This window comes from Uloborus diversus, chromosome 1, assembly GCF_026930045.1.
Source record: "Uloborus diversus isolate 005 chromosome 1, Udiv.v.3.1, whole genome shotgun sequence".
NCBI classification, from domain to species: Eukaryota; Metazoa; Arthropoda; class Arachnida; order Araneae; family Uloboridae; genus Uloborus; species Uloborus diversus.
Window position 1 is genome coordinate 271,264,513 of NC_072731.1, and position 72,089 is coordinate 271,336,601.

Below are 72,089 nucleotides of genomic sequence, written 5' to 3' on the forward strand. Positions count from 1 at the left end.
TCGAAGCAAAAAAACGGGAGTCTCCCGTTAAAAACAGTAGAGTTGGCAAGCATGTCACCACCATCAGAGGGTTCATAAAAAGAGGTGACACACAGATTTCAACAGGGAATGACGGATTATCATTGGCTAGCACGCATGCTTCGTCCAGAGTGCTCGAGAAGAGTTTTAAATGCCAACATGAACATAGATTTTGAAAAAAAGCTTGAAAAAAAAGAACCCCATTTCTCGAAAGGTCTTTAGTTAGTCCAGGGAGGTGAACCAGTTTTTTAAAAACAGTGCAATCCACGTCTTTTCCACCTCGCTCGTTCTCAAATAATACGAGTCAGATCTGTTGCACTCTATAACATCTTCTCCATACTTGCCAACCTTCGAAGAAAAAACAACAGGAGATTCCACTAGAGGTATATAGGTTATTCACCAGCGACATATATTCACGACGTAATTATTGTGCTTTTAAATAACACAAATACTAAATTTAAAGTGAAATGGGGATTTTTGGCAGATGTAAGCTAATTGGTAGTGGCAAGAAAAACATACTGCCAAGGAAAAACCTAATAATAAGTAGTGAACTTGCTTAAAGTTCTATACATTCCGCAGTCTCTTCCAGAAAAGTAGCTACCAAATTTTAATTCCTAAAATCCAATTTAAAAAAAAAATCAATCTATAATGAAAATAATCTATATAATAAGTAGGTATAGGGTAGCACATGTTAAAATAACTTCAAACTTTCAAAATAAGTGAAATATTTTCAAGATGCAAAAAGATTGAAATCTGCTGCAATTTTCGGCAGGAGCATGTGCTTCGTTAAACATGCAATTGGAAATCTTCCAAAAAATTGATTTTTACTAACCGAGTTATTAATTGGAAAAAATCTTATCCCCTGACATTGGTAGACCAGAAAAGAGCACCATCTATTGAGAAGACAATGAAACTTTTTGATGATTGACTGAAAAACTCCAAAACAGGAGAAAATCGTAAAAAACAGGAAATCGGGAGATGGAAGCGAAAAACGTTAGTCTCCCGTTAAAAACAGTGGAGTCGGCAAGTATGTGCTTGTAATATTCAGAGTCATCGAACAAACGACAAGAATCTCGACTCTCTGATGGTTTTGAACGTCTTATCACGCACTCGCAAGCCTGTTTCAAAAGCATTTCACACTTCAAATGTTCGTGGGGAAGAATTTCACACATCTCACTCACCACATACTTGCCAACTTTGGAAGAAAAAAAAAACAGGAGATTCTACTAGAGGTATATAGGCGATTCACCAGCGACATATGTTCACAACAAAAGTATTAAATTATACTTTTAAATAAAATAAATACTAAATTTGAAGTGAAATGGGAATTTTTCACAAATGTAAGCAAATTGGTAGTAGCAAGAAAAATATACTGCAATGGAATAAAACTAATAAGAAGGCGTGAATTTGCTTAAAGTTTCGTACATTCCCTCGTCTCTACCAAAAAAAGTAGCTACAAAATTTTAATTACTAAAATCGAATAAAATCCGGAAAAAAAAAATCAATATACAATGAAAATAAAATATCAAATAAGTAGGTATAGGGTAGCACATGTTAAAATAACTTCAAACTTTCAAAATAATTAAAATATTTTCAAGATGCAAAAGGATTGAAATCTGCTGCCATTTTGCACGTGCTTTGTTGAACATGCAATGTGGAAAGCTTTAAAAAAATTACATTTTGCTAAAGGAGTTATTAATTGGAAAAATTCTTATTCCTCGACATTGGTAAACTAGAAAAAGGCGCCATCTATTGAGAAGAAAATGAAACTTTTTGATGATTGGTTGAAAAAACTCCAAAACGGGAGAAAATCGTAAAAAACAGGAAATCGGGAGATGGAAGCGAAAAACGTTAGTCTCCCGTTAAAAACAGGAGAGTCGGCAAGTATGTGCTTGTAATATTCGGAGTCATCGAACAAATGACAAGAATCTCGACTATGATGGTTTTGAACGTCTTATCCTGCCCTCGCAAGCATGTGTGTCAAAAGCATTTCACACTTTAAATGTTCATGGGGGAAGAATTTCACACATCTCACTCACCACCATCAGAGGGTTCATAAAAAGAGGTGACACACAGATTGAAACAGGGAATGACCGATGATCATTGGCTAGCTCGCATGCTTCGTCCAAAGTGCTCGGGATGAGGTTATCGTGTGCTCGAGAAGTTTTAATTGCCAACATGAACATAGATTTTGCACAAAATACAGCTTGAAAAAAAAGAAAGTGTCTTTAGCTGGTCTGGTGAGGTGAAAAAGTTATTTTCAAAAAAAGTGCAATCCACGTGAGTCTTTTCCACCTCGCAAAGAATCCAAACAATTGGAATGACATTGTTAGGGTTGATTGGGGTAAGTGGTTCACTGGGATAAGTTGTTTAAAACCCTAAAACTGAAATATGGATAAAGTTTTCAAATGTTTTTGCACTGATCAAGTTAATTTTCATCACAGTGATTGGTTTTGCATATATTTGAGCTTCGTGGATTTCTTTCTAGGTCATAGCACTTAATAAAAAAAAAATAATTTTTCTTTTTACACAAGCATCATTTTTAAAAAAGTGTTTTCATTATTTTTTTTATAATTATTATTTTTTCACATATAGTTTAAATTGTAAGTCAGTTGGAAGTGGATGTCACAAATTAAAAAATACTGTTGAATATGTCTCCTCCCAAGGTAAGAAAATTGTATTCACAGTAAAGTATATATAGTTTCGTTGACTGAAAATATTTCCTTCATTTGCATTTCACTCCAGCTTTCTTTACTACTAATTGTGTTTTGAAGTTGTTTAATGTTGGGTTTGGCGCTTATGGCTCATACATTTAAAAAAAAATTTCCTTTCTTGAAAATACGGTATATTCAGTGAAAACCGGCGGAAACTATCCATTTCATTATTGTAAAAAATAAAATATTTTGCTATTGGCCTTTATTTTTCCAGTTCAGAAAGATAATTCTTAAATGACAGATACCCTTAACATTCGGAGTCGTCGAACAAATGACAAGAATCTGACAGGTGCTTAGTTCTCCAATGGTTTTGGACGTCTTATCACACCCCGGCCAGCCTGTTTCAAAAGCATTTCAAACTTTAAATTTTCATGGGGAAGAATTTCACGCATCTCACTCATGGCCCAGGACCATCAGATAGTTTACAAAAAGAGGCGACACACAGATTTAAACAGGGAATGACCGATGATCATTGGTTAGCTTGCATGCTTCGTTCAGAGTGCTCGGGATGAGGTCATCGTGTGCTCGAGAAGAGTTTTAGTTTTAATTGCCAACATGAACATCAATTTTGCACAAAATACAGCTTGAAAAAAAAAGAAAGTAGCCCCATTTCCCGAAAGGTCTTTAGCTAGTCCGGTGAGATGAACCAGTTTTTTTAAAAAAAAGTGCGATCCACGTAAGTCTTTTCCACCTCGCTCACTCCCGGATAATACGAGTCAGATCTGTTGCACTCTTTGGCATCTTCTCTATTTTGAATGGTGACACTATTGTAAATAAATTGCACTTCGGTTCACGTTGAACTGTTTTTCTCCCCGAGTAGTATTTCCCGTCCTATGCCTGAAATCAGTTTTCTATCATTTTGTGAGTTTCTGCCACAAATGGGGCAGTGGACTAAACTACCTTGGCAGAAACGTCCCGACCCTGAAAAGGGCTATCCCTGAAATGAAATGAAAGGGGAGGAGTTTGACTGAACAGAGCACAGCGACCAGAAATCTATCGATAAGCAGTCAAGCAGACAAGTGGCTCGGAAACCTGCACTACATGCTTGAGCCGAAAACAAACGTCGGCTGGTCTCAATTTCTTGGACAAACGAGCTATCCAGGAAATAACGCCAGTGACGTCACTTTTTGGAAAATTTCAGTGGTTCAATAAAATGAGAGTTCTGTCAACAGTAAATTCTTGGTTATTGAATGATTTAAAATGCTTCCACAGGCAAAAAATGAAATAAATTCAGACATATCACAAACTACCCATGATTTAAGTATGACAAAAATAACGAAAGAAATTCCTGAAAAATAAAATAAAGTGAGCAGATGAAAGATTGCAAAGGATAAAATAGCTTTTAATCTTTCAGAAAGTAAGCACACCGTTTTCGGCCAGGCACAAAAAGGTAAATAAATGAGACTTTTAAAAACATTTCTGCATGGACATCACAGATACGATGGTTCAAAGGCAGAAAAAAAAAACTAAATTTTCAATCTCACCTCTTGCAGAGTTCTCCGATGATGACATCGCAGTCTCCGAGGAGCTCTACGTCGAAGGTCAGGTGCTTCAGGGGCTCTCTGTTGATCAGGATCTGTGGCACATTGGTGGGGATGGAGCCTGCACACGACACACAAGACAGTCAGAACAGTCTTCTCACTCAATTTCAGACACAAAATGAAGTACAGTGAACCCTCGTTTATCGCGGATAATTCGTTCCAGACTTGACCGCGATAACTGAATTTCCGCGAAGTCTGAACCTTAACTAAGTCTGAAACTCACTTACGGCAATTTAAATAGTTCTTTATCATAGTTAGAGCCCCCTGGACATGAAACTTAGCCACCATTACATTTGCATTACTTAAAAAAATTCACAAAATATGAGAAAATGAGATATGTTAGACATAATAGGTATCACATTGTTAATTATTGGGAAATAAACTACAAACACACACACGCAGTTCTAGTTCTTACACACTACTACTAATCTATGAAAAACCTCAACTTGTTCGATGATGAATCAATTGCCCGTTAGTGACCGTAGATACCCCCGTCTTCCTCTACATTTACGTGTACAACTTAAAAAGCTAGTACATTGTTGAACACCATTTACAGATGTATGTATCCCCTAGTAATAATACAGTGATTTATACTTTCCAGTAAGTGCTTAACGGTTAAAATGGGATAGCGATTCCATACACTTTCTTCGGCGATTTCATACCTCCACTCTCTCAACTAGTACAACTAGCCCCTCAGACCTTACTTAAAAGCTTACCTTACTAAAAGACATATACTCTTTGTTATTCTTTTGTAAAAAAAATTTTACACGAGCGCATAAAAAAAGGCTATTTACTATATTTGAAGAAAAATAAATAACTAGAAAAAACCGCGATGTAGTGAAGCCGCGAAAGTCGAAGATCGAAGTAGCGAGGGACGACTGTAGTTTTGAAGGAGTAAAATGGGAGATTTTGAAGGAGTACTAATGGGATGTCCTTAAATGATTTTTTTTCATCATATTTGACCCCCTTCCCCTTCATCACAAAGTGTCACCCTTCACCTAACTCCTCTTGTCACATGTCATATTTTTAATAAATATGTTGTTATAATAACTGATGTCACTTTTTGTCACCCTCTCTTTTCCACTTGTCAGTGTCATGAGCCCGTCTCTCCCTCAAGGCATGACATCCCTTGTGGACGACCCTTTTTACTACATCATAACTGCAACTTACTAAACAATTGTATGTAAAACAAAACATTAAATAATATTTGTTTCTATCTGTTTCAAATGAGAGTAGAAACCTTTCTATAAAAATCTTTTATTTAACATGAACACCACTTGCATCTTGCAAGATAAAAGGCAACACGGTGAAAATCAAAACATGTTGCTGAAAACCAACAGTTGGAAAAGCAGTTACATGTGTACATGCAGTTACAAGTGCAGTTACTTGTTGTTGCACATGTGTGCCAACACCTGATTGGTCAACGGTCAGAAGCTAATTTAAATATCAATGGACCAATCACATGTTGGCTACAGTTAAGATACAGAAAAATTAATTTTATATATTAATACTTAATCTAATTTTATGTTAATTTTAATAGGTAATTTAATGTTTTATCTTATTTATTTTTCAACATGAAAGAACACTATGAGGGGGGATTTTTACATTTCCCCCTCATTCAGATAGATTTGTCTCATCTGGACCTTTGAAAATTCCATGCAATCTGTGGTTGGCCAGTAGTAAAGACTTTTATAGACAGCCACACTCCTACCACCGAACCCCCGTAATCTCACTTCTTATATCATAACTTTTTCCATGATCAGAAACAGAAAAACATGGAGTGGACGCACACTCGTGGCGTCATCTACCGGGACTTGCAGTAACCAACCGAGAAATTTACACCTACGCATTCATGGAGTTTGTTTGGAGGACAAGACTAAGTTAGATCGAACACGAGAGAGAGAGTGGGTACTCACTGGGTATCATGGCGACGGGTCGCACCTTGAGCGAGGAGCCCATGACGAGCAGCAGGTCGCAGACGTCCTTGTCCTTGGCCAGGGCCTCGTGGAAGGCGTCCGAGAGCCCCTCCCCGAAGAACACGATGTCCGGCTTCATGATGCCCGTCTCGGGGGGACAGGACGGGCAGTACGGGATCCTCTGCAAAGAAACGACTCGTTAACGACCGATACACATAAATGCTTGCCGACCTTTGAAGAACGAGGAGATTCCACACTAGAGGTGATTCACCAGCAACTTCACAACAAAACAAACAGTGCCTTTGCGCACAGTGCCAGTGGACAATTGCGGACAGTGCCTTTGGCGCTCTTTAGTGTTGAATTTACGGCTAATTCATGTTGAACTATAGTCGAGATTTTCTTAATGTTTTGCTATGACGTTTGTAATTTATGTTTTATAATTTGTAAGTTTTTTAACTTTACTTTATTTTGCTTACTGTTATGTATGTGTATTTTGTTTTGTTAATAAATCTTATCTTAGAAAAAAAGTATTAAATTAAGCATTTAAATAACATGAATACTAAATTTAAAGTGAAATGGGGATTTATCGCAGATGTAAGTCTATTGGTAGCAGTGAAAAAATATACTGTAAAGGAATAACCAAATAATGAGTAAATTTGCTTCAAGTTTCATACTTCAATAGTCTCTACCAAAAAAATGGATACAAAAATTTCAATTACTAATGTAAAAAACCCCCAATATTTTATGAAAATAAAGTATAAAATAAGTAGGTATGGCGTAGGACACATCAAAATAACATCAAACTTTCAAAATAATCGAAATATTTTCAAGATGCAAAAGGATTGAAATCTGCTGCAGTTTTCGGCAAAGCACGTACTTCGTTGAACATGCAATGTGGAAAGCTTCTCAAAAATTAATTTTCAGTAAATAAGTTAGAAATTGGCAAAATTCTTATTCCCTGACGTTGGTGGATGACTAGAAAAGTGGCCCCACCTGTTGAGAAGAGAGTGAAACTTTCATGACTGACTGAAAAAACTGCAAAAACAGGAGAAAATCATAAAAAAACAGGAAATCTGAAGATGGAATCAAAAAACGGCAGTCTCCCGTTAGAAACAGTACAGTTGGCAAGTATGAATTTCTCTCAAGTTTTCAATTTATCTCTATTAATCTAAAAAATGGCTGACCTGACTGAAGATGTCTTCTTTGATGACAGAAGAGTCCACCTTGTGCCTGCAGATGGTGCATGTGGCTGTTGCGAAGGAACCTGGAAACGGACAATTTTTAAAACTTTAGTAATACATATCACTTGTCATCAATGAGTGTTCTACAGTATTGGTCCCAGAAACGTTTGCTTTTTAAAATATTTTACGTAACAAATGGCCAACCACTGGATTGAATCAACACTTCCTCATTTCAGTTGTGATTCGAAAAGGAATTCCCTGAAATCTCGGTCATCAGAAATTTTGAATAAAAGCTTGCTGAATCGCAAATTCTTAAAACGTATTCATTGAAAATAGGATCCAACTCTTGAAAACATGGGCGCCCGTAAGCAAAGTTTTAAGGGGGGGGGGGAAGCTTGAGACCCCACTTAAAGAATTTGAAGACTTTTGAAGATTTCAAATTCTCGAGTATTCAAGGCTCCCCCCCCGAGGCATATGAAACATGATTATGAGCTTATATCTCATATTTAACCACTTAAAACAAGTGGTATAAAAGAAACTGATTTTTTTTCACCACAGACAATGAATATACTACAGATATTACACGAGATGGTTTGTGCAAGAAAAATGCAGCATAGGGGTTTGATGTTAGATAAGCGTAATCATAGCCAACCAAAGAAAAGACAGATCTGCGATGAGCATTAGAAATGAAATGCCCCGAGATACTTGATTGCCATTGTGTAAATGAACCAGCCACTTTTGGAAAATAAGTGCAGTCGATAAATAAGACAAATAGATATACACATTTTAGAGGATGATAAATTGATAAATAATGAATGTAAGATGCGGCAGACGAGGAGGAGAAAGAGGGTTCTCAGAACAGTTTGAGTAAGCAATCCCCTTATTATGGATTTTTTCCAAAAAAAATCATAATTTTTCTAAAAAAATCTTCATAATGAAAAAAGGGGCCAAAACAAAGATTTTATAACTCAAGTTGTAAATTACTTTTTATAATTTCCATACGTCCTTGTAATGTATTGTATTAACTATTAAAATTTAGCTTATTTCAATAACTTTTTAGCAATAACATAGAATATTTCCGTTATATAGATATCTATTTATCATTAGTATTACGTTTGAAGACAAATGTTAGCAATTTAGAAAGGTCCTCGCTTAATCAAATACCCCGCTTTATCGAATAACATTTCTTGAAACCGACAATATTCGATGAAACGGGGCCGACAGTATTTCAAAGAGAGAGGAAAACAGTGGGAAAAGGAAAACTGACCGTGGCATGTGATGACGTTCTTTATCCCTGCTGCATGCTCCAAGGTGTCAATGTTCTGGCTGTAGTTTCGCAGCAACCTGTTCTGTTTCTCCAGCAGCTGGATGAACTTGTGACTAGGCGAGGGAGAGAACTGACCCGGATAGATTTCCTGAAATCATCAGACATGAATTCAAGACAACAGCAAGTACAAGACAAAATTTGGAAATAGTGCAATAGAGTAACATATCACAGGTAGAACAAGTAGGTACTCGTACACAACCAGAATTTTTTTGCATGAAACAGAATCCAAAAAATCTGGTTGTTTTCAGGAAAAACACGACTACTTATTCCTGTCCATTCAGTCCATTTTTAATTCTAAGGCCCCCAAAGCAGAATACTTGACGATGCTCTGCAACGTAAAATCATTTGACCAAAATTGTTCTGCAAGTACTTCAAGCATTGTATACACAAGCAGCCAATGTGACCTTTTCCACAAATCGGGAGCCCTAAATCAAAATCGTTTCATATAGGAGTTTTTTTTTCTTCTTTTTTTTTTCAGCTCTTAAAATTTTACTGCTGCTATGCATCTCTGTGGAACCTAAACCAGTCGAGTTAGGGTAGCAAATAATAAAACACTTCAAAACTTTCTAAATAACTGAATTATTTTCAGGATGCAAAAGGATTGAAATCTCAAACAAGACACTTAATTTTCGGCGATAGACGTTGACATGTATCCAAAGCATACGTTTATGGAGGAAATTGCAGTGGATGAAGGTCGATTGAGGAAAATAAGGAAAGAGGGAACCCAAAACGCTAGAAAAATCGGAATCTTCTCAGATTTAAAATATGAAATTTCTGCAGAAGCTTTGCACAAATTCTGCAGGTTTCTTTAAGTTCAAAGTAAATCTTAAGTTCCTGCAGATGACTTATCGAATTCAACATTTTTTGCGAGTTTTCCGCCGAATTATTGCAATTTCCAAGAATTTTAGATTTTCTTGTAATTTAAAGAAATCTGCAGAATTTGTGAAAAAATTTATCTTGAGTTGGAAGATATTTGCAGAAAAACTGCAGTTTCTGCAGATTTTCCACAGAAGTTTCACAGAAATCTGCAAAATTTCTGCAGAAAATTTGTCTGAGTTTTTCTCTCGCATTTAAGCAGCATTGTTCTGCAGTCCAGACATCTGTTCTGCGACGTACGTAGCAAATTTAGAAGTATTCTGCTTTGGGGTCTAAGGCAAAGCTAAGAAAAGAAGGTCTTTCGTTGGAAACAGCTTTAAAATCTCGTACATTTAAATATCCATTTCTTAAAAAAGAAAAAACTATTTCACTATAACTTTGCATCAGGGTTGCCACTTAGTCCCGAGAGGAAAATTCCCTGTGTTTTCCCTGTACAAGTGTGCAGCATTAAAAATGAGTGAAAACTTATATTTGTATAAAAAAATTAATATCCTGATAGTTTCATCATTGGAAAAAAATAAATACATATAGTAAAGGAAATGAAAAAGTATTTATTAAAATTGAAATAACAGCATAGTGTCTGAATATTTATATTTAACTTTCGATGAAAAAAAGGGCCCTTATTACTTAGTCATTTATTACTTACATACTTAACCATTTATTACCTGACCATAAAAAGAAAAAAAAAATGAATTAAATAAGCAGAAAAATAAATACTGATGACTAATCTCATGTTCCCCAAATTAAATCAGCATGAAATTCAGGATGTATGTTAAACAAAACATTCAATAGTAATTGCTTTTATGATAGATATTTTAATATTTACACAAACAAAAATGAAAAGAAAAAAAAAACGTTGAATCAAATTTAAATTTTTTTATTTAATTCTATAAGCTTTTCTTATTTTCTTCTTGTTATTTTTAAAATGTTAATTTATTTTCTGATAGTTAATGTTTCAGCATTGACTTTTGAAACTTCAATATAAGAAAAAAAAAATTATTTCCCTGAATTTTCCAGGTTTAAGATTTTTTCAAAATTTCCTGGATTTTCCCTGTTTTTCAATGGATTTTAAAATTCCCTGCATTTTCCCCATTTTTTCAGGTTTCCCTGTGGCATGGCAACCCTGCTGCATGCATTTAGTTTTGTGTCACTTATACATGCATTAAAAAACCCCACAAAATAGGGGGTTTTCGTTTTTGTAAAAAAAAACGTCTGTTCTCTGGGGCGAAATTTTGAAGGAGAAAATTTTCGACTCTTATTATCACAAAGCACTGAAATTTATTGAAGGAAGCCAGTTGTTAATAATCTTGCCAAAAAGAATTAATATATATAATATAAAAGAGTTTTATTAAATCCTTTGAAGTAAAATTATTTTTTACTTTTATTTAATTTATTATTACTTATTTATCTACTTATGGGAGTTTCTGTATTTGGGCTATGATTTTTGCAGTTTTGATAAAATAAAAAATTTCCTGTACTTTCCAGGCTTTTAGGAAATTTCAAAAATCCAATGGATCTTTCTTGGTTATTTTGTTAAATTTCGAATCCCCTGTATTTTCAGCGATTTCTGTTATATGCAGTGCAGTGATTTCCGTTTACAGTATACTGCGACTCAAACAACAATCAGGAATATGCATTTTCGCAGTAAAAAGCAAATACCAATGGTTGTTTTTTCTAGAAAAATAGTAAATCAACCTCAGTTCTGTTTATTTACTTTTAAGGTTTTCTTCCATGGTACATACACTTGTTCTTTATTGATACTAAGTTCTGTTGTGCAAAAATACAAATATTTTTACTGTACTGCACATATTTTCACTGTTTAAAGAGAGCATTACGCATCAATACAGCTAACTTTTTGGGTAAGGACAGTTTTTACTCATTTTAGCCTTTTAGCGGCTAATCCACGATTTTTATTACCTGCGGCACTCGTGCCATCCAAGTCTGCGGATAATTGGGAGTTTACTGTACAGTTGACTTGCGTTACAGCGCAATTCATGCGAAACAGCTACAACGTGAGTTTTTCGCAAATACCGAATTTTAGAGCTAACCCCCAAAGCAGAATAGTACTAAATTTGCGACGTACATCGCAGAACAGATACCTGTGCTGCAGAACAATTCTGTTCAAATGGGAGAGGAAAACTGACAAATTTTCTGCAGAAATCCTGAAATTTTCAGTGAAATTTCCGCAGAAAATCTGCAGAAACCGCGGTGCCGAAAATCTGCAGAAACCGCAGTGCAGAAAATCTGCAGAAACCGCAGTGCAGAAAATCTGCAGAAACTGCGGTGCAGAAAATCTGCAGAAACTGCGGTGCAGAAAATCTGTAGAAATTGCAGATTTTCTACAAACATCTTCTAACTCAAGATATAATTCTGCAAATTTCTTAAAATTAGAAGAAAATGTAAAATTCTCTCAAATTACAATAAAATAACGATAATATCTTGCAAATAACGGTAATTTGGCGGAAAGCTCCCGATGTTGAAGTCCTTTCCTAATTGATCCACTGCAATTTCCGCCATACACTTACGTTTTGGAAACATGCCAACATTGCAACACGTCGATGGCCGGAAATTGAGTGTCTTGTTCGAGATTTCAATCCCTTTGCATCCAGAAAATATTTCAATTATTTAAAAAAATTTTAAGTGTTTTATTACATGCAACACAAACTCGACTCATTTTATTCATTATTTCAGTAATTTCTTTATTTAGTAACATTATTTTAATTGCTCCTTCCTGCCATGTAAAATTAACCAAATAAAAATGTGGTTTGACACCTAGGTTCGAATTTTCATAAAGTTTTGTATCTTTGCTCTTTCTATGGATTTTAGGAAGCATATAAACTATTTTTGGAGAATCTCAATCGGTTTAGATTTGACACCTGTTAGAGTTTTTTTCTATTTTATAGTTTTCGTGATCAACTGATTTTCCAAATTCAGTGCTCTTTAACTAGTCATTTGGTTGAAAGCTGCGATGTTTCCGGAAATATCTCATTTCCACAGAAATAAATAGCAACAGTTCACTTTAAAAAAATCCTATATGAAACGATTTTGATTTTTGGCACCCAATTTGTGGAAATGGCACGTTTTTTCGCATACAATGCTTGAAGTACTTGCAGAACAATTTTGGTAAAATGATTTTACGTTGCAGAACATCGTAAAGTATTCTGTTTTGGGGGAGCTAACTTAAAAGTTTTCGTCAAGGAATTGCTGGACACATCTTCAATACTGGCGAATAAATATCGGGTTGTTACAAATAATTACTCCACATTTTATACTCCAAATGCAAAAGTTAATTTGACAGTTTACATTTCTAAGCGTGCTGCTTGAGTTTAAGTTAGGGAAGAGAAAGTTTCTTGTAAGTAAGGAAAAAGTGAAGATCCTCGATATGCAGGAGGATATGGATATTAATCAGATGAGCTTCACATGAGCACCAACTATCATCATCTTCAGTTTTTTAGTTACAGTAATTATTATTACCATATCTACTGTAGAGTAGTGTAATAGTCACGGTTGGAAAATATCATAATATTTTCGAAAATATCCGATATTTTGATATCTATCCGATGTTTTCAATTTGCACAAATTAGTCTTAAAAATTAGTAAATGCATCCTCAAATAACTATTTTCTTGCATTACAATTACAATATGTAGACTTAAGATTAAGGTTTCTTTTATTATTAATATCTAATATTTCATTTTACATTTCTATCCATTTTAATGGAGTTCATTTTAGCATTAGCTGTTTTACTCATTTTTTTTTTTCTGTTAGCTATTTTTTCAGTTATATAATTCAGAAATAAATAATATGCATTAGTCGTTTCAGTCATTAGACATTTTCTGAGACAATTTTAAATATTTTTTTTCTGAGCAATGTTTAATATTTAATTATTCACTTTTAATATAAATTTAAATTGTTATATTACTACTAATTTTAGGAATATAAAATAAAAGTAAAAAAGGAATATTATATTACTTTAGCTATTTTTAATAATTAATTAACTATAATACTATGATTAATGTATCTTTTGTATTGAAAATACCATAGTTGAAAAAATAAATATTGAAAATATCAAAATATCATGATATTTTCAAAATAAATATATGATATGTATCGTGATATATATCAACCAATATATATTGGCGAACCCTGGAATAGTGTAGCATTTTGCTATTATTATTGCATACTGTTCATAAAGTATTGCAATGGAACACTTTTCCATTGATCGATGATTTTGTACATCATAACAGCATTTCATATTAAGTTTTTTTTTTTAATGCAGTATAAATTCAGTTCTGTATGTGAAAAACATTGAAACATTGATACATTTAAGGAATGGTTTAAAGCAGTCAAAAGCTTATTTACAAGTGTCTAAAACAGTCGTTTATGTTAATCAAAAAGTTGTTTATGATTAACATAACCTTTTCTACAACTAGAAATTTCGACTAATGTGAGGGGTCTTGGAATGTATCCCTCGCATAAGTCGAGACTCGACAGTATACGCATACGCAATTAAAACACAACAAAAAAATATAAATGGGGCATTCCACGGTATTTTCGACATTTATGTAGAGTCCGTAACGTGTCCTTTTTCTGCCATGACTTTTTAATTTACCGTTTGATTTGCACATTATTTTAATTTGAGCTGGTGTGTTGGTAGGAAAAGATCAAAATAAATATGAAAATCAAACGGTAAATTAAAAAGTTATGGCAAAAAAGGTCACGTTACGGACTCAATATAAATGTCAAAAATACCGTGGAATGCCCCAAATACATATCATACCTGCCAACCTCCGAGAAAAAAAATCCGGAAGCTTTTTTTATTTTTATCCACAAGATTTTAACGCGAAATAAAATCAAACAGGACACCTACCCTCTTTACATTTAACAATACATTAGTTATGAATTTCATATCAATTGAACTTACTTTCGTTTAGTAAATATTACTTTTATTGCTTTCTTTAAAAGTTTGGAAATAACATTTGGTACTCATTTTAAAAAAAAGAACGAAGCAAAAACAGCTCGAACTGAGAGAACGAGAAGATAATCGGCGCCGAAATTGTGCCCCTAGTTGCCAGGCGCGACGCTCGCTTTGATTGGATCCCGATGAAGTCGTGCGCTGTATCACTCCGTGACGTCATAATCTTGCCTCGCTTCTTCTCGTGCCATTCTCCTACGGCAACCTTTCCTCGGCTACTTGGCCTAAAACGCTTTGCCGCGTTCCACAAAAGAATCGTTAGCGCCAAAATTGGCGAGATACTATTTTTTCCCTACAAAACGTGAAAAATCCGGAAGATTTTGCTCATAACCGGAAAAGGACATAATAAAATAATAGTTTAACTAAAAAAAACACGCTTTCGTAGCAAAATGAACTAAAAAGTGAAAAATAATCTTTGGATGATAGTAGTTGACCAATCACTTAATTTCAATGTAATACAAAACAGCGTGGGGGGCTGTCTATTTACATTTTTGCTTGGACAACAAATGGAAGAAATTCATAACTGATAAGAAGCCCCCCACGCTTTTTTATATTACATTGAAATTAAGCGATTGGTCAACTACTATCATCCAAAGATCATTTTTCACTTTTTAGTTCATTTTGCTACGAAAGCGTGTTTTTTTAGTTTCTTAAACTATTATTTTATTTTCTTCTTTTTAGTTTAACTTGTTTTACGAAAAAATATTCATTTCAACATTATTCAAAATCTTTTATATTCATAAAATTTGCCCAAAAAAAGCTAATCCATCTCAGTCATCGATGTATGTGTGCGGAAATCATATCTTCATTAATTTTATTTTTCTGTTTTTTAGTCTTATGTTGGAGAATTATCAGGTGAGGAAACTATTCATAAAACGAGTGCAAGGTAATACCTTAAAGTTAAGACAAGGGCACCCCGATGGGAAGCCACTGTGAGTCATCGATGTATGTTTGTGGAAATCATATTTATATTTGAAAATTTGAGATTCATTTGAATAAAAGTTTTGTTCAACAATGGTCTGATCAGCAATGAATTTCCAATGGAAGGCTCACCTAAATTTCGGCACGAAATTAGTTAAAAGCAATTATATTTCATGTTCTAATTACCTCGGAACATTGGAACAAATTTTGTCGGATGCAGAAAAATGAAAGGTTTTTGTAGATATTTTTAAATAATTTTTGCGAGCATTTTTTGATGTATTTTATTAAATTTTTCCTTTTTCACATTGTTGGATTTATGCCAAAATATTGATTAAAATGGGAGGAAACTAGCAATTAAAAGGGTTAATTAATTAATTTGATTATAGAACATTGCATTGTCATGGGGTCTGAGGCCAAATTTCAAAAGAATCCGATCGCAGGAAGTGGGCGAAATTTGAGCTGCAAGATTCCGTTACAAGATACATACATACATACATACATACATACAGGTGAAGCTAATAAAAGCGTGTTAAAAATCCGTAAAACTTCCGGGAAATCCGGAAGGCTCGGCAGGTATGACATATTATAAAACACAAAAATTGAAAAACGATTCGTGAAACGCAAGTTTCGATACACCGTAATGACTTTTACCTTTGCGAACTTGAAGAAGGGCCTGGGGTCCCTGCGGAAGTAGTGGATGTCGAACATGGCCTGGGGGTCCGGAAGGTCCGGGTAGTCCTTGCTCAGGCGGGCGTAGATCCCGTCCCTCGACCTGAAGTCCGGGATGCCGCAGGACACGGACACCTGTGTTGAGGACATCCCATTATTGGTACATTCAAATATGCAACATTTTCCCTATCAGAAAAGGATGCTTTTTGAAGAAAAACAGATCATTACGATCTGTTATTTTACACCAGGGTTTAAAAAAAAAACAGTTCACCCGGGTTTTTCGAGTTTTTGATGAAAAACCCGGGTGTTTTCAAGCGGGGCTCAAAAATTATATTGCCCGACATGCCCGGGCATGTAAAATTTCCGATTGGGCAAGAATCTTTTACCCTTACATACTCAACTGGGCATGTAATTATTACAATTTTTTAATTGAGTATTGGTAATTTTAATATAGCCACTTATCTACTATTTCAGGGTTCATACTCAACTTTGAAAATCAAAAGTAAGGAGTTTTTAAGGAGTTTCGCAGGAGTTCATTTTATTTTTTAAGGACTAGTTTCCTGTTTAAAGATGTATTTTTTAAAACTTATTTCAGAAAAAATATGTACAACTCTAATATTATTTATTTTTGTTTTCATACAAAACATTGAACGCACAAACATACTACATAAATTTATAGTAAAATATGCATTTACTGCATTTTCTTTGACGTCAGCAGTCTCGGAATCAAATTCAAATAAAAGGGGGGGGGGAGGTAAATAAAAGAATTTATAGAAGCAAAAAAAAAAAAAAAAAACTTGAAAATGGTACTTTAAAAAATCTACAAGATGTTATTTTACAAATAGCTATCTACATAATCGACATAAATTTGAAAAAAAAATTCGGATGTGGGGAAGAAATTTGTCTAACGAAAAAATCGGATTTCCGGTATTAGCAGACGAATAAATAGCGGAATTTTGGTAAAATTAGGTACAACGTAATCACTCCTATCAGATTGGCGATAGAAAAACATCTTTAAGGCCATGTAGAATAAAAAAATAAGGAGTTTGTAAGGAGATAATAGCAAAAGTCAGGAGATTTAAGGGCCCTTATTTTATTTTCTTAAAAAGCAGGAGTTTATAAGGAGTTTGTAAGGAGCGTACGAACCCTGTATTTATTTAAACTCCTTTTTCAGTTTCATATTGAAATAATGTTTGATTCAGATGTAGAGCTGTTAAATTTGTTTTTTATGATTAATGATGTACAACAAATTTAAATATTTTTGTTACTATCAGGGTTTCCGCTACGGTCACATTTTTTGCAGAATGCGAAAACACCATCTCAATTGCAAAAACAAAGCAATGCATTTTTGCTGAAATAAAAAATTCATTTAAAATAAAAAAGAAAAAATGTATGATCCTAAAGAGAGGAAGCATGCATGGCCATGATCAACTAAATCTTTTTAAATCTTGGCTCAGATGATTAAACAGCTATTAAGTTCAACGAGATGTTGTCTTATCCAGCATTATGTCCCCCAGTAACTGCTTTATTAAGAGGAGGGACTGCACCGTTCTAAAGACCAATCATGTTGTTTTCTTTTTTTATTTTGCGTTTAAAAAAATTGCGTGTACTTATTTCTTCAAAGATGTCACAGATAAAATATGAGTTTTATTTTTAACTGAAGACGAAACACACTGAGGCATATGTAAATATATGAGAATGTGTAACATTTTAGCATTCTGCTAAAATTTTCCCCTCAATTTTAGCTTTTATGCTAATGAACTTTTGAACCCAGCATTAACCCTGGTTACTATGCAATAAAAAAACAGAGCATGTAAAATCTTTATTTGGGAATGTGTTTTCTAGACAAACATGTCCAGCAGGGCATGTAAATTATTAAAGATTTTTCTAGCCCTGTTTTCAAGAATCACACATTACAATCTTCATCTCTATTTATACAGAACGAATGTGCCTCGCTATACTTTCACTATTTGTAGATTTTAAATCATGCTTCTTTTCCTACTCAAATAGGTTGTAAAAACTACCAAAAAAAAAAAAAGACACACATTTGAAAACTGTTCGAAATAGTCTCAAAATTCATTGTTCTTGAACATGATTATTCAAAAAGGAAAATAGTATGACAAAGTAATACATGAGGAAATACACTACATAGCAATATATTTTTTGCAGTTTTTCTTGCGACCCGTGTTTGTCGTGTTTTGAGATAAAAGGGGCAACAGAAACCAAAAACATGGATAATACCTACTCATTATTTTTTAATGAATGAGATCAAGAAATAAAAATTTGAACCGTATTAAAATTAATTATTAAGTCACATTTAATCTTGATATAATATGAGAATGTCATAAATATTCAGGTACGATTAAAGTTTAGGGAATAATACAATGACAACCTTACTACCATTAAAAACAAGATTTTCTGATAAAGTTCAAAGCATTTTCCCCACAAAGCAAAAAAAGAAAACTATGAAATTGAGTGAAATAATTATTGTTTATAAATTTATTTTTTTTCAAATATTTTTTTTAAATTGTGAAATCCAAATACAGTTTTGATTTCTAACTCTTAACAAATTATCCAGAAAGAAAGATGCAATTTTTGGTTTTGGAAAACTCATCAATAGAAGTTATGATATTTAGTGTGTTTCTGAAGCAAAAAACCCACTTTATTGAGATAATGGGGTTTTTTAAGCGTACCCACATGGAAAAACTCAGGCTGGTTTATTTAGAAAAATGCTTCTTCTGTGCCTTATAGGAATGCGAATAGCATTCCAAATTTATCTACATTTAGTGTAATTATTACTCGAAACCATTCGGAGATCCATCGGAGACGCCGAAATTTAATAGCCGGAAAATAAATAATGGGTTCATTTCTAAATTTAAATTGAGAAATGATTCATTGCTTGCAGTTAATTAATAACATACTTGCCAACCTTTGTAGACAAAAAAAAGTGATTCCACTGGAGGTGATTCACCAGGGATATATTTCACAACAAAATTACTAAATTATGCTTCTAATACTAAATTTAAAGTGAAATGGGGACTTTTCGCAGATGTAAGCTCATTGGTAGCAGCGAGAAAAATAAAAAATACTGCAAACAAAAAACCAAATAATGAGTGAATTTCTTGAAGTTTCGAACATTACACAGTCCCTACCAAAAAGTCCCCCCCCCCCCAAAAAAATCAATATATAGTGAAAATAAAATATAAAATAAGTAGGTATAGGGTAGCACATGTTAAAATAACTTCAAACTTTCAAAATAATAGATATATTTTCAAGATGCAAAGGGATTGAGATCTGCTGCCATTTTCGGCAAAGCACCTGTTTTGTTGAGAATGCAGTGTGGAAAGCTTCCAAAAATAAATCTTTACTAAATGAGACATTAGTTGGAAAAAATTTTCCCTCCTGACATTGGTGGATGACTAGAAAAGAACGCCATCTATTGCAGGGTTGGCAAGTTTTTGCCGGGGGTGGAAAAAACCACGGTTTTTACCGCCCGGCAAAAATAGGTTTTTGCCAAAGTGGCAAAAATAGACTGTGTTAACAACTTACGGACAGTTTTTTTCCTTTTATATAAAAGTAAAAGCATGAAAAGATTTTGATAAAAGGCTTTGCCATTTTCTGTAGAGTGAGCTAGTATCACTAAAAAGTGGAGTGAATATAGAATGCACATTCGATCAGCTTTTCTTTCTTCTTTTTAAATTCTTCTCTTGGCTATCCATTTTCCCAGTAAGTGAGAGAAAAAAAAAATGCATTATTTCTTTAGTGAGTAATAGTTAATATTTTTCTATATTCAAGTAAATATTCTGTTATTAATTAAATAGCTTAAAAATCTTAGTGGGATCAAAAAAAAAAGTGATTAATTAAATATATGTATATATAAAATTAGAATTCAATCTTTTTATTAATTTACTAAGCTTAAGTAAGCATTCTTTGTTTTAGCATTGAAGGAATTGGCTCATTCGGAAAAAAATTGTTTCAGCAAACATTTAAAATCTTAAGTTTTGCATTTGTTTTTTATTTATTTTTCACCTTATAAATTAGAAGTAACATGGAGAGACATAACTAAAAATATTAAAAGTGCGTTACTTATATTATATTGATACTATTTCTTGATTAACACTATAATGCTACTCATTTGCAATTAGGTTTTTGCCGTTTTTTCCCATGGTTTTTTCCACTGTCCCGGCAAAAATTCCTTTTTGCCGGCAAAAAAACCCGACCCTGATCTATTGAGAAGAGAGTGAAACTTTTTGACGATAGAAAAAACTGCAAAAACGGGAAAAAAATAATGATAAAAGAAACGGGAAAAGTAAGGTTGGCAAGTATGTAAAAACCAATTCCGTTCTCCGAACGATTTCGGCTTTCCGAGGCAGTAGGCCTTCGCCGGTATCGAGGGGGGGGGGGGGGCATTGGTCGCACGCCCGCCAATCACGAATCAAAGAGATCACTCACCCCTGCGCCGGTGAGCACGATGATCCTGGTGCAGGTGTTGAGCAGGTGCACGACGTCATCCAGCGTGTTGATGTGCGCCAGTTTGGTCCGCTTGGGCTCGCTGAGCAGGTTGAGGATGAAGCGCCACAGCAGCCCGTCGTCCACGTTGTGGGGCACGAAGGCGCCCTTGGGGAGCAGCTCCCCCAGCACCAGGCGGGGGTCGGTGCCGCTGCTCATCTGACGCTGCACCCACGAGGAGGGGCCTGGAAGAAGAAGTCGACGTCAGTCTACATCTTAGACGACCTCGGTCGACCACGGGGGTCGACTGGTAACACACCCGAACCTGTTTTTATGCTGTTTCTTTTCGTGCAAATTTTTCTTTTGAGCGAATTGTTTCTGTGCGATACGTTAACACTTCGAGGTCTATGTTCGAGCATAACTCGGGTTGCCGTTTTTGGTGAAGGTAACTCGGGGCTCGTACTCAATTTCGGAAATTAAACGAAGGAGTTTTGAAGGAGTAAAATGAGATTTTGAAGCAGTACATACTAATGGGCTGTCCTTAAATGTTGTCGCAATTTTTTTTCAACATCTTTTACCCCTACAGGGCTCAAAAAAAAAGTTCTGAGAAGAACGATTTCTGAAATCTTCGGAAAATCTACACACAAAATAAGTACCTATTTGAAAAAAGCAGACAAAATCCTATAAAATTACTTTTTCCATTAAGATAGTTACATTTTTCAGCAAGCTACAAACTTCGAAACATTTGAAGTACCCAAATTTGAATTGGTGCCAAAATCTGTACGTGGCATTTTTAAAAACAACCGTTTGAGCTACGACCATTCATTTCAACGACATATAAGATTATATGTGACAAATTAAAAGCTTTCAAAAACTTTACGGCAGTACACTTTAAGTTAACATGTTATACTGTTAAAATTACAAAGTAAACTCATTGAAAGAAAAGGAATTAATTGAAAACAAGTTTTAAAGTTGCAAGTAAAACAATCTATTTTGTTTTTTGCATAAAAATAATCAAACAGAAGTTTAGTACAAATGCCAACATTAAAGATGTAAGAGTGCACAGTGCAGGGGAGAAAGAAGGTGGAAAAAAATGAAAAGTTTTTGCTTTTTTGGGTAGAATTTGACATTCGACGAAAAAAATATAGGAGTTAGTGAGAAAATATAGGAAATATAGGAGAATATCTGACAAATTGTGAAAATATAGGAATTATAGGAGATATAGGAGGACTATGAGCCCTGCCCCTACCCCCTTTGTCACAAAGTGTCAACTTCATCTTACTCCTCATGTCACTTGTCATTTTTATAAAAATATTGTTATAATAACTGCGTGATGTCACTTCTTGTCACAATTTCGTGAGCCCGTCTTCCCCTCAAGGGATGACATCCCTTGTGGCTGACCCATTTTACAATATTATAACTGCCATTTGCTACACAATTATGTTTTTAACACAATCACTTAATATAGTACATCTGCTTAAGTATCTTTAAATAATAATTACAGAAACAGACTTTTGCAGCTGAGAGTGTGGCGGAAGGACATGCAATAATCATAAAACTTGAAAAATAGTCAAGCCCCATTTAAGCATGGTTTACTTCAATTACGAAATGCCTTACTTATCTAATATTTTCACCCCCTCATCGCCCTTATACCTTCGCTCTTGTGACAAAGTTAAGTTGTCAATCAAAATGTTATAAGTTACTGTCATAGAGGAAGACTTTGTAGTCTTCAACTAAGAAAGAAGGAGTTTTGAAGGAGTTCAAACCAAAATGAAGGAATTTGAAAGGCCCTTCAAAAAAAAAATCCCAAATGAAGGAGTATTGGAGGGGTTTTGAAGGAGCGTACGAACACTGTAACTAAGCCGAAGAATCTCTTGGGGTCTAATATTTACTCTCGTAGCTATAAAAGTACGAGTTATATACGTTTCTAGCCTTATTAGGAGTTATCTAAGTCTACATCAAATGTGATAGAGTTGGGGTTTAAATTCGAGTTCATGCTTTGAAATGTACAATACAAAAGCAAATTTTATCGAATAACGTTTATTCAGAATTTAAACCTATTTTCAGATATTTGTGCAGATTTACGTAAATTTTTAATTCAGTCAATGTAAACTTTTATGGTTAAAATGATGTTTTCCTACGCAAAACTTTACCCCAGTCTGGAGGGAGATATGCGGTCAAAATAGCTTAGACAAGAAAGTGTTAAAATTTTAATCTGAGTCGGATATAATTGACAAAGTTATTTTAAAAATAAGCACAAGGTAGTATCTTCCAAGTCACGACACGGGCACCCTGATGGGAAGTCATCGTGACCTCCCAAAACTGTCCCCTGTTCGGGAAATTTCGTCCGACGACACGGCAAAAATTATCTTTGTTTTGATTTTGTTTAAATATTACAATTTTGTAAGTTTTTGGGTTATTTTCTACGGAAGACTTTCTTTATGTGGTCCCTATCTACCGCATAATTTTTTTTTTTAATTGTGTTGCATTTTGAAGCTTCTTGTGAAGTTTTGAACAATTTCTTTTTTTTTTTGGCAGTCCCTATCCACTGCATAAAAACAGGTTTGGGTGTACATGACCGCTGCTTGCATAAATATTGTTCAAGGTTCGAAAATATGATATTTTCAAAAATATCGAAAATGTATGATATTTTGATATATATCCAATATTTTCAAATAAAACAAACTAAAGTCTTCAAAATAGTAAATCCATCCTCAAATCAGTCTTTACTTTGTTATATTATTACAATTTCTCAAAATGAAGGTTTCTTTCATTATTTATATATAATTTTATTTTACATTTCTATCCATTTTAATGGAGTTCGTTTAGCATTAGCTGTTTTACTCATTTTTCTTCTGTTAGCTACTTTTACAGTTGTATGATTCAGAAATAAAAAATATGCATAAGTCAGTGCAGTCATTAGACATTTTCTTTTTTCTGAGCAATGTTTAAAAATTAGTAAGGCACTTTTAATAACATGAATTAAAATTGGAACATTACTAATAATTTTATGAATATAAAATACAAGTAACAAAAGGAATACTATATTAACTTTGTTATACATTAATGATTATTAATACATCATAAAAATAGAGTACATAACTTTTTGGTTGTTTTTAATAATAAATGAACAATTTTACAATGATTAATATACTTTTTATACTGAAAACACCATAGTCTAAAAATAAATATCAAAAATATCAAAATATCATGCTATTTTCAAAATAAATATCAGATATATATCATGATATATATTGACTGATACATATCGGCAAACTTTGATCCTGTTTGTTTCAAACAATTTCGATTCAATAAAGCAGTTGATTCAACAAAGCAAAAATGAGTCGTCACTTTTGTATACAATTTAAGAGATTTTATTTAATTTTTCCTCAAACAAGATAAAGTACCATTACAAGTATTTAGTTCACTATAAATATTCATTCTTTGATTAATTAAAGAATTTTATCGTAGAACACTATGAAAAATTATAACATTCAAATTTTAACCTATGTGCTTCAAAAAATTGATGTGTTTTTATATATGTGTAGTGACACAAGGATAGAATGTTGCAAGAGCCACGGTTCGCACATATATATCTATATATATATATATATATATATCAGTAGATATATATATCATGATATATATCCGATATTTATTTTGAAAATATGATATTTTGATATTTATTTTTTCAACCACAGTATTTTCGATTGAAAAAGTATATTAATCATAGTAATATTTCATTCATTTTTGAAAATAACCAAAAATTTTTAAGATGTATTAATCTATTATTATTATAACAAAGTAATACAGCATTCCTTTTTTATTTTATATTCATAAAATTATTAGTAATGTAACAATTTTAATTCCGATTAAAAGTGCTTAATTTAATATTAAATGTTGGTCAAAAAAAAAAAAAAGAAAATGTCCTATGGCTGTGCACCAACTAATACATATTTTTTATTTCTCATTCATATTATAACTGTGTAAAACTAGCTAATAGAAAAAAAAATGAATAAAAAAGCTAATGCTTAATTAATTCCCTTAAAACTGATTAAAATGTCAAATGAAATGCTAGATATAAATAATAAAAGAAACCTTATTTTTTAAGTCTCCATATTGCAATAACAAATAGTTAATATAAATAGTTAATGCATCTTCAAAACTCTTTATTTTCTTATAAAAATAGTGTTTTGAAGATGCATTAACTATTTTGAAGACTTGAGTTTGGGTTGATTGAAAATATCGGATAGATATCAAAATATGATGTATATCCAAATATCGGATATTTTCGAACCCTGCACAGAACAGATGCCTGAACTGCAGAACAAATCTTGCAAATAAGGGCAAATTTTGAAAGTTTAATACCTAACAATGTAAAACTAACTTTGCAAGAAATTCAAATTTTGAATCCAGAGAAGGTTTGTACATCTTTTTCCACCTCGGTTATCGACATTCAAGTACTTTAAATAGATTTTTTCGATACATAAGTATCAGCTAAACCTTCGTGAATGCGCCCACGGTTTGGGGTTCAAAAAACCATTCTGCCTATGGGCCAAGAAAATCTTGCGTGTAGGAACCATCATGTACAAACCATCGAGTAGAGCGGTCAGGGTTTGAAAATATGGCATTTTTGAAATATATATATATATATTTTGATATATATTGATATATATACATACTTTGATATATATCCATACTTGCCAACCTTCAAAGGAAAAAAAAACAGGAGATTTTACTAGAGGTATATAGGTGATTCACTATCGACATCCCCAATGCAGAATACTGCTAAATTTGCGACGTATGTCGCAGAACAGATGCCTGAGCTGCAGAACAATTCTGTTCAAATGTGAGAGAAAAGCTCAAAGTTGCCGAAATTCTCCAACTCAAGATAGAATTTTGCAAATTCTGCCGATTTCTTTAAATTAGAAAATCTAAAATTCTCAGAAATTACGCCGGAAAGCTCACGAAAAGTGTTGAATTCGATAAATCATCAGCAGGATCTTTAGTTTACTTTGAACTGAAAGAAATCTGAAGAATTTGTGCAACAATCTATCTTGAGTCGGAAGATATTTGTAGAAAATCTGCAGTTTCTGCAGATTTTCTGTAGAATTTTCATATTCTAAATCTGAAAAGGTTCTGATTTTTCTAGCGTTTTTGGTTCCCCTTTTCCCAATCGACTGAAATTTCTTCTATAAACGTATGGTTGAAACACGTTCATCGCCGAAAGTTGTTTGAGATTTCAATCATTTTGCATCCTCAAAATATTTCAATAATTTAAAAATCTTTGAAGTGTTTTATATGCTACCCTAACTCGACTCATTTTAGTTATTATTTTAGTAATTTCTTCATTTATTAGCATTACTTTTATTGCACCTTCATACCGTGTAAAATTAACTAAAAAAACGTGGTTTGACACCTAGGTTTGGGTTTTTATAAAATTTTGTATCTTTGTTCTTTCTATGCATTTTAGAAAGCAATTAACATTTTTTTTTTTTTTTGAGAATTTCAATTGTTTTAGGTTTCACAGAAATGCCTAGCAACAGTGAAATTTTAAAAACTGGAAAAAAAAACCTCTATGAAATGATTTTGATTAGTGGTCCCGATTTGTAGAAAAGGTCTCTTTGGTTGCTTGTATATACAATGCTTGAAGTACTTGCAGAACAATTTTATCAAATGATTTTACGTTGCAGAACATCGTCAAATATTCTGCTTTGGGGATCGACATATTCTCACTACAGAATTACTAAATTATGCTTTTAAATAACATGAATACTAAATTTAAAGTGAAATGGGGATTTTTTGCAGATGTAAGCAAATTGGTAGCAGCAAGAAAAATATACTGCAAAGGAAAAACCAAATAATAAGGAGTGAATTTGCTTAAAGTTTCCTACATTCTCCAGTCTCTACAAGAAAAGTAGCTACAAAAATTTAATTACTAAAATCTGGAAAAAAAAATCAATATATAATGAAAATACAATATAAAATAAGTAGGTATAGGGTAGCACATGTTAAAATAACTTCAAACATTAATATTAATTGAATTAATTTCAAGATGCAAAAGGATTGAAATCGGCTGCCATTTTCGGCAAAGCACGTGCTTCATTGAACATGCAATGTGGAAAGCTTCTAAAAAAATTATTTTTACTAAACGAGTTATTAATTGGAAAAATTCTTATTCCCTGACATTGGTAGACTAGAAAAGGGCGCCATCCATTGAGAAGAAAGTGAAACTTTTTGATGATTGACTGAAAAACTGCAAAAAGCGAGAGAAAATCGTAAAAAACGAGAAATCGGGAGATGGAAGCAAAAAACGGGAGACTACTGTTAGAAACAGTAGAGTTGGCAAGTATGTATATCTGACATTTTCAATCAGCACAAACTAAAGCCTTCAAAATTGTAAATGCATCCTCAAATCACACTTTATTTTCTTACATTATTATTACAATATGCAGACTTAAAATTAAGGTTTCTATCTCTATTTTTATATCTAATATTTCATTTTTGTCAATTTTTATGGAGTTCATTTAGCATTAGCAGTTTTACTCATTTTTTTCTGTTAGCTATTTTTACAGTTATATAATTCAGAAATAAATAATATGCATTAGTCGTTTCACAATCATTAGACATTTTCTTTTTCTCAGAGCAATGTTTAATATTTAATTAGGCACTTTTAATAAATTAAAATTGTTACATTGCTACTAATTTTTTGAATATAAAATAAAAGTAAAAAAGGAATATAATATTTCTTTTTTATATTAATGATGTATTCATGCATCTTAAAAATATAGTACATAATTTTAGTTATTTTTAATAATTAACTATAATACTGTGATTAATGTACCTTTTGTATTGAAAATACCGTAGTTGAAAAAATAAATATCAAAATATCATGATATTTTCAAAACAAATATCAGATATATATCAACCAATATACATCGGCGAACCCTGGAATAGTGTTGCATTTCACTATTATTATTACTGCATACTGTTCATAAAGTATTGCACTTTATAACACTCTTCCATTGATCGATGATTTTGTACATCATAACAGCATTTTATATTGATTAACTTGTTTTTTTAATTAAGTATAAATTCAGATCTGTAGGCGAAAAACATTGAAACATTGACATATACTTAAGGAATGGTCGAAAGCTTATTTACAAGTGCCTAAAACAGTTGTTTATGTTAATCAAAAAGTTGTTTTTATACCCTTTTCCACAAATGAAATTTCGACTAATGCGAGGGGTCTTGGAACATATCCCTGGCGTAAATCGGGACTCGACTGTATATGCATACGCAATCAATACACAACAAAATAATATAAATACATACTTAAAAAACACAATTCGTGAAACGCAAGTTCCAATACACGAAAGTCGTAAGAGTAGGAATGACGTTCACCGATATACAGTCAAACCTTGATATCTCGAACCTCCTTATCTCGAAACCCTTGATGTCTCGAAACAAAAATTTTCCCCAGCATTTTCTATAAAAACTCCTATGTATTTTCCATAGTTATCTCGAAATTTATTTTTCGAAACCCTTGATATGATGAAATTTTTGCACAGAAGCAAGTTTCAGTTGTCGTTTTGCTTTGGCAATTTTTGTAGTAAAACCAGTTCCAGAGACTATTGCTTAACATTTTTCATCCCTTTTCTTGGTAATTTTGTGAATAGGGGATTGGTGAAGATAATAGGGGAGTGTTGGCATGAAAGGGGTGCAGTGTTTTCCCTAGAGTTTAGAATCTTTGTGCATTTCTCTCGAACATGTTGTCCACTTTGAGGAAAGGGTTCGATTTTTCGTCCGTCTGTTTTCAAGCGAAAACAGAAAATGCGTTCCTCGTTTTCTTCATTCAGCTTTTTAAACTCCAACAAAATGGCTGCTGAGAACTTTTTGACTGTAAGGTTACTGGTTAAAGATAAAATTAGAATTTTTAAATTTTAAGGTGAAAATACCAAGTTGAAATTGTTGTTCATTTCAAAATCTCTTCCTGTGCACTTTCGACAATTATAAAATTTCAAATCTAGTAAAATATTGGAGACTACTTTATTGATCGTAATTTGAAGTGGTCCCATAGTACATATATATAAATGCATATAGCATACGTGTGTGTAAATGTGAGAGTTACTACTTACTAGTGTAATTTTTTAATAACCTTGATAACTCGACATCTCAAAAATTTTCCCCTTCCCGAGAGATTTGAGATATCGAGGTTGTACTGTATATCATTCGATATATACTGTGATAAATATATCGAATGATATATATCGGCGAACCCTGAGAGTGATAGACAAAAGTGTAAATACTCACTGATGGAGGAATCACCATCATCATCATCTTCTTGTTCTGGAGCTTCCTGGTGCAATACGCCAGCAGCACTCTGGGGCACAAAACCTGGAACAGAGATTCAGATTTTAAACTTTGAAGTGGTGATTACTTTTGAAAAAAAAAATTAAAAATGGATGTATTGCAAATCAAAAAGCTACTGTAAAAACCAGGGCTGGCAAAAAACCTGGGTTTTTTTTTAAAAAAGCCCACAGACCCAGGGTTTTTTTAAAATAACACCCCTTCCCCCCAAAAAAACCCAACTAAAGCTGGGTTTTTTAAAAGAAATGTGTTTTTTTTTTTTGTCCTTTTTTAAGGAAAATGTGGGGTACTTGTAGAGTAAGTATATGAACAAAGCGCAAAAATTGTCTTAGGGTAAAAAAAGCTGGAACACGAGTTAAAATTCAGCGTTTTCTGAAGAAAAGTATAAAAGACGACAAAACCCAAGAATGATGAAGTTTCAGATTTTTTAGTTTTCATGATTACCAACAGTTAAGGCAAAATTACTTCTCGAGTGATAAAATCTCTTGTTCGTTTTTAATTACTACATTTTTTCTTGCATTTTACTTTATAGTATTTCATTTTGTCATGCAAAACTACTGTAGAACCTCAAGCAGTTTAAATCCCTTTTTACTGAATTCCAGCTTAATCAAGACATTTCCTTGAATTTTATGTTGCCTGTTTTTCTATTTCTGTGTACAGAGTAAGAAAAATTAAACTTTTTCGTAAGATAATGAAAATTCTGTACATCCTATTCTTTTTTCTGTTAATTTCTAAAAAATATACTTTCTTTATTCAAGACTTGTGACGTGTTGGTTTGCAGAAAATAATTAACATGAAAGCCTTTTAGCTAGAAAAGTTCTCTGTACAATCTACAACTATTGAGAAAATCAGACGTGACAGGACATAGTCAAGATAATGTCAGTTATTTATTAACCAGTTAAAGGAAAAAGTTAAATACATTAATTTAAAATCTTTGAAGCATTTTTTTATTGCCGTTAACAGTTAAGAAATACTATTGAAGTTCAAAATTCACTTTTTACGTCCATTGTCTGTGGTGAAGAACAAATGAAAAAGAAGTTTAAATTGTGAAAGTATTGAAATTTAATTTTTTTTTTAAACTTCTCAGAAAATTAAAAAAAAAAAAGTTGGCTAAAAAATGGGTTTTTCAAAAAAAAAAAAAAAAAAAAACCTACCCAATTGGGTCTAATCCGGCCAACCCTGGTAGAAACTCATGTACAAGTCGAGAAATTTGGTACAAAAAATAAGGTAAAGATCTGTGGGATCCACTCATACACGAGGCAGAATTTCCAAACATTTTTGCAAAACAATGATGCTTCGAAATAACGTGAACATTTTTCCTGACGTTAGTCGAACCCTATCAGAAAAAGCTAAAGAAGTAAACAGCACATTCTGATGTAATTTCCATGGCGTGACTGATATAGACTTAAATAATGATGGTAAAAGACAGACTTCGCAAAAATTGGCCCCACTCAAATTCTTCCAATAGACGCGGAAATGAACGCTCAGTTTCAAAATATGATATCCACAGTTCATTACATTTCATGTTCCTTCTTTTTAAAACATTTCAAAAAACATGGCAAAACATTTCCCATTTTTTCCAAAAACAGTAGGGGTACTACACAAGTACATATCATAACATTTTTAAGCCCCACTCTGGGACACAGAACCTAAGCACAAAGAGTCATCTATCTTGTGTTTCATACAGGGTTCGTACTCAGTTTCAGAAACAAAATGAAGGAGTTTTGAAGGAGTAAAATGAGATTTTGAAGGAGTACTAATGGGCTGTCAGTTAATGTTGCACTTTTTTTCAACATATTCGACCCCCTTTCCCCCTTGTACAAAGTGTCACACTTCACCTAACTCTTCCTCTTGCCACATGTCATATTTTTATAAACATATTGTTACAATAACTGTGATGTCGCCCTCTCTCTTCCCCTTATCACAATTTCATTGAACCTGTCTCCCCCCATCAATTGTGGATGATCCTTTTTACAATATTATATCTGCGATTTACTAAACAATTGTTTTTTTAACACACTCACTTAATATAGTACATCAATGAATGCATTTATAAATATTTAAATATTTAGACAACCTGACTTTTGCTGCTGTGAGTGTGGTGGAGGAAGAAACAATAATCATAAAACTTGAAAAAATACCCAAGCTCCATTTAAGCATGTTTTACTTCACTTGTGAAACATCTTAGTTAACTAATAATATTTTCACCTTCAACTTTTATGACTTCTATATCAATTTGTAAATCACATCTTTATGAAACAAAAACAATATACGAAATTACATTAAAATTGCCCTTATACAATCGGCCTTGCGATGAAGTTAAGTCGTCGATTGAAATATTTTGGTTATTGTCAAAGAAGATTATGTAGGCTGGAGCAAAAAAAGGAGTTTTGAAGGAGTTAAAACCAAAATGTAGGAGTTCGAAGGGCCCTTCAAAAAAATGTCCTAAATGAAGGAGTATTGGAGAAGGTTTGAAGGAGCATATGAACCCTGTTCATATATATTTCATTTTTGACAGTCAAGAAAGGGACGATTGAAACTTCTCAATTTTATGATTTCAATCAAATTAAAGAAAAATTTCATTTACTTGCCTTCCAAAGAGGCGCAACAAGCATCAAAAATGAGAAAAATTCAATTCCCTCAAAGGATGCAGAAAGATTGCCATTTTTGAAATGCAGGCATCGAAAGCATCAAAAAGGCAAATGAAAGAAATTTTAAAAGGTAAATAATTTTAATTTCTTATTCTGAAAGTCTACGATAAATCTCATTACGAATGACACAATGAGGAACCTTTATCGGCTGGTCAGAAAGTATTAATTGTTTAAAAAAATATATGTAACCCATGTATTTCTTTTATTCCTAACAGAGAAACTATTACAATTGCTATTTCATAACTAATAGCAGATTTATTCATTCAAAACATCAAAAATTATTTAAATCGGTCGAACGATTGTGTGTTCAATGATGTTGGATGGGATATGATCTTTGTAAATTTTAAAAAACAATTTTTTTTTTGACATTCATTTAGTTTTTTTCTTAAAAGTATATTGCAATTTTACACTGAAAATGTTTTTCCTCAGCGTGCTGCATGCATTCATACACATGTTCGTCATCATACACCATATAGATACTAATTAACTTAAACATTTCCATTTATTGATATTATTCACATAATTTGGACAATAATAGTGCATTTAAATTGAATTTTCGGTGAATAAATCAGCAAATAATACTTGGGATTACAGGAAAATTGAAATTAAATCCTGCATTACGAAATCTACTGTTTTGTGTGTACTAAAGAGGGGAAAAACATCAGAATAGGAAGTTTAAAATTTCAGAGCACATTATTTTACGATAGAAATTTTGAATTTCTCTGAGCGGAAATAAACCCCTTTGGGATGCAGGGATGAGTGGTCAGAGAGCAAGGAAATCCCAAAAAAAAAAATCCTAAAAGGGATGATATCCAAAAACATTTCGTGAAAGGGTTGATATCCCAAAACCACATCAAAATAGATCCTAGAAGCCATGACATTCAAAAATTCAACAAAAATGGCTAATTTACCAGTTTTAAAGGTAATACGTATTTAATTAAGTATAAGTAACAATTTTGTACAATTTGCTGCCTTGTACCATTTCTCGCAAGAGTGTTTAATCCTAAATAGATCTAAATTTTGAAAAAGAGGCAACCATTTCTAACCAGAGTCCTTGAACAAAGGGTTGGGGGAGCCAGAGGTCAATCTTGGCTGCATCACTCAATAGTGTAAACTTTTCATATTTTTTAGAGAAAAATACATTTTTTTCGTTAAAAACATTCGAGTTTATAGTGTTAAACAAGTAAGAACATAAATTTTAAAATTAAGTCTATTTGTAAAGTAAAAATTTACAACAGAGAAAAGTCTAAAATTTCTTAATGTGGTAAAACATACTTTTCCCAGTAAGAATTGAAAATAAATATATAAATGATTGGTTATCTTTTTCCTTGCATTGGAACCCAAAATTTGTTTTTAAAGCCAGCAGAAAAAGCCGGAATTCCGGCAAAAGCCGGAAAAATCTCATCCCTGCGGATGAAAAAAACTTTTTTTCTTCCAAAATGTTCATTTTTGTTCCTACCATCCCACACTTCAGGAAAAACAGAATTAAGAGTTGGAAGTATTTAAGAAGGTAAAATTTTATGATTTTAATAAAAATAACGAAATATTTTATTTGTTTGCCTATAAACGGAATAAGGAAAGCATGAAAAAGGAGAAAAATCCCATTCCCGTGGCGGATGCAAAGAGATTGCGATTTTGGAGAAAGAAAGTGAAACACTCACCGCTCTCTGTGCACTGGTCGAAGACCAGGGTCTGAGACTCCGGATGTGGATTTGGTGGTTGTGCCGGGCAGTCTTCTGACGATGTTGCCTCTGGAAATAAAATTGGATCAGCATCGACATTTACATTTTAGGAAAATGAAATCGGAAATTTATTCATAGACATTTTTTATTTAAATCATTAAAAATTAGAGACGTACCGAGTAGCACTTTGGCCGAGTAGCCGAGTACCGAGTACTCGGCATTTCACTACTCGGCCGAGTTAACGAGTACCAATTATGTTTTAAGAAGAACCACTGACACACACGTGATCAATTTTGAACTTATTGGAATAGTAGTATAGACCTCTTTGTCCATATAAAAGTTTTTAAAATTAAATTCCTGCTGAAATTTAATTTCGTATTATTTAAAAAAATTTTGTTTACGTCAAAAATTTTACAAAAAAATTATTTTTAAAATTAAAAATAAATAAAAGGTATGATTCATCAAGTTGGAATTAAGACAAACTATACCAATCTATTTTCGTTCTAGTCCGCCAAACATAAATAATTTTTAAAAGCAAATGTGCAGGAACACTGCACACATGTGTTTCTGCGTTAGAAGGAACGTCTTTATCGGTGCATAAAATGTGAGCTAACAAATGTTGAGACATTCGACAAAAAAATCCGACTTATGTCGGATGCCTTTAAATCTACAAGCTCACATTTTGTGCATTGAAAAAGGAATTTCCTGTAATGTCTGCAATGTTCCTGCACTATGCTTTTAATGTTGTTTTATTTCCCTTTTTTTTAAGCAAAGGAATTTTTATATTTCTTATAACTAATTTTTTTTTGTAGCAAAAATCTATTTTTTATGCAAAAATTTCATATTTTCTATACTCACCGTTTTTGCACAATTTTTAATAAATAAGTTTTATTAACTTTGGGGACATTAAAATAAAGATTTATTCCATTAAAGCATTAAAAACTTCATTATTCTCAAAATTTAAAATTGACTTGTAAAATGATTGCAGAATATTTAATATGCTTGCACTTTTTTATAAATTTTAATATCTGTCTTGGACAATATTCAATTTTTTTGCAACTACTCGGTATTGGCCGAGTATCTGAGCAAAATTTGGCCGAGTATGCCGAGTACCGAGTAGTTACCGAGTACTCGGTACGTCTCTATTAAAAATGACGTATGAAACCATACACGGCAAAATTTAAATGCATTTAATAGGGTCTCCAAAAGGACTTTTGAACAGAAATTTCATAGTAGAAAAGTTTTTAAAATAATCTTTATTATTAAAATATGAATACAAAACTCAGTGATTAAGTCATTTTATTCATTTTTCTTCAATGTTTGTAAGGTTTAATTCAAAAAATGACGTTAAAAACTGAAGAAAAAAAAGTTTAATTTAAATCAAATCCCAGTGGAGGGCAGTTCTCAAAAGGTGAGAACAAAAAAGTTAATTCTGAGCAATTTTTAAAATTTGACATCAATTTTGTTTTTATTGCATGGTATGAACACCTAGTACATCATATACAAACATTAAAACACAGTAAGGTATTTATAAAAATTAATATTTATAAAAATTAATAAATAGCAAATTTAATGATCGGTCTGTAGGTAACAGATTTTGGACATTGTTATCCAGTAGGTAACAGATTTTGGACATCATCATAATGTAAGAGGTTTTATCAATTTTTACATTCTACAATGAAAAATAAAGGATTTAAAGTACTTGAATAACTTTAATTACTGGCCTTGAAATAATAAAATTTTGTTATGGTTTCGTAGAATCTGAAAAAAAAACCAACCATTTCACCAGCGCAGGTGATGAAGTCGCCAAAACTGACGCTGTTGGCCAAAACCGGTATTCTCTTTGGTAACCTTTTGCTTATCGTATGGTGTGAGTTGTCACTAATCCGAATTCGCTTGGCGATTTTTGTGCCCTTTTGTTTACTTAAATGTGCTCCGTTACGATCATAACTTGTGTTTCTAATGTTATTAATGTAATGTTCAATGCATAATGTATTAATTGTGCAAAATGTCAATGGATTGAAGGAATTAACATTATATTAGCCTTCTTAAGATTACAAGACAGAAGATCATTTATAATAATGGATAAATAGACAGAATTATAGGCGTCTAGATTGTAACGCAATTTGGACAGCTCGCATGTATGTTTGAGAAAAATGATTTTTAACCGACTTCAAAAAGGAGGCGGTTATCAGTTCATACCGTATGTATGTTTTTTTTTTTTGTTTGTCCACTCATAGCGTCTCACCTAGTGAACCGATTTTGATGATTCTTTTTTTAATGGATAGGGGATGGCTCAACTTAGGTCCCATTACTTTGTTTGACCATATTTGTTCTTTAGAAGAAAAGTTATGGGCAAAAAACAGTAAATTTTATGCAATTTCCCTATTAAATGATTAAAATGATATTGTTCGCACTTTTCATCCGTGGTAAACGATGGCTCAGTGGTAGAATTCTCGCCTCCCACACGAGCGACCCGGGTTCAAATCCCGACTAGGACACAGTGAATCTTACTAAAATTTTGTTTCTACTATTTCCCGTATTTTCTCGAATGTTCTATTAATTTCTGTATCTTTCCAAGTCTGGAAAGTTCCAGCACTTTCTCAAGTTGTATATAAGGAGATGTAACGTTCATTCGTGGTTCTGAATAAAGATCTCGAGTTGAGACTAACGAGTATTCGCTTCATTTGGCTTTCACATTGTCTTTGCTGTCTTCATCTACGCGACAATATGAAACTCATTGTTATAAAAGTTTGGTGCCATATAACATTAATAGTAATTGTAATGATAATTTTGAATAAAGGCTTTTCTAAAGCAATGCAGTGATATAGAGCCAAACTTTTTACTAGGTAACTTCTTACTTTTACTGAAATATCTACATTTACACTAAAAAGAATGAAATAAAAAAATTTTGAAAAAAAAATAGAACCGACTTCAAAATTGCTCTAAAAAGTGAAAAATAATTTTATTCTTTAAACACCATCGATAATGCTTTTAAACATAATTTTTGAAGTTGGCGCAAAAACGATAGATAAAATCATTCACAGTCATAACTCAACTACAACTATAAATTTAACCAGGCCCAGTTTCTTCATTATCACATAAATTATGCATTGATGACAACATATTTGAATAACGACATAAATGTTTCGTTCGTAACTTTGGATGCTTTTCTGAAAAAAATATGAACGAAGCATGGTTACACTGGATTTTACGTTTTGTTTTTGCGCCAACTTCAAAAATTATGTTTAAAAGCATTATCGATGGTGTTTAAAGAATAAAATTATTTTTCACTTTTTAGAGCAATTTTGAAGTCGGTTCTATTTTTTTTTCAAAATTTTTTTTTCTTCAAAGATACTGCATAAAAATACATGAAAACACTTTAAAAATAATTAACAATTGATGATCCAAATTAATTGATGATCGAAAACTACCTTTAAAACATATAAATCATATATTTAGTTCTCAAATAATAGCATTGTCAAGATCGTAACTTTTGGACATACAATTTTTCATTTTTTCTGAAATAGTTGGTATTTAATTGGCGGTATTTAATTAAGGGCGGTATTTTATTAAATTCTAGGGTCGACATCTACCTGCAACTACCAACAATCGCTTCCAGCAATTCTATTGTTAAAAAATAACAATACAAAGTAAACAAGTTGCCAAGTAGAGTGACGTACCTTTTAAGAAAAAGATTTTGCATGCACAATCTAAGCGTTAAGAAAATCAAGTGAATGAAGAATCATACTACATTCACAATGCATGTGTACGAATGAAGTTTTTGTCATCCAATTAAAAGCGATCTCGGGAATAGAAAAACAATTCAAGTTATCAAGCGTAGCCGTTCGAAAAGAGAAAACAAAGATGGCATCACAAACAAATTAAACAGGATAAAAATTAGATAAATTATAATTATAAATAAACTAGAAAGTCTCCTGTCAAGGTACAACGGGTGAAATTTGCTTCTACATTTGAACAAAGCAAATGCCTGTTCCGTGATATTTTGATCGTTAAAATGGTAATCCTCACTCCACTAGATAACGTTTCTTGTTTTGGTTTCTTCGTTATCCTAAAATGAAAGTCTTACCAACAAAACAGTGAAGTGACCGGATCGAGTTCAGCCTTGTTGCGATTAAGTCCTTCCCTGTATATCAAACATTACCAAAACACATTATTGAGTGATCATGCCGTGGTGCGAGTTCCATTGTTGAAAAACTCAGGCTACTCGATCATCGGCTATTATTTACATGAGGATGCCGAAAACATTACTCATCGCGGAAATGGATATTGGAGCCTTAGCATCTCATACTTTAATGGCACATGTCAATTGCCAAAAAAAAATTGCATTGTCTGCTAATCATTAAATATACACAGAAATCCATCAAAAAATGGGACAATTGAATGACTTTATATGGTCTTCCCTCTTACTAGGTTTTAATTTTCCTAGTTAGGGCTTCTTATTATCACGTGCAAAGTTCTGTTCAATACTTTTTTTCTATTATCGTCTGCGCTTTTTATTTCTTTTTGGTAATGGCAACAGCAGAAGAAATGCGCCGCAGCAGTTTCGTTTGTGATTGAAATGCGACTGTTATTTTTTTCTGGAGCTTCGTTGACGGAGGATATCATTAATATACGCAATTAAATGTTTTCTTTACTTAAATACGTCGTGTTGAATTTATTTATGGGATTTCCTGACTGACTTTCCCTTTTTCAAAACAGTATCGCTTTCTTAATCAGACGATGTTTTCCAGCATTGATCAACCTCCGGCAATCATGCGATTTGTTACGAATACCACGTTATGATCATTCCCCCTCGATCCGGGACGTCCATTTAAAATAATTTCGAAAAAAGAAAGTGACATTTCGTCAGCTGTGCGAAAGATCAACGCTCTCGCCCGACCTCGTGCGGGGAAAAACATCAACAAACCCTCCGACCCCCTTGCGAGTGACGTCACGCCGAGCCTCGGAACGAAATCCTTCGATACTCTACGGGAAATAGGCCTAGCGCGTTCGATAGCCTCGGACCAGCCGCGACTGCGATCGAGAAGAAGGACCTCGAACTCCGTGGAATGGCGGATTGAGAAGCCAGAGAACCGCCATCATGAACTGAAAAAGTACTCACCGTAGGCGTCTTCCTGCAGTCCGGAATCGATGCTAAACCTCTCCTCGGACGATGCGGATTCGAACGATATGAGGCTCTCGCCGTCGCAAGGAGAGAATTCGAGTCGTGGCCGCTTGAAAAGGGGAGCCGCACAAGAAGATTGCACTGCGTCGGCCATCTTGAAGGTTTCAGAATGGAGGGACACGCACGGCGCAGGCGCTTGCACGGGGAATGACGTCACGCGTCATCCGGGCACTCGGAGGAAATCTTTCGCGGCCGATACCTCTACATCGCGCGGAATTGCTCCGAGAGATGGCGACACGGTTTTGAAACATATTTAAATCTAGGCTTGGAAATTAGAAACGAACCTTTAAATTTTATTATTAACCTTTAAATTTTATTATTTTCCTTTAAATTTTATTATTAACCTTTACATTTTATTATTTTCCTTTAAATTTTATTATTAACCTTTAAATTTTATTTTCCTTTAAATTTTATTATTAACCTTTACATTTTATTATTTTCCTTTAAATTTTATTTTCCTTTTAATTTTATTATTAACCTTTAAATTTTATTTTCCTTTAAATTTTATTATTAACCTTTAAATTTTATTATTAACCTTTACATTTTATTATTTTCCTTTAAATTTTATTTTCCTTTTAATTTTATTATTAACCTTTAAATTTCATGTTCCTAAAATTTTAGTATTAACCTTTAATTTTTTATTTTCCTAACATTTTATTATTAACCTTTAAATTTTATTTTCCTTTGAATTTTATTATTATTTTTTTTCTTTTTTGTATATTCCAAAATCATGTTTCAAATTGGGACCATTCTTCTATGTATAAATATCAGGTAAAAGTGGGCTCAGCCCCAGCACCTGTATAAATATCAAAACCAGAACAAACGAAGTGCACATAGGAGTTTTAAAAAAGAAAATACAGAATGCCCCACTCAGAGATAAGTGGTATGCATTAAAAAAAATGATTCTCGCAAAATGCAATCAAATAAGTTGAATAAAAGACCATAAAAATTTAATTGCATATTGTAGAGTTATTTACTGCATTGTATGTTAAGTACATAATATTATACTTTGCTTCATTCGATTAAATAGCAAACTATTTTCTTTAAAAGTATTTTCTAGATTATGCATAGGCAGTTGATCCACGAAAAAAGGGAGGGGGGTCAAGGAAAATATGGGGAGGGGAACAGGTTAGATAGGGGCACCGCCCACTGAAAAATTGAATTTTTCTGTCACTATCAATTAAATAAACATCTCTAAAAAATTTCGGATAGATGACCACAGTAACCAGCCCCTCCCAATTCAAAGGTCCATTTTAATTTTCGTGAAAAATATAAAACATGCTTATTAAATCAATTCGTCTTTCTTGGAACACGTGTGTATCAATCTATTTTATCATTTTTCGGACCTCACTTCTGAAAGTGAGGGGACAGTTGCCCCCCTCGCCATTTCATACGAGCCGGCTATGAGATACTTGAAAATCTAAACAACCTCTGGTCGGAAATAGTTTTATTTCTTTTTTTTTAAAGTAAAAACAAAAAGCCGATCACAAAAGGGCCATTTTAGAAATGTCATTTTAGAAAATGAATGCAAAAAAAGCTAAATGGACAGCAACATATTCCAATATTTTTAAAAAAACGACAACAAGTCAGGGTACAAAGGGCATCCTCATTAAAATAATAGCTGATGATCAAGTAGCCCGCGAGTTTGATCAATGATCACTTGATAAATATTATTTGGTAATGTTTAACATGCAGGGAAAGGCTTCATTGTGACAAGGCTGAACTCGATCCGGTCACTTAACAGTTTTCCTGGTACATTTCACAGTAATGAAGAAACGAAAAAATAGTCAACAATGGATGTTAACTACTGGAGTTTAGGGTTCATCCATTGGAGTCAGGGTTACCATTTCAAAGTATCAAACTATCACCAAACAGGCAATGGCTTCGTTCAAATGCGGAAGCAATTTTCACTCCTCATACCTTGCAAGCGATTTTCTAGTATTAAAATGTTCCCAACTGGGACCTGATTTGATTTCCCTACAGTTTAATGACAGTTATAACTTTTGGGAGGGGCAGAGAACTCAATATACTGAATGGAATTCTGAATTTTACACAACAATAAAAAAACACAAGCAAGCACATGTTCTTATTTTTAATAGGAATAGATATTAGGCACCATTAAAGAGATTTTTTTAAAATTAAATGTTGCAGTACCGATTCCAAATTCCCCAAATAAGGAAATGTTGGGAGGTCACAGTGACCTCCATCAGGGTGCTCATCCAGAGCCTGATTACCGCAGTGGCATGGGGGGGGGGGGCACAGGCCCTGCTCTTAGATTTCAGGCGGGGCCCAAAGTCTCCTTAATTTATCATGCTAATTAAAAATAAATAATGATTTCACTAAGAATCAAGAGTACAATGATATTGATATTTTTGCAAAAGCAAAGACAAGGAAAAAATCTCTTTATTTGTTGATAAAAATTCCCCTTAAAAAATTGATCTTTTTGCAAATCTCAAAACCAATTCAAGTTTAGTCTGTATTTACTATTTAAAGTTATATCATAAATACCTTTGATATTTGCGGTAAACTGGCAAATTTTAACTCCATCTTATATAATTATTGTATACCATATCTCTTCTACTTTTTAAACTTTGTGTTATGGGTTTACCACCCAATTTAGCATGGTTGCGTTAATACGCAAGTATCGAAATATTTTATAGCTTCAGAATAAGCGGAAATATGGGGGAGGGGGACAAAATGAATTTTATGCCCAGTGACTTCAAAAATCTTAGTCGGGCCCTAGGGGGGCCCTGAAACACAAATGAGCCCCATGTCCAATATCAGAATGATCGGGCTCTTAGACGAAGTCACCACAATGCACCGTCAGCTCTAAACAATAGAATAATGGTTGAACGGTGCGATCGAAAAACTAACATTCAAGATAGTTTGAACACATTTGTAATTTGCCTTATCAGTCCCATTAAAGTCAGGGGAAAAAAAAATAAACATTCGCCTGTTTAGATATTGCACATTTATGTCATGCGTATTTGGTATTTACCGCCGATTTTAGGGCGCAACTCTTGTTAAGGGGAGTCGGTATTCTAAGTACTTTTAAAAATTTGATTTTTTGATTTTTGTATATATTTTGAAACTCCATTTCAATACCTTTTCAATAACACAAACTTCTTGATTGTAATCACATTAGAAGTAAGTTAAAATAAGCTTTTAAAAAATGTTTTCCCCTTTAAATTGCAATATCTCGAAATGGTATTTTTGAAGCTAAATGTTTTTTTTTCTCAGAAACTAAATAGTGTTAGGCTTTGAAATTTCTACCACCTATTCCATACATCTAATTGCATATACCAAAGTAATTTTTTTCTCATATTCCTAAAATATTTTTTTATAGAGCCGATTTCGTGTTTCAAAATGGCATTTTTCGAAAAGAAATACAGTGACACTTACACATTAGAATTTTTTTAAAAAAACTAAGCTTTCTTATTGTAAACTGTATTGTAGAGTCTACTTAAGGTACAGAAAATATTTCATAATTTTATCTTTAATAGATTTTCAGAAAAAGGTACATGAACCTGTGCAAATTAACATTGTCGGTACCGACTCCCCTTAACATTTTGCACAGGGGTGATTGTGAGTTCATCAAAAAATACCTGAAAGTTTCAAAGCGAGAACGGGGGAGGGGGGGGGAATCTTTGGCCCCTTTTACTTAAGTGCACCTTTGCCATAATATTAAATAGTTCAATAGTCAGAGTCAAAATAGTGTGTGTACATTTGATTAAAATTTTAATGGGTTACAAAGTTACTTTTGAGCTGGTGTTATACAAAATTATCTTCACATTTGTCCATCTTAAGGGATAGGTGTCCATCTTAAGGCTCTTGCAGGTATATTTGATGAGTTTTATGTAATTTTTTAAAAATGGCGGAGGTAGGGAGATAAAACAAAACAAAAACAACATAATTCCGGTATTTTCGGACATAAAAATACCGGAAATACGTCCAAAAATACCGGAAATTCCGTAAAATACCGGAACACAATCACCCTTGAATTTTGCACTTGTCAACCCTGAAAATAAGGTCGAGAAAAATAATGAAGAAAATTTCTGGCCTCATCCTCATCTGATGTCCGTTGTCAGGCTTTCAAAACAAGAATAACGTTTTTTTTGTATCAGAACAAAACCGAAAAGACCCGTTCTCAACCTGCATACAATTTAATCGCCAAGTATAATTCATGGGCAAGAATAATTTGCTATCTGTGAAGATTATTACGCTCTTTAAAACACAAGAATTACTTACACAAAAACAACAATAACTAAGAATCTTTCACCAGCTTTCAATGTAGCAAAACTAATGTCGAACGGAAGAAAACTTACTTTTTCCGAGCCGTTTATTTTCCTCCATGGCAGCAACTTCGAACGCCCGCTAAGTTATGTGATACACGTAGACAAAATAATAATCTGTCCAATTCGATTCCTATAATATTCGAACGCACGCATCTCTCCCTCACAGCTGATAAGTTACACAATCTGAAAAAGGTGCGACAATAGAATAGAATTTGATCTTCGAAAACGGAAACGTCACGAGAGAATTCCAACAACATCCACTCATGCTGCCATCTAGTAGCGCCATGATGGATTTTAAATTATCGTTTGCTAAAGTTGAGAGGACAATCGAATAAAATTGGCGGCATGAAAAATAAATTTTTTTAACTGACTAGTTTTGAAAAATAACATTTAGAAAGACATAATTTATTGACCTAAAGAAAGCTCCTGAGAATGTAAATTTTTTAAACAAATAAAAAATATTTCCAGAGTCGTAGCTGACGTTTTACTAGATTATCGTCTGCGAAAATCGAAAGGATGATCGTCTGCGAAAATCGAAAGGATGATTTACAAGAGAGCGAGATTTACACTTATGCCAGCACACAGACACAAACACACATGCCTACACACACATTCCCTCTACACACAAACACACTAAACACACACGCCTACATACACACACTCGTGATTGCGAAAAACATAATTTAAATTCAAGATGTCAAAATTCAAATTAATTTAAATGTTTTTTTTTTTTTTTTTTAATTTTTTTTTTAGTTCGTTACATATATTTGTTGATTCAGAGATTTATTAAATTGGTCGAAGAAGGGACCTAAAATAGAAAAATTTAAAAAACGACTTAAAAATATTACCACGATTGTCAAAGTCGACTGGAATGTTATACGGCAGCAATCGTTTGCTGATATTTTGAAGAAAAGCTGTACATCCTCGTCTGATCATGTGCATTTCGACGACATTTATTACCGGTAAAGGTGCTTCTCGACCTCTGCTCTGCGATATTACGTAATGAGTCAAAGAGAAGTGTTAATCTCCAAAACAAAAAGAAAAAAAAAGGAAACCATTTTTTCATTGAGATTCCGACCTAAAAAGCATCAAATAAAAAGGGGGGGAATAATAAAATAAGGGGACATGGGCAGGGGACGTCTGCGTCATTGACTACATTGACATTGAAAATACGGAGGGGAGGGGGGGGGGCGGGGAGGGTATAACGATTACGATGATGTAAAAACCGAAGTCCAGTTTTTATAGTTCGGAAAAAGGTTTTTTTTTAAAGGAAAGGGAAGTAAGTTTTCCTTGCATTAAAAGATCTCTTTTGAGGCTTTTTCTCTCTTACTTCACTCAGTTCTAAGAATATTTTCAATAATCTTTTCACAGGTGCTGTGGGGTGTACTTTCCGAGGGCGCCCATATAGGGGGGCAAGGAGGGGACTCGAGCCCCCCCTTGGAAATTAGAACTTCCTTGCTTTTAGTACTTTTTTCTTTGCAAAAATATAAAAATATTTCTTCTCCAGCCATTAATGAATAAATAATTAAAAATGTCAAGTTTTAATGACTTTAATCTGTCTTGAAATCTGCCTCCATATGGAAAATATCCTGCTAAAGTATGGTTAAAATTTTTGAGCCCCCCCCCCCCCCTACAATTTTGTATATGGGCGCCCCATATGGTACTTTCCTCTCTTTGTGCTAAAAAAAAACATCCTTGCGTTGCCTTGTTTGTTAATAAATAAAAGTTTGGGACACGTTGTCGAAAATGGAATGGAGGCAAGGTGCAGAGTATTTGCAGTCCCATCACAAGTTCGCATTGGAATGCTCCTGATTGAACTTGAACCAGGGCCTAATAACTAAAGGCCATGGAGGGAGGGGGGGTTGCCTCCTGAATGGCTAAATTGTTTTAACCGATGGTTAAAAGCTTAAGGTTTGGGTTTGACTTCTGGGGCGGAGTCTCCGAAAAAGTGTTTAAACACAATTTGTTTCGAAATACAAACTGAATTGACACTTTTTTTTTTCTTTTCCTCGTTGGACGCAGTCAAATTTGACTGGACAGAAGATTTGTGTTGCTCGCGTCACAACTTTTTTCTCTTCAAACGTGACTGCAATATACGATGAAGAAATGGGGTGATTCAGATGAAAATTGGTCTGCACTTGGACCTCGGAAAGTACACGTACTTTTCGTGTCACCTCTTTCCAGAGATGCGAAAAACGCTAGGAGTTTTAGGCGTTTGTGGGAAATATAACAGGAATTTGGGGATAGTCGGGGTTTTTTGATAAAATCACATGCGGTGGATATAGAAATCACGTTTCATTGAAGTGCTATAGTAGATTACAATTTTTAGTGTCAATCGATTAAGGTGGACCATAATGGCCACATATGACCATAATCGAGGCCATTGCTACACAAAATTATTATTTAGAATTCGCAACTCCAATAAACTATAGGGGGCGCCTGCAGCCACTGTCTAATGGCGGATGAAAAAGGTAAAACAAACAAATGCCAAACGATACCTCTGGAGTACTAGGTAGCTATTAGCTCCTGGACTAGTTCTAAATTCTCATTAACTGTTCGATCCGGTGATGGTGCTGCCATCTATCGGTATATAAAATAATGGAGGCAAGGCACTCAGTATGCAGTCCTCGACATAAACACAGTTGTAGTCAGTTGTGACTCTGAATAGGAAACAAATGCCGTAACTTATAACTTACTTTGACGGCTTAGTGAATGACAGTCATTTTTCATCGTGTTTGTGGGAAGCTTTCTTTTCTATTCTTCTGAAATTACATTACATCATAAACTGTCTGGAAGCCTGTCCATTTACCCCAAAGAAAACACGTGGAATGGAATGCTTTACCTTTTTCTTTAGTATTGTTAATCACCGCAAGGTAGCGTATTCGAGCTCTGGAGTTGCGAATTGATGATAAAGCATGACCTAAATTTGGCAGACGATAAATTGAAAAAAAAAAAAAAAAACGCAAACTAAATTTGGCAGACGATAAATTAAAAAATATAACAGTAGAATTTAGTATACGTAGTTCTAGTTATTTATTCTAATGCTTGTTGTTCAGACGAATCTTTCAAAAGCGATTTGCCAGCGGTTGACTTTTTGCTTTCAATGTTGCTGGCATTGGTAAGTTGAAATTTGTTTCAAGCTGCAGCTAGCTGTTTACGTTAAGAAGGTGATTGTTTTCACTCATTATTTTGTATTGTAAAAATGTCGATATGAGTGCATGCTGGAAGTATTTTCAATGTTTGAACTGTGCTCTTTTTGGTTTTCACATCATTTTAAACGTACAATCACTTCTAATGTGAAATTTTATCTATGTCTGTTACTCATTCCCAGAAAACTCGTTTTTCTGGTCCATGTTTTCCATGTCTGTTATTGGTCCTTGATGCCTTTTTCATTTTTACTTTCTTCTATGGCCTAATGTATAGAAAAAAATATTGTATTCGTGCAAATTTTCGAATTTCGAATTTTGATAGATTCGAACGTTGTGAGGTGTGCTGAGTTCATTTTGACCATTTTTACTTTCTTCTATATCTAATATATAGAAGAAAGTATTGGATTCGTGCAAATTTTCGAATTTCGAATTTTGACGGATTCGAACGTTTTGAGGTGTGCTGAGACCATTTCGACTATTTTTTGAAAATGTCTGTCTATCTCTCTCTCTGTGTGTGTGTGTGTGTGTGTATGTGTGTCACGTCTGTGTGTGACCAGTTCTTTGTGGCCGCTCTGCAGCAAAAACTACTGCATGAAATCGAACAAAATTTGGTACACATATGTGCCCCTATGTGAACTTGTGCCCATTGGTTTTTGCGCGAATACCTCCAAGGGGGGGGGAGCAATGGGACGTTTTTTGAGTTATGCGTGCCTGCTATTCCCCAGGAAGTAACTGGTGGAATCAAACAAAATTTTATCCATATGTTGCCCCTAACAGGAAAAGGTGCTGATTCAATTTTGGTGTCAATAGCTCGAAAGGGGGTTGAGCTACAGAACGTTTTTTGTCGTCAATAGTGACTGCTGTATTTCAAGAAATAACGAACGGAATCAAACAAAAATTTATCGACAAGTTAGCCCTTAGAGGGTAAATGAGCCAATTTTATTTTGGTTAGGAGAAGATCTTGCTTTGGGGGAGGGGTCTACTCGATATTTAGGGGGGGGGGGTCTGCCTTTGCCCTTAGGGGGGCACCCCTGTCTGTGTGCGGTGTGTGAAAGGAGTCACAAAGAGAGAGGCGAACGCATCGTAATGTTTATTACCATGTGCCGGCAAACTATAAGAATCGTCGGCTCCTTCCACTATGCCACATGCGAGTCTAGGCGCATGCGCGTACGCATGTGCGAGGCGTCGAGTGCACGGGAAAGACGCGTCGTTAATCACGATCGCACGAGTGACGATACGTGTGGTAAAGAAGCACTGTTTGGTCGAAACATCGGAATGAGAAGGAAACAAGGACAAAGGACAAGAAGGAACAAATGACAAGAAGGACACGAACAAAATGGTGGTTCCTCAAACAACAGTGTGGCCAGGGGCGGATCTAGAGGGGAGCCATGCCCCCCCCCCCCAAAAAAAAAACCTTGTGAATGCAGGAATTTTTTTTTAAAAGAAAAAAAATATGAAGAAAAACACATGAGTGTTACTTTAATAGAAATTTTAAATGTGAGAGAATTTACATCCCTCTTCTTGAAACAAAAGTATTTTATTTCTAAAATTTTGCCTCATTATATACATCATTTCTTGACGCAAACGATGGACAATCTTAGGACACTAGGACGATCTATGGATGCTGTTGTCCTCTGAACACACCCATAGTTTACGAGATAAAAGAGAGCCTAAATTTGTTTTTTATGGCTTTAATTTCGAAATTTTTCTGGAGGAGTGCCCCTTATTCCAATGCTCCTCCACAAATGCCCCCAAAGGTAACTAAAAATTGATGTCTATTTCTTCGAAGCAATACATTATACATGAATAATTTGTTGGTACTAATCTTATCTGTAATTTTATAAAAAATTAAATTTAACCCCCTATTTCTATTGTATTTTTAAATTCTAACTTGGCATAAAAACTTGAAGACGGGAAGGGGCGGTATTTTTTCGGAAAAATCAATGATCTGTGCCAGATTGACAAAGTTTGAAAAGTGACAGAGGACAAAAATCCAAAGAAAGTGAAAAAAATTCCAAATGGCCCCTCCCAAAATGATCCGCTACTGAGTGTGGCGGAGTGTCTATAGTGTGGTTCCGGTAAGTCGAACCTTGACAATGTCTGCTTCTTCTTTTTGGGGAGTTCAGTGAAATGGGGATGTGTTATTGGTGCGGATTTGCTATTGAAAAACTACAACGAATGTTACAAAACTCAACTCAGTGCTAAAATTCTTCCCTATGACCTATAAAGGAAGCACCAAGGTCATGATTCGACTGATCAGAGCCACAAGCGATCATTCAGATGGAGCTGACTTTAAAAACTGCGAACGACTCGTTGCGTATGGCCTCCGTTGCCGAATGGAGGGAGCTCATGCTTCGTATGCCGGACGTCATGGGTTCGATTCCCATAGGTGCTTCGGCTGTTACTTCCCTCTCCTTGCGTTCTGATTTCCATTCAGGGCGGTCATTCCAAGCTCGTCAGCTTGCGAGATCGAGATTTTCGCTCACGTGATTGGTTGTGACGTAGAAATGTCGCAAAATAGTATTCTAATCTACTCGAACTTAGGCTAGGTTCGAGTAGATTAGAATACTACTTTGCAACATTTCTACGTCACAACCGATCACGTGAGCGAAAATCTCGATCTCGCAAGCTGACGAGCTTGGAATGACCGCCCTGACTCGTGCAATCTGTGCAGTGTAGTGCTCACTGAGGAGTAGGTGAGATGTCTGTGTCAAAAAAAATAAATAAATAAATAAAATAATAATAATAATAATAATAATAAAAATTAAAAAAAAAAGTTGTTGCCTTCTGTATCCCAGGTGCTGGGAAGTCACTGTCACTTCCCATAAACTTCCTGATCCGGCAAATTTTGTCTGACGATTAGACAAAATGATCATCATTCGGCAAAATTTGTAGTTCCATTCGGCAAATTGAGAACTTCCACCTTCCCAAAAATTCAACTTTGGGGCGCCCCTTGAGCATTTTCTAAAACATGGATGGCGACAATAAATCAAAAAGCTCTTTCATACGGTGTCCGGGGGCTGTAATGGCAGCCCCAAACTTTCGCTATTAGATGTTTGACACATACTATAAATGTGTCTGCAGTCGATGCAGCAAAAGATTGAAAGATTCTTGGGGGGGGGGGGGGGAGTACTGGGCCTATTTTCCTTCAGAAAAATCTCTCGTCACTTCTCCCGTGCACACGGCCCTGCGCATGCGCACACGTGCATCAATAGTGGTTAGCCAATGAGTTCGCTCGCTTCTGATACGAGTACGGTTGGAAATCTACAAAATAAATTGCATGTCAAAAATTATATGCTTTTTTCTTTAAGCTGTGTTCTAAAGAAATAAAAAACATCGCTGCTGATGATGTGGGTAATTTTTCTATCCTATCAGCGCAGCCGAAACGACTCTCAGGTTGCGTTCGGAAACAGTTCACCACGTGATTGCTCAGGTTGCGGTAATGACGTCACTGGTACAAATCTGATCGAGTATCACAAATAGAGATGCAAAAAAACCCAGTTTTTGAGCTACGGTAATAAACCCGGAATTTGGAAGTAAGAAAATTCCACGTTTTTCCACGTTGACTCTATGCTTTAAATACGATTATGGTAGATTTTTTCAGTTAATATCATTGTTGAAAAATCTATGTTCGTTCGAATTAAAACGAAAAAATATGCTTCTTGATTTTTTTTTTTGAAAGAAATTCAATTTGTTGGTTGATGTTAAAAATAACTGCGCAAACAACCCTTGCTGATGTGATAAGTAATGTAAAAGTCATGACTTATATCAATGCTGTTATTAAAGAGTGCTAAATATACAAATAAATAATATTTAATTACAGATTAGTAGTGTTAATAAAAGTATTAAACATTCATATCAAACAGTTAAATATTTAATTGCGAACCAAAAAAAAAAATATTGTCAGTTAGGTAGCTAAACAGTCTATGTGAGATATTTTCTCTAGAAAAAAAAAATTACGTAATATACATTTACCTCAGTAAAAAACGTTGAAATTTTGAAATCGTGTAGAAAAAAGGTTAAAATGTAAACAAGGTTTTACTTTCTTTAAATTGCTTGAAAATTCCCGGGAATTTTCAAAATTCTCTTCCTGAAAATACCGGTTTATTCTCGGAAATAAACCCGGTTTTTTTTTTTTTTTTTCCCCATCATTGCAACACTCATTCCAAATGACGTCATGGCGAAATAAATGGCTTCCGATGTTAGGGTGGCCGTTTAGATTGGTTCTATTGCATCAGTTTCATTAGCCCATGCTGCACCAGACTATTGCACAAAGACAATTTTTGCAGTTCGCTTCATTTTCAGATAACTTTGCAGCAGGGCAACTCGAAGACGAGTTTAGATCATATTGCCCCCACCCTCCCAGTCATTAACGCCATTTTTTCTATCGTACTTATTGAAATTTTGGATGGAGGAGATTTTATTTTCTGTTCAAGCCAACCTAGAGCCGCTATATAGACAGGCCGACGCATCAGTTTAAGTTTAGCCATTTTGGATCGGATTTTTCATTGTTGCACTGCTTGGGTTACCACAGCAAAGTTTCGGATTTCGCCAAATTTACAAAAAAAATAATATTTTATTTTATAAACAATTCACGTGCCGCTAATAATTGCTTACATTGAACAATCACCAACGCGATAACTCGCCAGAAAAGACAACACCTCAAACGTGCGCTCCGATCCAAAATGGCTGAACATAAGCTGATGCGTCGGCTCGTATATATGGGCGCCTTAAGCCAACCTACTCTGAGAGTCGCACCGCGAGGCAAAAAAAAAAAAAAAAAATTAATTTGAATTTTGACATTTTGAATTCAAATTATGTTTTTCGCAATCACGAGTGTGTGTATGTAGGCGTGAGTGTTTGTGTGTGGGGAGTATGTGTGTTTGTGTCTGTGTGCAGGCATGAATGTGTGGGTAGTTGTGTGTATGTGTGGGTGTCTATGTATGCGTGTGTGTATGTGTTTGTGTGTGTAGTTGTGTATGTATGCGCGTGTGTGTAGGACATGGACGCAACCTGGAGACTGTTTTTGCTAGAGGTGCAGCATCGTGAGGAGCCGGTCGACGGTGATGCTGCGGAGGGTGGCGGTGGGAAAATAAAATCAAAGGATGCCAAAAACAGTCAAATGAAAGCAATAAGCAATCATGATTGCTCAAAAAAAAAAAAAAAAAAAAATTCCGAAAGTCAACACCTTGACCAAAATCGAGCGAACTTTGGCTAGCCAAACAAATAGTCTTACATACATGAGCCTTATATAATACATATTTATGCATGCACATATCTATATTCGAGTAACAAAAATTGACGCATATATGCCCAGCACATACGAAGACAAGCCAACACGGCTTGTTTGGAAATGTCCATCGACAGTTAAAAACATATCCGATATGTTTTGTGGGCAGTCTCACTACTCGCTGCAGTCACAGGGAATGTCCGGATGCGACGCGGTAAGATTTCAATGATTGGGAAATCGGCAATCCTTGTCCTTTGGCCTAAGGACCTTTAACCTTCAAAATTTTCGATTTTCTGCAAAAAATATATGTTCTGCATATATTAATTCTAAACAATTTGATACCTTATTTATTACCATACGCAAAAAACTTTTCAAGTTATAGTAAAAAATGCGTTAACGTTCCCCATAGAAATTTATGTTAACAGCAGCTGTTTAAGCCTCTTTTTCTCAGGTGCCGGTTCCTTCGGTTTTCTCGTTTTGCGCGCATGATATCTCAGAAAATTTCTTATATATTTCCGTAAAACTTTTCATGCATGTTTGTCTAGCTTACTTTCATGATCTGAACCTAAATTTTTACTAAAAATAATAGTTAATATTTAAAAAAAAAAATTTTTTTGCCCAAAATTTTGGAAATTTTCGATATTAACTTATAAAATTTCAAAAAGATAAATAAATAATTTTTAAAAAAATAACTAAATTTGGGTTCAGGTCATAAATATAAACCAGATAAACATACATTAAAAGTTTTACGGAAATATATAAGAAACTTTCTGAGATATCGTGCGCGCAAAACGAGAAAACCGAAGAAACCGGCACCTGAGAAAAAGAGGCTTAAACAGCTGCTGTTAACATAAATCTCTACGGGGAGAGGTTACGCATTTTTACGATAACTTGAAAAGTTTTTTGTGTATAGTAAAAAATTAAGGTATCAAATTGTTCAGAATTAAAATATGCATAACATATATTTTTTTCCAGAAAGTCAAAAATTTTGAAGGTTAAGGGTCCTTAGAACCCTTAAATTTTTGGCACCAGTCCCTGCGCGAGGAGTGTTTCTCCTTTACATTTGTAAACAAAGAGTAGGGAAATAAAAATATATCTATTTGCATAGGGTTACCAAAATACAATTATTCACCCCAAAAATCTGACGACTACGCCGATTTCCCAATTATCGAGCTATCCCCAGAGAGTTGTACAAGAGGGGTACATTGGGCGATACCTCGTGATTAGAAACTTGGTATTTCTTAGCTGGCGACGTTCTACAACACTATGGCAATCTTTAGCATTTGCCGACATGTTTTATCAAAATTTACATGCAGTCTTGTTTTTTGGCGGTACCGTGTTTTTTTTTTTTCGTCTTTTTCTTTTTAAATCACTTTTGGAAAAAAAAAAAAAAGATTTATTAAACGTAAAATAATTCGGAAAAAAAAATTAAACAACATATTAAAATTCCCATTAAAATGTAAACTAATCCGTCAACTATTTAAACAATAGCAAAACCTCCATTGAACTTAAAATAGTTTGCCACATAACTATATCATGAAATTAAGAACCAATAAAAGTTAGGAATAGAATGCATAAAATGGAAAGCAAACATGACGGTGACAAGAACGATATCTTTTTTTCCCCGCCAAAGTAGAAAGTCGCCAAGAGCACCAATGTTCCCCTATTCTACACTCATATCAAACATGCTTCCAGACAGCATGTCAGGGGGGGGGGGGGGGCTGAACATCAAACGAAATCATAACTTTTAAGTTTAAGAAACAATGCAGCATTAACTATTAGTTGAGTTTCCATGTTTTGCCAATTTTTACATTGAATAGCTCGTGAATGAGACAGAAAAACACATTCGAAATAATAACGTGGAATTCTTTACGCGTTTTCAGAATTTAACACCACACTGTTCGAAACAAAGGGCTCATCTGCTCGTTTAAGCGCTAACAAAATGAATGGAATTCAAAATTGAATGCTTGATATTTGAACAAAACGAGCCAGTGAACGAAAATGGCAGCTGAATTTAGACCAGTGGGATTTTTTTCGCCAACTTGGCGTGTTGCATGTTATAACAGCTTTCCTGTAATTAGTGGCTAGCTGGGACTAGAACCCCTATAACTGGACAGGCCGACGCATCCGCCATTTTGGACCAAGCGTACAACAGGGAGAGCTACCTTTATTGGCGATCATTCGCCAAACAGGGAACGAGAGAGTCGGAGAGCGAAGGTGGACATTGGCGAAATTTCGGAAACAGTTGGCGTCGTTTCCAGGCTGCCAATCACTTCGCGGGCTATTACTGTTTGACCATCGATTACATGGAAAGGCTGATATCCGTTTTATAGGCGGAAATAGACGAATCTATCAGTTTATGAGGGTGTTAGTTGATTTGCTACAGATGTGCACTTTTGCCTCTCTGTTATTTAGCCCTTGTTTTGTAAAAATGAGAATTTGCTCACAGCAACATTTTATAAATCTAAAGTGTATTCGATCTATATTTTCACGGCAAAAATTAATTCATTTATTTATTCACAACAAAGTTTTGAGCTTACCATTTTGCTTTTACGTTCCCGAACGAAATGAAAATATTTTCTTTTATTTTTGTTGTTTCCATGGTAACTATTTTTGTTTTCCCTCATTTTATTTTAGAGAATGCAATAAATGAATAAGGCACTAGTTACATTATAAAACGCGTGAATCAAAATCCCATCGTCATTTTTCCTTCTCCCCTCCTAAATTTATTCAGATGGAATCGTCTTTACTTGGCAGATTGCCAAATTACATACAAGCCGCGGTCAAACAGTATTTATCCATTTCTTTTTTCTTTCTGCATCTGCTGGAAATCTGAAGAGCTGAAATCCTTTTTTTCGTGCTGTTTACACAATTAACAGCCAAACGACCAACTATTTGACTTAATTTAACACATGCTAAAGAAATGTAAGCATCAGCAGCAATGCTATTGCTACGAAGCACTGGATCAAGTTTGCTCCAAAATGGCGGATGCGTCGGCTCTCCCATTAAGGACCTTAGCTGGGGCTAGTCCCGCTTTAAAGATAGGCCGACGCATCACTTAAGCTTAGCCGTTTTTGATCGGAATTTTCATTGTTGCGCTGCTAGGGTTAACACAGCAGAGTTTCGAGTTTCGCCAAGTTTGCCGAACATAATACTTTACTGTCTGACCACGGATTGTATGGAAAGAAAAACATCCGTTTTACAGTCGGAAATGGACAAATCTATTATTTTTAGCGATGTCAGTTTTTGCAGAAGCAGAGTCTTGTTCAAATGAGCGGAATACGCGCATCAAATTTTTACTTTTTCCCCTCATTCAGATAGATTGGTCTCATCTGGATGTTTGAAAATTCCATACAATCCGTGGTTGGACTTTATTTAATAAACAATTCACGTGCCGCGAATAATGACTTCTCAGTGAACAATCACCAAACGCGATTACTCGCCAGAAAAGACAACCACTCATTTACTCGCTCCGATCCAAAATGGCTGATCTTAAGCTGATGCGCCGGCTCGTATATATAGGAGCCTTAGTAGGGGCAAACCTAACCCGGCAGCATCGTGATGCTGTGATTAGGATCTGCGTAGCCTTCACAATGCTGTCCGGTCAGGTGTGCCCATAGACTAATAATAAGAATAGACCGAGCTATGGCAACCCTTTGCTGCTCGTGAACCAAACCATGTGACTAGTGGATATGCTAGCAACAGCGGGCGTTGATCGTAGCAGACGATCAACGCTCGCGAGAAATAAAATAAATAGAATTGATGGAACACGGAAGAATGATCTTTTACGGAGTCCGATTTGTAAATTTGGTATTTTAAGTTGTAAATATTTTGTTAATATAGTGAGTTTTTCGTTTAGATAGTACTGTGCATTTTCTTTAGTCAATTTCAATAATTCTCTAAGCAATTAAAGATGTGAGCGCATAAAAAGAATCGGCAAACGGTAAGATTTTTACCTACAATTTCAATTTAAGATTCCGATTAGTACATTTTTGCGTTAACGCAAAACGTTTACGCCATTACGTTCACGCCAACGCCGACGTAGCAGTTTCAAATGAAATAAAAGTTACTGAAAAGTGTGATCAAAAACTAATTACTAATGTCAAAATAATGCATAACTAAAAGAAAAACAGTTCAATCTCTGCACCTGGAAAAAAATTATAATGAAAACACATTACGTCTTAAAGTACATGTCGAGCGCCAAACTATAGATAATGTTGCCATCTGGCAACCATGCTGCCAAAGTTTTCGCCAAGGCTCCCACCAGTCACATGATGTATCCATGAACCCATTTTTTCATCAGCAAGTCTGGGAAAGCTCGGTCTATTCTTATTATTAGTCTATGGGTGTGCCCTGACTCTAGAGTTCAGAACAGAGGTACTACTAAATAAAACAATCTTAAGAAAAGTTCTTGACCAGGGTGATGAGTTTTACGGGGGCACCTGTGTCCCGAAGAATGTGATGGCGGGCTTGATTCAGTCCTCCACGTGGTTAGCGTTGCCACAGTGGCTGAATTGAATTCTTGGCGAAAACATTTCTCTCTTGTTGAATGTCCATACCATCGTTTTTGGCACGGCGAGTGGCAATACAGCACGAAAAAAAAGTGGGCTGCCAAATGAATGTTGACGTTCACCACGTGACCTACGAGCTTTTGCGGTAAAAATATTTGTTTTAGGTAACCAAACTAAATTTTTTTGTATAATCGAATTTCGACCGCCAGGCAAAAACTAGTATTCGTTAAACTTTGATATAAACTGTCAACTAACTCGAAATAGCAGCAATTTTTGCTTCAGGCATTCTGATGAATTAATTCATAATTTTAACTGATGTCCTGCAGCGGTGTCGATAAAAAATATCGTCTCACTTGTTGAAAATAATTTCCTTTAATGGAAACAAATGAAATGGAATTGTTTTGTTGCTACATATTATTTTATTTCTCGTCTGCCAAACTTTAAAAAAATAAAGAAAAGAGAAGCTAAAAAATTGCGATTTAACGGAATTGCAAAATGTTTTCTTCGTATTTATTTGAACTAAAGATAGATTACCGCTCCGGATTACGAATGCTATGTATCCATAGTTTCTGCGCGTTTGTGTTACAGTGCACATTAATTCGGCAACCCACTGTGGTTCTGATTTTTGACGCCGTTTTTCGTTAAAAGTTCTTCGAACTTGAGCGAATCTCACAACACATCGGTGACAGTAACGAATGTTTTCTTCACAAGCAGAGGAACGAACACATCCATATTTCCAGTGCTTTCAGGCACCTGTTGCACGACGAAGCTCATCAGACATGCCCACGAGGCGGGTTTGGAACACTTCCACTTCGTTCTATCCGACGCTCGCCAGTCCGAGCGATATTTCCGAAGGTGATATTTCAAGCCCGAACACTTGTTTCATTGAAGCTCTTCTTTCTAATGATCCTAAATTCGACACATCACAGATAGAACTGAAACAAAGTCCAGTGCAGTAGGGTTCTGATAACGAGGCGTCCGGCCTCGGGCGAGTTCATTTCCGCTCGGCGTTCAAGCTATCAGAGCCGAACTGCAGACTTGAATGTAGGAAATGAGTCCGAACTGAACTTTCGTGTCTCCGCCATGCAGGCGGAACACGTTTTAAAAAGTGGCAGAAGTCGCCTACTGTCTTGAGCATAACAATTTTAGTCGCACACTATTCCTATTCCTATTCAGAGTCACAATTGACTACAACTGTATTTATGTCGAGGACTGCATACTAAGTGTCTTGCCTCCATTATTTTATGCACCGATAGATGGCAGCACCATCACCGGATCGAACAGTTAATGAGAATTTAGAACTAGACCAGGAGCTAATAGCTACCTGATGCTAGCACCCCCAGAGGTATCGTTTCACTTGGAGGACATTGACACCACGAGCCTATTTAACGTCACCCAGTCCCCTTTAATGACCACGGTGGGTCTTCGACCATCGAGGTTCGAACTCGGGACCCTCCGGCCCCGAATCCGACACTCTACCTATCGGGTTACCACGGCCCTTACTGGTACTTTTCTGGTGAGCCCGTAGAACAACTCAGCTGTGTTTCCGAACGCTCGTCGTTACAGAACGGTAGTTCTAGTTCAGCAGCAAATGACGCTCCAATCAAAGCGCAACCTTCGTGACGGGAGAGTCACGTCGCTTAAGATCAAAGAGAGCGTGAAACTTAAAAAACGCGACAGAATTGGTTGAAAAATACTATGGGATCTCGCTAACCACGCCCAGACGACGGTGCGAGCGGTTCCAACCGGGTCGACTGTAAGAGAGCGACCGCAGCATTTCCGAAAGCAGGTAGTTGACGTCACCGGTTTCACCGTTGCTTATTTTCGAACGTACCCATGATATGCTAACCTTCGACGAGGCGGGAAAACGTTTTGACCTCAACTTACAGTATTCTCAGACAGTGTTGCCAGATGGTCAAATCCAGATTTCCCCCAATTCCCTTCCAACTTTTCCCCCAAAAGCGATGTTTTCTATCAAAATTCCCTGAATTAAAAAATTATTTTTCCACTAATATTTTCAAAAAATGAATCGACTTCCTCTAATATTTTTGTCTCTTGAAAAATTTTTTTTCCCCCAAATAGTTAAATTTTCTTATAAAATTCCCCAAGGGGCCTCAGTGGCCGAGTGGTCTGAGTGACCGCTTGATATTGGCACACTTGAGGCGGTTTGTTCGACTCCCACCCTCGCTCCGGTTGTACTTTCCCTTCTTTGTGATGTAAATTCTTTCATGTGTTGTTTATATGTCTAATAAAAAATATATATCATGCGTAAGGGAGGCAAAACACTCAGATTGTAGTCCTCATCAAAAAAAAAAAAAAAAAAAACAAAACCTGTGCAATTAAGCACCAAAAGAAAGAAGAAGAAGAAATTCCCCAACTTTTTTTTTCTTCCCATTTTCACTTTCTTTTGTCTTCTTTGTCTTTATCTTTATTTATCTTTACTAATAATTTATCCTTACTAAAAGCTGCTACTAAATACTGCTTTACTACTACTACTGCTATAAAAAAATACTACTTTATCCTTACTAAAAGCTGAAAAAAGTTCTTTTTTCCCCAGGTATTCTCCAAGAAAAAAAAATTTCCCCAAAGAATTCCCCTCAAAACCCGTTTAAACAAAATTTCCCCAGACAGCTACAGATTTCCCCAAAATGGGGAAAATTCCCCCAATCTGGCAACGCTGTTCTCAGATCCAATGCAAAACATACGCCGTGATTGCTTTTATAGTTGAGCACCTCCCATCAACTGAGCTGTCCTATTATCTGAACGATTAACTACTCGACAATGCCACGAAAATGAACTCTTCTGAAACGAGGCGTGGGCAAGTGGCTACAGTTCGCGGTGGGAATCAACGGAAGAGTCCAGTTCTTCGGAGCAAGGTCCAGTGTTAAATAGAAATAATTGCCTGTTGTAATATGTTTTAGCTTTGTTAACGAGATTTTGTTGACTGGGTTCTTGCGATGCAAATGACGCAATGAATTTAATTCAGCCGGGAGTATCCAAGTCAAACAGATACACCAGAAGTCGTTAAAATTTTGCACAATTCACGGACGCTGACGGTTTTTTCCCCTCGAATCTAATTCAACTTGAACCCAGTAAAACACTCTAAACTTAAACCTGATTGGTCAACGCACCACCGCGTTGCTGGCTGATATGATAAAATTCCTTCGCATTTCCTTTCCGTTTTATAATTTTGCAGTCTGTTCGGAAATTTTTAAACGTGTCCTTCGCATGATTTTGAACGAACATAATATCCGAGTACGAGATTAAGAGAGCTAGTTGTGCAATGCAAGAGACCAGTGAAGGGGGCTAAGGGGTTTAAGCCCCTCCCAGAAGCCAGAAGGAATATAAAAAGGGTCATCAACCCCTTGACCAGACCAAAGAGAAGGCATAAAATATCGCTTTTTGGCTTTTAATTTCGGAAAATTTCTCGAAATATGCCCCTCATTTCACGAATGAGAGCTCCTTACGAAACTTATAGCCCCTTCCAGGAATAAATCCTGGGTGCGCCACTGCAAGAGGAACGATACATGTAAGGCTCTCTGCCACTTTTTAAATGGTTTCGCTCGAGTTCAGAGTGAAACAGAAAATAAGGATTCGGTCCTTATGTCGCCACGCAGTCAACCGTCCGACTTGGCTTTCCTGTCGGAGTGTCGCCTGAACGAAACTTTCTTCTCCGAGCCCGACATGGAGCCCTTGAGGAAGGACTCGATGGCACCACCGAGCGCCACCGCGTCCACCACCTCACACTCGTCCCACTTGACGGCCGACAGGCTGCCCTGGGGGCGGGGCTCCGCCTCCCGGCCCCGCCCCGCCTCCTGGCCACGCCCCTCGCTGCAGTTGCGGGCGTTCAGCGCGTCCACCTGCCGCTCCGCCTGCTGCTGTTCGTTGTTCTCCTGGCTGCCGGACTCTTCGCTGCCGGTCCTCCGGACGGCTTCCTTCCTGAGTGGTTCCTCTGCAGCAGGCGGTTGGTCGAAGGAGGCGGACTTGGTCTGGCGAAGGGGCGCCGCCTGCCTCCGCTTCCGGGGGGAGGAGAGGGGGAACCTGTGAACAATTTACACAACCTGTTAGCATCATAACCTGGCGAGATGAGTATACAGTAACTCTTATTGATCTGAATTGCTTTCGTACTCATAAAGTAAGGTACTGTCCGTCCATCACGAGAAAAGCTCCCGCCGAAATGTCTGCGCCTGTCTACTGCTATAGCAACGAGGCGTATCTCATTTTTTCAAAGGAAGCTTAGTGTTGGAAAAACCTGTACGACTGCACGAAGACGAGTGGCAAAATGGCGACAAAAAGCCTTCCTGATAACCCTTGCAGAAAATGAACGAAGTCCGTTTCTATGGCAGTAGACGAGCTCAGACTTGATGGCGGGAGCTTTTCTCGTGAAAGACAGACATTAGCAAGCCCGTGCTGCGTAACAATTTATTCAGAAATTACAAAAAATGCATACAATCTGAGCAGGCAACAGTGCAGATTACTTCTCTACATAGAGGCATTTGTTCCAGCAGGACACCAAACTGTCAAAACTGGTTTTGGAAGAAATCCTAGTCAAAGTTCTAAAACCGTGGCTTTCTGAACCGGCTCCCAAGTTCTGACACCCGAGCGTTCCTTATAAGGTCCAAAGAGATGGAAATCACTTGGTGCGAGATCGGTACTGGAAGGAAGTAGGTCCAATAATAGCCACTGAAAACACAAATTGCACGTAGCTGATGTGGCCGTATGCGATCAGGCATTGTCGTGAAACAACAAAACGCCTGTTGCGATCAATGGTGGCTGTTCGTTTATGGCGACTTGCTTCTCATAATAGACACAGCGTGGCTCAAAATGGGCAGCATTTACGTTTGACCGTGTTTCCGTCAAGTCAGAGTCCTATCAAAGGACACCTAGCTCCATCTACCGGCACAGCTTGAAAGCTCTGATCATCTTCGTCACCTTCAGAGTGATGTTTATTCGTTCAGTGAATCTGCGCACTCGTCAGTGCTCTTGCTTCCTTATATTACTTTTTGAAACCCCTTCCTAATGGGGTCGTTTCCAAAACTTTAAAAGTATTTTTTTTTCTGAAAGAGCATGCATATAGGATCTGACCTTTTTTTAAATGATTTATTTAAGTTTAATATTTTTAAAAAATTACTTAAATCGGTGTGTTTCATTGTTTATGCTTCTGCCGATGACATCCTAAATGATGAAAGGCCACTCAGTGTTGCCATTCGCAGTGCAAAGTATTTAATTCGCATCTTTACTCACTTGCATTGGCAACGATAGGGTTGATAGCAAGCGTAGCGCGCAATTTTAAATCGCTTCTTGATTATCATAACGCGGAAACGCGGAAAAAAAAGATGCGCCAAAGAGCATCATTTGTGACGTCATCAAGACCACGCCTTGTTTGAAAAATCGGACGTTTAAAAAAATTAATTAAAAAAAAACTGTTTCTGAAAATGAAAGTATTTTCTGGGCACATGTTATTATTTTCGCTTATTCTATCAATTTCAGTGACAAAACGTAGTACTTTTGACTGAAGGAAACAACGACCCCATTGACTGCTTGCTGTTGCTGTACAACTCAATACAGAACAAAGTTTGTTTATCTATTTCCAAGACTTTTTGTTGGTAAGTTTTCAAACTCTTCTATTTACTAGTACACATGTGACTTGAAAATTTATGTTAAGCATAATCTCTACATAGTATAAAATAAAGTCTCCAAAAAGCGTCTGTGTGTTTGAACTCGCAAAACTCGAGAACTACCCGGCCGATTTTGCTGAAATTTTCACAGTTTGTTCCTTTAAGTCCTGAGAAGGTTTGCAGACCAGTTCGAAAACAATTCGAGGAATAGTTCTTTTTTTATTCCAATGTTGGCCCAATTTTCATATTAATTCCCGAATATGGGGGTTAAAAATTACTCGCAAATAGTAACATTATATATCGTTGGAAAGGGAAGAATTTTCCGCATTCTATGCAATTTGTTCCAATGCTCTAACTTAATTGCGGCAGGAGTTTTTTGCGATTTTAGCTCGAATTTTTTTAGGCTTAGCTGAAATTTAGGCACTACTTTCTTCATTAAATCCATAAATAAAAGTGAAGGAATTGGTGCACAGTTTTTTTTTAACAGCATTGAAAAGAGCTGCTTTTTTCACTCCAGATCTAACTCGACCTAAGGTCGAAAGTTTAACCCTCTATCTCCATTAGAAAAAAGTTACAAGCGAATTAATAGAAGTTCAAAAATCTGTTCTCTATTCAAGTTTTTAACCATTTTATTTTGCGTTTCCACGGTAACGCGTTTCGAATCCATTGTTTATTTCCATCTTTCTCACTTTCAATTCTGAAACTTATTTTATTTTGTGTTTCCATGGTTACGCCTTTTAAATCCATCTTCCTCATTTTATTTTAATTTCTTAAAAGTATTTTAGTATCTGTCGTCATTGTTTGGCGAGAAAATTTTGCATGATGGTTTTTTTTTTCTTTCATTAAATCCTGGTTATTGAAGATACTTCACTTGACGCAATGGTTTTTTTCAAGGTCGACCGAGCAAAGCCGGGCAACGCAGCTAGTGTATACTAAAAGCATTGTAGTTTGTTATACTGTGGCCTTTTTTTACGGACAATGTTTTATCCTGGCAGTTTAGATGTTCACTTTCCAAGATGGCATGCCTGGTATTACGAAATACTCGATATTTCGATTCTATCTGTGACTTTTGTAATTCGTTCTCTACCAGACATACATTTCTCATTAATCTTATAAGTATGTTTTATTTTCTAGTTAAAATTAACTAGGTTTTATATGACGTTTGATTGGTTTTCCAGGGTGTAAACCAAGTATTCCATATTACCTTACTATTTCATACTAACATCCATTTGTACATTTATTTTTAGTACAATTTTTTCATAAAACCGAAACAAAAATGTTGTTTTTTTATCAAGTGATATTTCATAACAATTACCTGTATTACCGTTTATACGTTTTTGAAGGGAATATATGAAAAAAGCGTACAAATGAAAAAACGCATAAGATATAGGTTTATGTGTATTAGACTCTGCAGGGACTAATTTCAAAAACGTATGATTGATAAAAACGTATAAAAGAGAAACGCATAAACGGTGCTTCACTGTATTTAGGATGATGTTGGGGATTTTTATTAAAAACCAGTACAGTTATTTTTAGAACTGTAAATGGTATCTGATAATACCCTCCTCTCCTCTATATTTCGGTTGAATATCCTATTTGTCCCCAACTTCAATGTCATGATGATTTTCTTTCTGTCATGATGATTGAATTTCACAAATCGAAATATTGGAAAAACAATTTTTTTTCGTCGTGTCCTCACGTAGCGGTTCAGAAATTAAAAAAAAAAAACATGGATGAACTAAACCAAGACATAAAATAGTAACTCCATCAGTTTTCCACTTCGCCTAATTAACACCTTTGGAACTCGGACCAAGTGCTTATTTGTCTTTAAACCTGTTGCCAAACAAAAACTCTTTTTCGCCTTTACAGTAAATTTTAACTTAATATTCGAACGGTACCTGCGTCCGCCGGCAGTCCCCAGGATGGCCTTCAGATCCTCCTTCTTGCAGACGATTCCCAGGCTACTGGTCCTGGAGGTGGATCCTGGTTCGGACAGGGACATGGCCTTGCTGGAAAGGAAAAGAGTCTGAATCAGCCTCGAACAAGTAGCAGGGCCTCATCGAGAAAAAGTGATGCCCAGATCCCGGTAAAAGTTGGTGCCTCTGCCGCACAACAATCCGCACATTTTTAAAGTACGAGGGCAAATCAAAAAGTCTCTGCGCGTATTTTTTAAAGCCAAAATATGGCTGAGAATGCAAAATGTATAGTGCATTCCAAGCATTGACGGTTCCTTCAAGTGTACCAGCCGTATCTGCTTTTTGCTCGGAAGAGCGGAGCTGCTATCAGTCATTTAAGATGACGGTCCGTCTTCAGACGTCCACAGCTTATGAGCGGCGAAGTGTTATTCCTTTTCTATGGAGCAATAGAGACAAACGCAAATACAGTGAAGCACAGTTTATACGCTTTTGAAGGGACTGTATGAAAAATGCGTACAAATGAAAAAACGTATAATAGGTATAAGTTAATGCGTGTTAGACTGTACAGGGATTAATTTAAAAAACGTATAATTGATAAAAACGTATAAAAGAGAAACGTATAAACGGTGCTTCACTGTAGCAATTCGCAGGAAAATGCTCCCCACGTACGGGGAAAAGTGTCTCTCTTGGAGACTCATTTGGAGAGACACAAGGGGAGTTTGTCCCTTGCTCCAAAGAAAACAAATAACACTTCGCTGCTCATAAGCTGTGGACGTCTGAAGACGGACCGTCATCTTAAATGACTGATAGCAGCTCCGCTCTTCCGAGCAGAAGGCAGATACGGCTGGTACGGTTAAAGGAACCGTCACTGCTGGGAATGCACATATTCGTTTTGCATTCCCAGCCATATTTTGGTTTAAAAAAAATAGGTGCAGAGACTTTTTGATTTGCCCTCGAAGTACGCTCACTGGTTGAAGAATTAGGAACAAAAGATCCTATTCCTATTCCTATTCAGAGTCACAACTGACTACAACTGTATTTATGTCGAGGACTGCATACTAAGTGCCTTGCCTCCATTATTTTACATACCGATAGATGGCAGCACCATCACCGGATCGAACAGTTTATGAGAATTTAGAACTAGCCCAGGAGCAAATAGCTACCTGGTGCTATCACCCCCAGAGGTATCGTTTCACTTGGAGGACATTGAGACCACGAGCCTATTTAACGTCGCCCAGTCCCCTTTAATGACGACGGTGGTTCTTCGACCATCGAGGTTCGAACCCAGGACCCTCCGGCCCCGAATCCGTCACTCTACCCATCGGGCTACCATGGCCTAACCCAAGATCAATATTTTATTGGACCTCCTTTTGAACGGTTAACTGCTCTGATTCGTTTAGCCATCGAGTCTACAAGCTTCTGGAGTGCATTTAGATCCAGAGAATACGATGCATTGGCTATGCAACTTTTTAGATCTTGTAAATGAGATGGAAGAGGAGAGTGCCCACCGGCGCATGCGTCTTTCCACCCCATCGCTCACAGTTTCTATGGAGTTAAGTTCCATTGGCGGTGGCCAGGGGAGTTGTTGGAAGTCATACCGATGCTCAACGAACCCATTTTCAACACTTCTGGCTCGATGTGTACTATCTGACCATCAATTAAATGGAGAGGCTAATATCCGGTGTATAGGCGGAAATGGACGTACCTATTAGCTTACAGGGGGGTAGTTGGTTTGTTTCAGATGTGCACCTATGTCTTTCTATTATTTAGGCCTTAGTTTTGTAAAAATGAAAATTTGCTCCCAGCAAAATTTTTCAAATCTAAAGTATATTCGATGCATATTCTCAACTTATTTCAAAAATTAATTGATTTATTTAGTCACAACAAAATTTTGAGCTTATCATTTTGCTTTTACGTTTCTGAACGAAATTTTTCAAATCTAAAGTATATTCGATGCATATTCTCAACTTATTTCAAAAATTAATTGATTTATTTAGTCACAACAAAGTTTTGAGCTTACCATTCTGCTTTTACGTTCCTGAACGAAATGTAAATATTTTATTTTATTTTTGTTTCCATGGTAACTATTTTTGTTTTCCCTTATTTTATTTTTGAGAATGCAATAAATGAATAAGGCACTAGTGACATTATAAAACGCGTGCATCAAAAAGTCACATCGTTATTTTCCATCTTCCCCTACTAGATTTATTCAGATGGAATCGTCTTTACTTGGCACATTGCCAAATTACATGCAATCCGTGGTCAGACAGTAGTTGCATTATCGTCCACGAAGTATCCGTTGCCATCAGGATTAAAATTCAAGATTGCAGAGTGCACCTGATCTGCCATGTTACGAAAGGAGGTAAATTATTTTCCAAAAGTGTTGGCAACCTTAATTTGCATTAGTTTCTTCTCATTCGTTCTTTCCTTCTTGCAACAAGATCGCGTCGGCAGAAGATGCAAATTGCAGGTAGCTTTTAAGCTCCCGTCACTTTGTCTCATTCTTTTCCCTTCCAATTTCAACCCAAGTCAGACTTGGTTGTTTTCTCTCGGCAGCTCAGTTGAGTCTGTCCGTTTCTACCGATAGCTTCGGCTTACTGCTCTTTGACGTGAATATCATAGCTCAATTTGTTTAACGTTTCGTACTTTGACTTAGAATGTTAGCTTCAGAAGTCGTTTAAAGTATAATGAGCTACTTAATATTGTAAAGAGCGTATTCTCAAAAACATGTCATTGTATATATCATAGCCATAATAAACAAGTTACTTTTTAACTTTGGCTCTTCTTGATGTTGCACAAGATTAATATGTTTTTTCAAGAAGTATCACACGTCCTGGTTGAGCTTCCACTAAAAGTTAATAAGCAGAGCACTTTTAAAAGCTAACAGTACAACATGCCATTATGTCCAGGTATCGAATGGTTGTTTGTTCACGTTCGAAGAACACCAGAACACCACTTCTATACAAGCGGAACATGCTCTATATCATGATACTCCCTCCAGACCCAATCTGAACTAGCAAAAAGTCTCTAACTCATTGGCCAGTGAGTGTCTTTCAAAGTAGTAGTCATCTCGCAGCAGGGGATATTTCGATGATTGGGAATCTGGCGCGGTCGTCTTATTTTTGGCGTAGTTTTTTTTATTTTGGTAACCCTGCTGATTTATAGTAACCCTATGTGATGGGTGGTTAAGGGGTCTAAGGACCCTTAACCTTCAAAATTTTCAATTTTCTGGAAAAAATATATGTTACGCATAATTTAATTCTGAACAATTTGTTACTTTATTTATTACCGTACGTAAAAAACTTTTCAAGTATGATCTGAACCAAAATTTTAACTAAAAATAAAAGTTAATAATAAAATAAAAAAATATTTTCCCCCAAAATTTTGTAAAATTTTGATATTAACTTATAAAATTTCAAAAATAAATTAAATAATTTTTAAAAAATAAATAAATTTAGGTTCAGATCATAAAACTAAACCAGACAAGCATGCACAAAAAGTTTTACGAAAATATATAAGAAACTTTGTGAGATATCATGCGCGCAAAACGAGAAACCTGAGAAAACGCAACCTGAGAAAAAGAAGCTTAAACAGCTACTGTTAACATAAATCTCTATGGGGAAAGTATACGCAATTTTTCGATAACTTGAAAAGTTTTTTGCGTATTGTAATAAATAAGGTATCAAATCGTTCAGAATTAAATTAGCCATAGCATATATTTTTTCCAGAAAATCAAACATTTTGAAGGTTAAGGGTCCAGATGGTTCCGTTCTCTTTGTTTAGATTTGCAATGAAAAAAACCTCTCGCGCAGGCGATGGAGCCAAAAGTTGACGCCAATGAAGAAAGATCGCCAGATTCCCATTTATCGAAATCTTTCCTCGCAGCAAATCGTCATTGCTCAAAAAAAAAAAAAAAAAAAAAAAAAAAAACAGTGATCTAACCGTCTGAAGCTGGTGTTTGCATTGTCCTCCCCCCCCAACTTTAAAGAATTTTTTAATATAAATTTCTAATTTGTTGCATCATAAAAATGACGATAATCTATTGTTTCAATACCGTTAATCTTTCTACCTGAACAAAGTGTCAGTTTAACTGATTATCACCACCGTAGTGGTGTAAAAGATATTTCAAAGATCTGCAGCTCTCTCCATTTTGACTTGCATAGAGACGATGCTCGGGCTACGCAAAATAAACAACCCTACTGGCAAGGAAGGGGAATCCATCTCATTCACTGAGGATATAAATTTTTGCTAAAATGTGGATTTTCAGGTTATGTACCTCAGCGGCCGGAAGGAGCCCGGACTCCGGGGGCTCTTGGCCCTGGGATCATCGGCCGGATCGTCGTTTCCGCAGGACGACCTCTTCTTGAGCTGGCCGGACTTGGACTTGGGGGGCGGACATCCGGGCGGGTCCGGGCCCGAGCCGAGCGAGAGCTTCTTGAGCCCGCGCAGGATCTCGCCAGAGGACATGGTCCGGCTGAAGAACTTGGAAGTCTTCCAGCCGCTCGAGCGGGCCGACCGGCCGGACTTGGCGGCCGGAACCATCTGCTCCGAAGACTCCTGGCCTGAAGGACAAAAGGACTTTTGAAGCTTCACATTCAAAAACAAACCTCAAAAATCAAAATGTGTTATATCAAACGAATGATTGGATGTTTCATCTAAATACACAGTATAGGCACAAACGATGGCGAAAAAAAAATAATAAAAATAAATAAATAAATAAATAAATAAATTAAAAAAAAAATTGAATTTTGACCTCTTGAATTCAAATTATGATTTTCGCAATCACAAGTATATGTGTGTATGTAGGCATGTGTGTTTATGTGTGTGTGGGGGTATGTGTGTTTGCGTGTAGGGGGTATGTGTATGTGTGTGTAGGCATGTGTGTTTGTGTGTGTGTGTATGTAGGCGTGTGTGTTTGTGTGTGGGGGTATGTGTGTTTGTGTGTAGAGGGTATGTGTATGTGTGTGTAGGCATGTGTGTTTGTGTCTGTGTGCTGGTATGAGTGTGTGGGTACTTGTGTGTATGAGTGTTTGTGTGTGGTGGGAAATGTGTATGAGTGTAGGCATATGTGTTTGTGTCTGTGTGCAGGCATGAGTGTGATAAGTGTGTGGGTAGTTGTGTGTAGGCATAGGTGTGATCACTGTGTGGGTAGTTATGTGTAGGTGTGTGTGTATGTGTAGATGTCTGTATGTATGTGTAGATGTCTGTATGTATGTGAAGGTGTCTGTATGTATGCATGTGTGTGTATGTGTTTGTGTGTGTGTATGTGTGTGTGCGCGTGCGTGTGTGTGTAGTTGTGTATGTATGCGTGTGTGTGTGTAGCATATGGATGCAACCTGGAGACGGTTTTCGCTAGAGGAGCAGCATCGTGAGGAGCCGGTCGACGGTGATGCTGCAGAGGGTGCTGGTGGGAAAATAAAATGATAGCACATCAAAACAGCGAAGTGAGAACAATAAGCAATCGTGATTGCTCAAAAAAAAAGATGATTTAAAAAAAATTAATGATGATTTTAAAAAAAAAATGTGTGTCATAAAGACACTCGATGGAAGTGAAACTTTTATCTTTTCTTTTTTTTTTATATATTCCAAACTCACTTCTCTCACACTTTTTTCTCTCACGCCAAGCTCCTGTTCTTTCTGCACTTGATTTAGGCATATTCACGACAAGAGTGTATATTTTAATGACGAAAATATATAATAAACAACGAGAAAATTAAACAATACTTGAAATCCGCTTTTTAATTGCCAGAAACAATGACGATTAGTCGTCATTTTTTGCAAGCGTTTCATATTCAGAAAACTTTGCTAAAGTCACTCGAACTATTTTTTTAATGACAGAACTGTTTGGCAACGAAAGCAAAAATGCTGAGAATCAAAGATGCCTAACTTTTACATCCTTATTTTGAATTCTGAGCTGTTTCTTGCTCCTGCCTTTGCTTGCTCCGACTTCTATGTGTCCACTTTTCTCATGCGAATGTTTGTGTATGTCAAGTTTTTATTATTTTTTTTCTGCCATGGGCTCCTCCTTTCGACGACCATTTTAATTCCGGCATTCTGAAATGAAGTTACATATCAGAGCAATTTTAGGGACCACAGAACACTAATCTAGTTGAAAAAAATTGAAAATATTCAGTCGGGGGAGCTCCGAACTCAAATTTTTGGGAAGATATGCCGAATGAAACTCCAAATATCGCCAAATGATGATAATTCTGCCGAATAGAACTCCAAATTTCCCCGAATGATAAAAGTTTTGCCGAATGGAGCCCCGAATTTCACCAAATGATGATCATTTTGCCAATTAGAACTTCAAACGTTGCCAAATTATGATTATTTGGCCGAATAGTTAGAAAAAAATTGCCGAATAAGGAAACTTTTGGAAGGTCACGGCGACCTCCCATCGGGGCGCCCCTGGCTTCAATCACCATCATGAGACAGGTTTTTGCTTGATTGTCACGTGCCACACCGCCGAATTTCAATGGAATCAGAACTGTTGAGAAGAGGTAAGAAGTAGATGAGTTCTTTTTGAAGCCAAGATCCCAAGTCATGTGATAGCCTTTAAACTAAAGTATCGGAAGAAATTTCAATTTTCGATTTCGAGTCACAACTGACTACAACTGTATTTATATCGAGGACTGCACACTAAGTGCCTTGCCTCCATTATTTTTTTATACCGATAGATGGCAGCACCATCACCGGATCGAACAGTTAATGAGAATTTAGAACTAGACCAGGAGCTAATAGCTACCTGGTGCTAGCACCCTCAGAGGTATCGTTTCACTTGGAGGACATTGAGACCACGAGCCTATTTAACGTCGCCCAGTCCCCCTTAATGACGACGGTGGGTCTTCAACCATCGAGGTTCGAGCTCAGGACCCTCCGGCCCCGAATCCGACACTCTAAAGATCGGGCTACCACAGCCGTAACGGAAGAAATGAAGTTCTTTTCACTGTAGTTTCACGCAAGACGTGTCTACCATTCGTCTTTGTTGAAACTCGTGACTTGAGATCTTTGCCTCAGTTTTTCCTAATTAGCCAGAATATCATATTGTTTATCTCTAATTTCACTAGAAAGGTCTCACAGTGTAAACATGAAGATGCCCAGAAGTTCGCAGTGAAGACAAAGGACAAAGTGAGAGGTCTTCGTGTCGCTTTGTCTCATGATCCCAAAAGGGATTTATTCTCTCTGCTAGAATAATTCCTCTGAGTTTGAAAGCAGAGTTTTGCCAAGTTGACTTTTCGTGGTTTGTTCGGTTACTTAGGATTCTATCCATGTCACTTTTTATATCAATCAAGTTTTTTTTAATCCATCCCTGCAGTGGATTTTTCTTCCAGCCGATAATTCAGAATTTTTGACACTCAGTTTCGCACTAGATGGAGGTAGTTGAGCTCTCACGATGCGAAACTGCACTAGGAACTTAGAACTAGGTTTAGCCGAAACCTTCCGAGCCAAACAGACAGTCGAAGCACCGTTAACACTTTGCGTAATCATGCGACATGGGTAACGATGATTTTTGGCATTTTGAAACTTTACCGACTGAAGCCGCGTTCGAACCCGAGCCCTAAGATGGAAGACACAAACGCCGAACCAAAAACATAAAATACACCGCAGGCTCAGTCATTCCATCCGAAGACTGCAGTTTCGTGCTTATTAGCACTCATCAGCCAAGAATGGGAAGTGACTGAGCCGGAGGTGGGAAACCTCTTAAGCCCTGGCTTTAGGGCGGTAACTTACTGAAAACACAACAGTTTAAATTGAAATGAAAAAAGATTTAAAAAAAAAAAATTTGAATTTTGACATCTTGAATTCAAATTATGTTTTTCGCAATCACGAGTGTGTGTATGTTGGCGTGTGTGTTTGTGTGTGGGGAGTATGTGTGTTTGTGTGTGGGGGTATGTGTATGTGTGTGTAGGCATGGGTGTTTGTGTCTGTGTGCAGGCATGAGTGTGTAGGTAGTTGTATGTATGAGTGTTTGTGCGCGTAGGGGCGGGGTATGTGTATATGTATGTAGGCATATGTGTTTTTGTCTGTGTGCAGGCATGAATGTGTGGGTAGTTGTGTGTATGTGTGTGCATGTTTTTGTGTGTATGTGTGTAGGTGTCTGTATGTATGCGTGTGTTTGTGTGTGTAGGAGTATGTGTGTGTTTGTGTGCATGTGTGTGTGTAGTTGTGTATGTATGCGCGTGTGTGTAGGGCATGGATGCAACCTGGAGACGACTTTCGCTATAGGAGCAGCATCGTGAGGAGGTGATGGTGCGGAGGGTGGCGGTGGGAAAATAAAATGATAGCACGCCAAAAACAGTCAAATGAAAGCAATAAGCAATCGTGATTGCTCAAAAAATGGTTGTGTAAATTGTGTTGGCGCTTTTATCAGTCATGAACCAGCGAGTTTTGTAAATCAGACATTTACGCAGGTGGATCGAGCGTTCGCCGTGAGAAGAAATGGAACTCACTTCTGGTGATAGTGGGCGTGGCCTGCAGCCTCTCGCAGAACACATCTTCGACTGCCGATGAGATGGTGGACACGCCCCTCGACTCCCCGCTCAGCACGCCCTTAGTGCACATCGCTCATCATCGTCCGCTGAAAAGGGGAAGAAGACGTTAGCACCCTCCTACGGTATACCGGTACTGCAATCATTACTAATACCGGTATTTGCTAAGGTCAAATATCGATATTTCATCTTAGCACATACTTGTTTTGCGAAATTGAAATACCGGTACTGCAACCACTACTAATACCGGCATACCGGTATTTGCTGAGGTAAAATATCGATATTTCCCCTGAGCACATACCGGTTTTAAGAAATTGAAATACCGGTATTGCAACCACTACTAATACCGGTATATGCTAAAATAAAATATCGATATTTCACCTTAGCAAATACCGATTTTACGAA

At 35.7% G+C, this 72,089-nt stretch overlaps 3 protein-coding genes across 3 annotated transcripts; all 3 read right to left on the reverse strand.

Annotated features, from left to right (window-relative positions):
- Window positions 1–4,216: 4,216 nt before the first annotated feature.
- Window positions 4,217–20,824, reverse strand: LOC129227579 (NAD-dependent protein deacetylase sirtuin-1-like; the record flags this gene model as incomplete). The annotated part of the gene is given in 6 exon segments (XM_054862167.1): window positions 4,217–4,334; window positions 6,190–6,370; window positions 7,374–7,453; window positions 8,638–8,785; window positions 16,119–16,271; window positions 20,589–20,824. Coding segments are annotated over 6 exon segments (896 nt in total), but the record flags the coding sequence as incomplete, so codon positions are not given.
- A 5,461-nt stretch (window positions 20,825–26,285) lies between these two features.
- LOC129220751 (uncharacterized) lies at window positions 26,286–38,808 on the reverse strand. The gene is made up of 4 exons (XM_054855182.1): window positions 38,414–38,808; window positions 33,268–33,357; window positions 28,899–28,982; window positions 26,286–26,320 (listed from the first exon to the last, which is right to left on the reverse strand). The coding sequence occupies exons 1-4, from the start codon at window positions 38,568–38,570 to the stop codon at window positions 26,286–26,288; spliced, it is 366 nt and encodes a 121-aa protein (XP_054711157.1). The 5' UTR covers window positions 38,571–38,808.
- Window positions 38,809–59,278: 20,470 nt separating this feature from the next.
- On the reverse strand, window positions 59,279–71,773 carry LOC129227591 (uncharacterized). Its single transcript, XM_054862176.1, has 4 exons — window positions 71,646–71,773; window positions 67,472–67,757; window positions 63,178–63,288; window positions 59,279–59,702 (listed from the first exon to the last, which is right to left on the reverse strand). The coding sequence occupies exons 1-4, from the start codon at window positions 71,755–71,757 to the stop codon at window positions 59,279–59,281; spliced, it is 933 nt and encodes a 310-aa protein (XP_054718151.1). The 5' UTR covers window positions 71,758–71,773.
- Between the last annotated feature and the right edge of the window lie 316 nt (window positions 71,774–72,089).

What these genes read in the sequence shown, in the direction of transcription:
- LOC129227591 (XM_054862176.1), bottom strand. Translation starts at nt 71,757, where the DNA reads ATGTGCACTAAGGGCGTGCTGAGCGGGGAGTCGAGGGGCGTGTCCACC. An exon ending in GGCTCCTTCCGGCCGCTGAG is followed by an intron (nt 63,289 to 67,471) that starts GTACATAACCTG and finishes TTTCCTTTCCAG; the next exon opens with CAAGGCCATGTCCCTGTCCG. An exon ending in GGGACTGCCGGCGGACGCAG is followed by an intron (nt 59,703 to 63,177) that starts GTACCGTTCGAA and finishes AATTGTTCACAG; the next exon opens with GTTCCCCCTCTCCTCCCCCC.
- LOC129220751 (XM_054855182.1), bottom strand. Translation starts at nt 38,570, where the DNA reads ATGGCCGACGCAGTGCAATCTTCTTGTGCGGCTCCCCTTTTCAAGCGG. An exon ending in ACTGCAGGAAGACGCCTACG is followed by an intron (nt 33,358 to 38,413) that starts GTGAGTACTTTT and finishes TTTTATTTCCAG; the next exon opens with AGGCAACATCGTCAGAAGAC. An exon ending in CGACCAGTGCACAGAGAGCG is followed by an intron (nt 28,983 to 33,267) that starts GTGAGTGTTTCA and finishes TCTCTGTTCCAG; the next exon opens with GTTTTGTGCCCCAGAGTGCT.